The following is a 72,089-nucleotide window of genomic DNA, read 5'->3' on the forward strand; positions in this document are numbered from 1 at the left end:
GTCTGATGAAACCAAACTGGAACTGTTTGGTAGAAACACAACTTGTCGTGTTTGGAGGAAAAAGAATACTGAGTTGCATCCATCAAACACCATACCTACTGTAAAGCATGGTGGTGGAAACATCATGCTTTGGGGCTGTTTCACTGCAAAGGGGCCAGGACGACTGATCCGGGTACATGAAAGAATGAATGGGGCCATGTATCGTGAGATTTTGAGTGCAAACCTCCTTCCATCAGCAAGGGCATTGAAGATGAAACGTGGCTGGGTCTTTCAACATGACAATGATCCAAAGCACACCGCCAGGGCAACGAAGGAGTGGCTTCGTAAGAAGCATTTCAAGGTCCTGGAGTGGCCTAGCCAGTCTCCAGATCTCAACCCTATAGAAAACCTTTGGAGGGAGTTGAAAGTCCGTGTTGCCAAGCGAAAAGCCAAAAACATCACTGCTCTAGAGGAAATCTGCATGGAGGAATGGGCCAACATACCAACAACAGTGTGTGGCAACCTTGTGAAGACTTACAGAAAACGTTTGACCTCTGTCATTGCCAACAAAGGATATATCACAAAGTATTGAGATGAAATTTTGTTTCTGACCAAATACTTATTTTCCACCATAATATGCAAATAAAATGAAAAAAAAACAGACAATGTGATTTTCTGGATTTTTTTTTCTCAGTTTGTCTCCCATAGTTGAGGTCTACCTATGATGTAAATTACAGATGCCTCTCATCTTTTTAAGTGGTGGAACTTGCACTGTTGCTGACTGACTAAATACTTTTTTTCCCCACTGTACATACAGTCTGCATCCGAAATGGCCATGAGTACTGTAGAAAAGTACTTTTTGTAGTTATAGTACTCAGATCCAGTTCATTTTGGATTGATAATCCGGATGTATTTCCCATCCACCGCTCCCAAACAGTTGGGGAAATTGCAGACTGTCCAGAATTTTTCTGCTATTTCCATCCACTTTTTGGTGGTGGGCAGGGGCATAAATTCAGGACAGAGAACGTTCCACAAGGCCCAGCAAGTGTCCGCAACAATTCCAGACAAGGTGGATATTCCAATCCGGTACTAGAAGTGGAGTGAAGAGAGGCACTCTCCAGTAGCCAGAAATCTGGGAAACCAAAAAAATACAAAAATTAATATTTATGTATATGGATTTTTAAAACACAAAAAAATAAAAAAAAAATACATGGCATAAAAATAAATCTGCAGCCTTTTGTTTACTACATGGCATAAAAATAAAACTGCAGCCTTTTGTTTACTACATGGCAGAAATATAATTCTGCCAGATTTGAAATAGTACATGACACAACAAAGAAAATTATGCAGGCATTGGTTTTGCAATACTACGTACCATAATGTGACCAGGAGCCATTCCTCCGGAGGAATCGCACGACGGAGCTGTGTGTTGTCATGATCCAGGTTGGATATGACAGAGATAAAGCACAGGTAACCTTTTTTATCTGTGCTTAGGTTTGGTTTTTGCCCCCGATGGCCATTTGGATTATTGCACTGTGGTGTCTTTTGCTCTAAATTTGCCCCCCAGTGGTGGTGAGCGTCATTGCACTTGGTTACTTTAGTTTGTGCACGTAATTATAACACAGGTGTGATTGCTCTATAAAAGAGTGTCAGGTTTGGTAATCACTGTTGGTGATAGTCCTCAGTTACAAGCAAGCCTGGGTGAAGGATGGAGCTGAAGGAGAGTCCAGGACAGCTCAGTCAGAGTCCTGGAGTGGCAGCTATGTTGTCAGCGAGGAGTTCGTGTAAAGCATGGTGGAGTGGCAGCTATGGCGTCAGCAAGGAGTTCTTGCATGGCTTGGTGGAGTGGCAGCTATGGTGTAGAGCTGCACTCATGATGCTGGACTCTTGCTGGAAAGCTGGACTCATATGCTGGACTCTGTTTCTGGACAGCTGCATGCAGGTGGTGGACTCTGTTTGCTCCAAGGCTGCACTATGGTGTTGGATCCGGTCGGAGGAAAAGATGCACGCAGGTGGTGGGCTCTGTTGCTGGGAGCGTAAGCAACAGAGCAAAGCTAAGTGGTGTATCCCTGTTTTGTCTCTTTTCCTTATGTGTGTTTTAGTGCAGTGGTGGAATTAGTTTCTACACCGTCAACTTCACTAGTGAGGGTTTAGGTGCAGGGCGAATCAGGGTTTTTTAGGTTCCTGATCGTCGCCCGGTGCGGAATCGGCCTAGGGAACGTAAGGAGTGTAGAGACACTGACTTAGGGGAGTGCAGGAGGTCTCCACTTCCCCATTCCCTATCGCAGGGCCACCATTGTTATTGTTACCCAGGTTTTCCCTTTTATTGTTTAAATTCGCCTGTTGGAGGCGGCGTATCCAGCTGCACGTTTTATTATTTAAATTCGCCCAACTGGAGGCGGTGTATCCAGGATCACGCGTGTCATCTAAATCCGCCCTGCTGGAGGCGCTGTGTCCAGTCGAGCGTGGCCGTGACATGTGTCCTGTCTCCAGATGCCTTCTTGGACACTAGCAAGTAAATCACTGAAGCTTTGTTGGGACATTCGGGTATAATCAGTAAATTTCTCCGGGTTTGCCTGGAGCTTGCTGTAGAGGGTGTGGTACGCTCCACAGCTCTCCCAGAGTTCAATAATCGGATGTATCCACAAATGCCGCCGCTGCCGTCTTCACTGTCTCTCTCTCTCCCTTTGTTGATGGCAAGCAACTGCATAAGCCTGAGCCATCCTGATGTACAGATCCAAGTTGAAGTGAAAACTCTTCCAGCGCAGATCCATGTTTCACAAAGGAAAATGCAACCAAATCTGAAGAATTCAGCTGTAAACAGGGTCTATATAAAGAATTACCATAACACAAGCCCACTGCTGTCCCATTGGTGGAGTCTGTTGCAAGAATTTTTCAAGGATTTTTCTTCTGTGAAATGTGACACCTAGACAACCCAGGCGCATAAAAAACGCAAACGCATGGAAAAACGCTTGAAAACGCATACAAACGATGCGTTTTTTGTCGTAATGCGCATGATGGTGCGACGAAAAATCGCAGTGTTTACAAGCATTTACTTGCGTTTTTTGCATGCGTTTCATGTGCGCTCAAACCGCTGCACAAAACGGCGCAAGTGTGAAACTAGCCTAAGAGAGGAAGCAAAGGATAGGATACAGACAGGACTGCATGGGATCGCAATTGTTGCATTTTGTGAGGACAACCCCTTTAAAATGACCCTCCACCCTGGAACTGAAAAATGGATGACATTCGTTGTGTCATCCATCAGCCTAGAGTATAGACAGAGGCTCTGCCACCCTTTACCTCTACTTACTGTTTTTTTATGCTAAGACACATTTAATTGCCACCATATTACCATTAGGATGAAGGTTGTGTTTCCCTTTCTTAAGAAGGCTGCATCTCCAAAACATTAATGGTTTGCAAAGACTTCTTCTGAGACAGCACTAAATATAGAAGCAATGCAGTTTAGAACAGGCAAACAAAATAGATAAATAGAATTAGGATTCCTTGCAAATGAAAGTAGGAGGCCCACCATTGATTTATATGGGGTCCATCTGGTTTCCGTTCAGTAACTATGCACATGTAAGGAGGAGAATCGGGCCGTGGATACCTGTCCTAGGCCGGGTCCAGAACTGTCGGGGCTGTCTCCTCTGTTGTCCAGGGGAAGGAGTAAGAGACCGTGCAGACCTTTGCACTCGGAAACAGGGGGTGTGGCTAAGCGGCAAGAGCCACGGCGCGCACAGAAGCAGTCAGTCTTGGCGGGAACAGGCAGCATGCAGCACAGAGAGAGAAGTGTTCCCTGGGGAGTGCAGTGTGCCCTGTAACTGGCAGAGAGTGAGGTGCCGTGCGCTTCATGACCGTGAGTACAGCAAACGTTCCGCATAGAGAGCATTAGGCACCGAACAGACGTTTGCGCCTCACCTTACCGGCATATCCCTGCCCGCCCACGGTGGACTCTGATAGTTCTGTGGCCTTGTTTGTTTCAGCCGCATAAGCTCATGGACTAGGGGCTGAGCAGAAGGTGCCAGAGCCCGATCACTGCTGCCAGAAGACGGACTACCGTTGCCAACAGAATCTCCTTGGATCAATACCGTGCCAGCCATTGCAGGCGCTACCAACCCCCCAAGTCGTACCTGCAGTCTGAAGAGCTGATACGAGAAGTGCACCAAAGAACTGCTGTCCCTTTGTTTATTAACCCTTCATATCCTTTGCAATTGGACTGCTGCTCTCCCATTTAACCCTTCACCTCCCTGCGAGGAGTTAACCCCCTGTTAAATTAAAACTGTTAAGTGTGTTAACCCTTGCTCTGCCTTCTGTCTGTCACTGCATCCTGCAACCTGCTTTCACATATACAGAGGTTCTTTAGGAGTTTTGAGAAAAGAAATCATCCAATCATTCTCCAAATTCTCCAAATCAGTTTCTGCTCTAAAAACCCCTAAAAACTCTCCGTATGTACATAGCCACTCTCTTGGAACTGAAAAAATATTATTGCTACTCTAAGAAATTAAGAAAACATTTGCATGGGTTGTCTGGATTCCATTTTCAGTTGTCAACATAGAAGAGAGGGGACCTCGTAGCTAAGATCAGTATGGACCTACCATTATGGTGTTTGTTTTTGACATCACATTCTGGATTTTTATGGGTTAATCCTCTGCCCCCTTTTATTTACAAGCAATGCAGCTTCTATACAGAGAAAAGTCCTGCAAAAGTTTACGTGATAGTAGAGGTAGATAGAACCAACACTGGTAGACACAGACAGACAAGGCCCCTGTGCAAGAACAGAATAACCTTTGCAGTGCAATAGTTCAATATAATGCAAAATTCCACCTGCTTTGCAGATGAAAATTGGTCCCCTTTACCTTTTGGGCCCCTGTCCGGCCGTACAAGTTGCACCAATGATATATCCGCCCCTGAAGACTAAACAGTATTGGGTTCTTCACTCCTCAAGAGCTCCATTACATACCTGTGTGGTATTTTTTTGGGCTTTGGCTAAGAACAAGTGTAGTATAGTTCGAAAAGATGGCTTTTGTCTGAGGGCCGGCCTAGTAGGTTGGTACATTATGCACACTGGGTATGATGCTCTGGGCAGTGTGTCGGTGTCATCTGGTAGAAACCCTAGCCCTCCAGAATCAAAGCCATTAGACTGGGTAGTTTGAGAGGCCGAGGTGTTAAGTTCACCAGATGACCCTGGCATGCCCTAATTCACCGGACTTGGGAAACCCACTTGCGTTTTGGCACATTTGCGCTGCACTTCATCCTTTCATACTTTTGAGCACACACCATTTTCCAGATCTTCTGGCTAGGATGGGGAATTTTTACAATTCCTGGTTGAAGGTCTATATTACACTGTAAAACATCTCAGATCGGTCTGGTGAAGGAAGTAGAACCAACATTGATGTCTTCTAGTTCTGCTGAGGTTGAAGATTGGGTCTCCCTTGGCTGCGACTGGGGGAGCACACTAGTCCCTGACCCTTCTTGCTTGAAGGGACAAGGGATAAGTTTATTGGTGGGGTCGTTCTCCTGTTGGAGAAGACAACGATTGACCTATATTTTTGCACTTCTTTTGTGGGCACTTGTCACTTTTTTAAGTGCACTTGGGTGTAGAGCACATTTCTCAGGCTCTTAAAAAAAGTCTTTGTCCATTTCTGGCTTATTTTACCCTTTACTAGAATGTCCTTTTACTGCTGTACATGAAATAACCACTAAACAACTACACAGCAGTCGGGGAAGAACTTCTCAGAATCTGCAGCTCTGTCCAAGCCTCGTTCATTATCAGCCATGAGGAATTATTGATCTGCATTGCAGTTCATTGCAAGCAAAAGACACAAGTCCCGAGATATTTGTCCTCGACACCATGAAAATTGGGAGTGCTGATGAACCTGCCATGAGATAGATATGTTTCTCTTCTCTTCCGCAGTTTAGATGTTTTATTTATTGGCCCAAAGTAATGCAGTTTTGAGCAGAAATTTTCGTGCAGGAAAGCTTTAGTGTTTTCGCGTCAGCATCCTCCGATGCTACTCAACATTTTCTCTGCGCTGCAGACATTTAAGTACTTCTCTACTGATTTCTCAGGCAATCATATTTATCATTGTTTCTGTCTCCTGTCAGCTTTCATCCATGCTCCATTTGTCAAGATTTTCCCCAAACTTATTTTTCAATAATATTAATTGTTCTTTTTAGATAATAGTCAAAAGCCTTGCTTTAACTGTTGTATTTTGTAATACATCACAGCTACTTTATACCATACAGCATTTATCTATATACTGTACATCTATAGTGCAGAGGAACAAATATTGCTCCAAGATTTGGTTCTGGTGCAAAATGTTCCTAAACCCTCTTGGCTTGAAAATCCATAATAAGTCAGATGTGTAAATCTTGAAAGCCAAAAAGTTGGGTAACTGTTTGAGAAAATATTTATTGCTTAAAACAACAGTTAACATCTTAGACTGTGTTGACACCTCATATATTTGCTATAAAGTCCATGGCACAAAACTTTTGGTTAAGCCGCATGCGCACATACAAATGTGCTTTATTCAGAATGACTAATAATAGGCTGCCTGCCACAGTTTCCACACAGAAATTGCTTTAAACCTGTAACCAGGTTTTTGATACCTCATTTGAGAAGAGCGTAATGTAAGGGTAAAGATCCTGATTCCAGCTATTACAGTGGTGATTGCTGTAGTTTTGATAAAAATCCCTGTTTTATCTGCTACATATTTATCAGTTCTCTGAATGCTGAGCTCTGTATAACCCCACCCACACCACTGATTGGCAGCTCTCTGTGTATACTGTGCATAGGCAAAAAGCTGTCAATCAGTAATGAGATCTTGGTGGGGCTATGGTCTTTACCAGGGAGGCATAGCTAAGGATTCTCTGGGGTGGGGGGTTTAAAGCTGCTCTGCATAATTAACATGTGAGCACCATTTGCTTGGTAAAAAGCCTTAAAAAAAAGCATACTGGGCACACTAAATAAAGAGGCTCATATTTCTGAAACTGTATAGCAGATTTAAAAGAAAGAAATAAAACAAAACACCTAACAAAAAACACAATGCTCCAGGGAGCAGTGGGAATGAATTAAGAGCAATACTTGTCCACTTTTTGACTCAATTAAAAGTATTTTTTGAAAACTTTTTTTTTTTTAGTTTTTGCTGGATTTCTTTTTAATTATTTGTTTTACTTGAAAATGAGGCCATCTTGCTTGATGTCCTCTCATCTCCTACTTCAGATTAATATTTTTGGTAATTCAGCAAGAAGTAAGAGACAGATGGAAGTAATATTGTCACAAGTGTGTTATGTCAACATGGGAGATCTGAGAGTAGAAGATCACTGTATATTGTGAATTGCAGATCTTCCATTTAACCCGTGAGTTTGTGTCCCATATTAAATGAATGCTATTTCCTTTGGTACTGAAGAGGTTAACGACCCATTCTATGCTGGTCTGAAACATGCAGCTCCATTTCAGCTGCTTCTGATCTGGTCATTGACTCTTCCTATAAAACGTGGTCAGACCCCCTCTGTCTTGCCAGTGAAAGCTTTGCTTCCTTGCTCCTTGGAGACCTTGTGCTGTATTGGAGATCGTGTTGCTACTGGAGATTGTTGAGTGCTGTTTTGGGTGTATGCCTTCCTCTTTATCCCTAGTCCCATTTGGTTAGTACCTACCTATCATTTCCTGCATACTTCCCTACCCTTGGTGAGTGTTTTTGTATGTAAGTCGCTTTTTGTTATCACTGTTTGTCTTATGTATTTATACACCAACATATCTGTCTGTTATCGTGGGTGGTCAGGAGCCGGAATCTCCAGGAGTGAACCCTCTGGACCGTGGCTCCAAGGGGCCCCAGGCGAGCTGCCAGGTGGAACCGTCCCCTATACAGGGACCGCTAGGAGCAGTCCCAGGGGTTCAAGTACCACGGTAGCCGGTACCGAGAGGGGCGGCTCAGAATGGACTGGAGTAGGAGTGCGGGACTGGATCATAGACTGTAAGGCTGGTATATGGAGAGATGGCTGGAGCAGCGGATACAGGAGACAGGACTGAAGTAGGACTGTAGGAGTATGGATAACTGGATGAAGCAGGAACACTGGAGGCAGGACTGGAGTAGGGTGGAGCAGGAACCCTGGTGTAGGACTGGAGTAGGATGGACCAGGAACACAGGAACAGGACTGAAGTAGGATGGAACAGGAACACAGGAACAGGACTGGAGTAGGATGGAACTGGAACATGGGAAACAGGGCTGCGAGGCTGCTGTAGGAAACACAGCGGACAGAACCGAGAGGCTGCAGAGAGCACAGGAGGAAGCAGGGCCCAGTGTGCAAGGTAACACAACGATCAGGCGCCTCCCTCAGGGGGAAGCGGCTTGATATGGCCCCGTCTGGTCTGCCATTGGTCTGAAGGTGCTTCCGGGTCAGGGCACAGCCAGAGCACAAGAAGCAGAAGTGAGGCGCGAGCCCATCAGAGGTGGAGAGAGGCTGTGGCGTGGGAGCGGAGGCCGGCTGCGGCATGGGAGCGGAGGCTGGGTGAGTATGACGGAGCGGTGTAACACTGTCACAGGCCTCCTGGGGGAGGGGACAACCCAGAGTATAATAGAAGCACAGTAGGTCAGAGACTTGGGCCTCTCTACCATCAAGCGTTCCCTGGGGCATGGATAGTTAGGGTCCAAGTTCCAAGGACAGTTTGAATTCTCCCTTCCTTCCCGGTTACTGTTGTGAGTTCATTTTCCCCTTCACCATTGAGGTCTGATGAACTCCCTCTTCTGGTGAAGGAAGGTAGTGAGGCTGATTACCAAGCACCTGAGCAGAATGATGATGACTGGGTGACTGGAATTGCTGACTGGATATAAGGCAGCCGATGCCCTTCTGCCTTGCAGGTGATTTCTCTGAGGGATTCTAGGAGACCAGTCTGATTCCTGCTCCTCAAAAGCTAAGTTTTCTGCTCTGCTTTTTGCATTTGTGTTTTGGTTTTGTTTTGCCTTGTTTTTCTGGATTTCTGCCATTCCCTGCTGGGGTGTGCTGAATTCCTTTTTGCTCTGTCTTCAGAAAATACCTGAGGACTGATATAGTCTTTTTGAAGCCTAGCGTCTTCAGGGCTTTTTTCCCTATCAGTCTGTTGGCTCTTGTTTTGATAGGGTTTTTGGCGGATTGCAGACAGCAGCTTTTCTGTCCTGTCCTATTTAGTTAGCTTGGGCCCCATCATTTGCTCAGCCTATCTTTCTGTCGGTGTGAGTGTTTTTTCATCTTGCTTCACCGTCATTATTTGTTGAGGGCTGCCTATTGCTTTGGGGTCTGCTCTGGGGCAGTTTAGATTTCCCTTTCTGTCTTTAGGCTATTTAGTTCTCCAGCTGTGATCGAGGGGTCTAGGGCACCGTAGGAACCCCCCACGGCTACTGCTAGTTGTTGTGGATAGGTTCAGGGGTCTGCAATCCGATAGCTGCCAACTTCTCTGGTTTTCTGGACTTAGCTAGTATTTCCGTTTTTGCCTCCTACGGTGACTCATTCATAACAGGAGACTGTCACAGCGTGACATTTTCACTGGCTTCACATTTTTCTGGATATTGACATGGATCTCGTTGCTAACCTTGCAAGACAGCTGCAGGGTCTGTCTATTGGACTAACATCACGAAACAATCACTGACCTCAGGGAGACCAGTCAAAGAAAACACTGCGGCAACCGGCAAAGGCACTCAATCAGTGAAATCCTAGGTGCATTGCTCCCTGGGAAATACGAATATGCAAATAAAGTCCGTGCAGTCTCATTTAAGAGTCTCAAACACTCTTAAATGAGGCTGCACAGACTTTATTTGCATATCTGTCTATTGGACTGTCTGACCTATGGTGTAACGTCTGGACGCAACTGGTTGTTGAACCAAAACTTAAAGTAGCGTTCCCAGATATATTGTCTGGAGATTGGGATAACTTTGTTGCCTGTAAGCTCTATTTCAGGCTTCGTCAGTGGTCATCTGGGAGCGAGGTACAGAGGGTGGGGATTGTTGTTTTCCTTCTTCAATGAGACCTTCAATTCTTGGCCTTCTCACTTCAATCCGACTCATTGTCACCCCAGTCGGTGTATGGATTTTTTGCGGCTCTTGGTCTCGTTTATGATGACCCGGGCCGGGTCTCCGTGGTGGAGTCTAAACTTCGTAAGATTCAGCAGGGAGACCGACGGGCAGAGGAATTTTGTAGATGGGCCACTGATATCCAGTGGAATGATCCTGCCCTTAGGACCCCATTTTGTCAGGGCCTGTCTGATTGCTTAAAGGATGCATTGGCGCAGTATGAAACTCCAGTTTCGTTGGAGGCCGCCATGGCTATTGCCATACTTATCAATAAATGCCTCAGAGATAGAACTGTTGTGACTCCGCCCCCAATGGTACTCCCTAAAGCCGAGATTCTCCCTGTGTGCTCTCAAGAACCAACACAGTTAGGAGGAGCGTCCCCTCAGTATGAGTCTCTTAAAGTTCGCTGCAAAACGAGGTTTTGTTTTTTCTGTGGGGCATTTTATTGCGGTCTGTCCTTCTTTACCAAAAGCACAAAAAGCTGTTGGAAAACTTCTAATCTCAAGTTGTGTGGAGCGTAACAACCTGAGTGTATACATCTCCTCCAAATGTGTAGCTCAGTTTTTCTTACCTGTTGAAGTTGTTTTGGGTATGAAAACTGAAAAAATATTTATCCTCTTGGATACTGGGGCAGGAGGGAATATGGTGGATGCTCGGTTTGTTCAGAACCTTGGTCTTCCCTGTAGTACTTTGGCAAAGCTCGTTCCCATACTTGCAATTGACACTGTGCCTCTCAGTCAAGAAAATTTTATGCAGGTAGTACAAGGGGTGAACTTGCACATAGGGGTTCTTCACAAGGAGATCATTTGTTATATCTTGAAGGTCTCCCTGTCTGATTTGATAATTTGGGTTCTTTATGTTGGTGGTCATCTATGATAATAAGGAGCCTGCTGAAAACTCTTCCTGAAAAGATAGGAAGTATAAGTCTAAAAAAGCCCCAGTGGCATGTTAATGCCCCACCAAGTAGCCAGACGAAGCATGATGAGACAGATGGGAAGGGGAGAACTGCCACTAGGAAAAGATTACAGGGACAACCTGAAACCTGTGCAACCCTGAGACGTTCCTATTCCTGTCTTGCCCTAAGTTCGGCATTAGCTAGTGCGTTGGGGCAGCAGGACTCTATAATACAGACAAAAAGGGAAACAGACAAGGATAACAGAAAACAGCAATCATTCAACGTGTACCCAAACTATGGAATGATATATACAGTTGTGCTCAAAGGTTTACATACCCCAGCAGATTTTTTGCATTCTTGGACTTTTTTCAGAGAATATGATTGATAATACCAAAACTTTATCTCCACTCATGGTTAGTGGTTGGGTGAAGCCATTTATTTTCAAACTACTGTGTTTTCTCTTTTTAAATCATAATGACAACCCAAAACATCCAAATGGCCTTGATCGAACGTTGACATACCCTGGTGATTTTGGCCTGATAACATGCACAGAAATTGACACAAATGGGCTTGAATAGCTACTAAAGGTAATATCCTCACCTGTGACCTGTTTACTTGTAATCACTGTGTGTGCATAAAAACTGAGTGAGTCTCTGGGATCCAGAAGGACTCTTGCATCTTTCATCCAACTACTGATGTTTCTGGATTGTGAGTCATTGGGAAAGCAAAAGAATTGTCAACGAATCTACGGGAAAAGGTAGTTGAACTGTAAAAAACAGGAAAGGGATACAAAAAGATATCCAAGGAATTGATAATGCCAGTCAGCAGCATTCAAACTGTGATTAACAATTGGAAAATCAGCGGCTCTGTAAAAACAAAACCACGGTCAGGTATACCATCAAAAAGTTTGTCCATATCTACCAGGAAAATTGTTCAGGGTGTAAACTAAAACCCACAAATAACATCAACTAAAATACTGGACTCTCCCAAAACTAGCAGTGTGGCTGTTTCAAGATGCACAATAAGGAGGCACTTAAGAGAAAAAGAGAAAAATGTGCTGCATGGTCGAGTCGCCAGAAGAAAGCCATTGCTGTGCAAATGCCACAAAGTATCTCACCTACAATATGCAAAACAGCACAGAGACAAGCCTTAAAACTTCTGGAACAAGGTAATTTGGAGTGATGAGCCCAAAACTGAATTTTTTGGCCATATTTATAAACGTTACATTTGGAGAGAGGTCAACAAGGCCTATGATGAAAGGAACACCTTTCCTACTGTAAAACATGGAGATGGATCACTGATGTTTTGAGGATGTGTGAGCTACAAAGGCACAGGAAACTTGGTCTAAGTTGAAGGAAAGATGAATGCAGCATGTTATCAGCAAATACTGAAGGCAAATTTGCACTCATCAGCCTGGAAGCTGCTCATGGGATGTACTTGGACGTTCCAACATGACAACGATCCAAAACACAAGGCCAAGTCAACCTGTCATTGCCAACAGCAGAACAAAGTGAAGGTTCTGGAGTGGCCATCTCAGTCTCCTGACCTCATTATCATTGAGCCACTCTGAGGAGATCTCAAGCGTGCAGTTCATGCTACACAGCCCAGGAATGTACAGGAACTGGAGGCTTTTTGCCAAGATGAGTGGGCATCTTTACCATCTGAGAAAGTAAAGAACCTCATCTACAACTACCACAAAAGACGTCAAGCTGTCATTGATATTAGAGGGGGCAGCACACAATATTAAGAAATTGAGTATGTAAACTTTTGATCGGGGTCATTTGGATGTTTTGGGTCGTCATTATAATTTAAAAAGAGAAAAACAGTAGTTTGACAATAAATGGCTTCACCGAACCGTTAACCATGAGTGGAAAAAAGTTTTGGTGTTATCATTCATATTCTCTGAAAAAAGGCCAAGAAGGCATAAATTCTGCTGGGGTATGTAAACTTTTGAGCACAACTGTAAATGGAGAGGCAAACTAAATGGCAGATAAGGAGAAGGACACCAGAAAAACTTCCAAACAGCAATCTAAACGACTTCTCTCTCCATGGCTCACAACTTCAAGCCAAATCCAAGGTATAATAAGCTATCACTGGCAACTACTCAAGCTAATAGGTGAGTACTAATACCAGAGGGGAGTGGAGAAAGCCAGAACAGCTGTGATAACTCAGGACTGAAAGCTTTAAGAGACAAACATGAGTGTTAAACCCTTGTAACAAACGAACAAGGGAAATCTGCACAGCTAACTGAAAAGCAAAGCCGATCCAACCAGTGCAGGTGTGCGTATAGCCAATCGCTGCTATCTTCTGACCACGGAAATAGAGGAGACCACTCTCTGTTGTGTTATCCCCGTGATATGGCCAGTGTGAAAAAAATTACTATTTTTTTTAATAAAGAAAAAAAAATTGAGAACATTTTTTTAAATACATGGAAAGCAAAGAACTGATTAAAAATAATAGGTCCTTTTGTAATGACACTTTCTCTTTAAGTGTTTTTTGCTACACCCAATTTTCCCTTTATGATTCCAGCACAACTGACACAATGTTGATGACTTGAATTTTCCTCGCATAAATTTGCAGATACATTTAATTGTCACTTCATTTAAATGTTTCTAAAAACGTAAAAAAATAAATGTAAAATGGAAATCATTCTTTGGAAGGAACATATGCTTGATTGTTGCTAATTATGATGGATATCTGCAGTAAATTGAAAAAGATTCACTACATATGGTGCCGACAATCTTAACAACATGGATAACAGCTATGTTGATCAGCTGATAGGTGCTTGTGAATGAGGACTCAGTGGTTGACAGGATGAAAGTTTTTACCACCTCTTCTCTGCCTGTTAAAAACAAGAATCATTACATGACAATGTGAAAACAGAGAAACCAAAATCCCTATCTTATCAGAACACTGTTTCCACACAACGAGGAAGTGATTACTTCTATTACTAGCAATATATTAAACAGGCATGCGATTTTTGCTCACTATGGCACAAAAAACAAACTAGAACCATAGTTCGCATGTTGTGATTTTTAATGCACATTTTCCGCTGCATTTCACAGTAACAGCAAAGACTTTGAGATTTCAGAAATCTCATGCGTACACCTTTTTTTTTCCTGACCGTATTGTCAAAGAGCTGCGTTTTTGCAAAATGTAGCATATCACTTCTTTCAGCGCTTTTGAAGCATTTTTCACCCATAGATAGCAATAGGTAGTGCAAACAACACTGCAAAAATGCTGCAAAAAATGCAGGTATCAGGTTTTGATGCGTTTTTGGTGCCAAACCTGATGAAGTTGAATAACATTATTTTTTCATGCACTAAATTTTATTGGCATGCACAAGAATGTACGTGGACAAAAACAAAGAAATAAAAAAAAACAGCAAAAACTAAACAAAAAAAGCAGCAAAGCTTTTTGTAAGCAACTAAAACGCAGCTTAAACTTTGAATGAAAAAAAGCTTGCTGCAAAAATGCAAAGTGTGAACGTAGCCTTTATATGTGTGCATACATTGAGGAAAATTTCTGCACTATTTCTGCCTCTTTTGGCAGGAAAAATGCAACTGTAAAAATGTGCATTTTTTTCTCTAATAACCGCCCACGACCGCACACAGGAGGATGTCATCTCATCCTAATAGGGACAGGAAATACGAAAGAGTTCAAATAGCCCCTCCCACCTTCTTACCCAATGTTTTTCCAGTTCCTATAGGGATGAAGAGGTCATTCTCAGTGCTCTGTGCCAGTGGCAGACACCTGAAAATTCATAGCCGGGCAGCAGGAGATCAGTCGGTCTTACCCTCCTTCAGGATGCTGTTCCTGTCTCCATTGGACTCAGGACGTTGCTGGTGTCTCCAAGTCTGCAAATCTGGATAAAAGTCTGGGGGAGTTCTCGGGCGGGAGGCGTCTCTGAGCTCTCTGGGTCCCATCTCCTCCCCCTGCTCCTGTGGATCATGGACCGCAGTGTTGCGAAGCAAGCGTTGCTTCAGGCTTCCATCTCTGTAGACTGATGCATTCCCAGTGGCTGCAAATGACATCAGATGCTGGCCGACATGCTGAGATCATCACTTCCGATTTTGCGTTCCACAGTGGAACGCATAGGGAAATTCAAATGCAAGACTCAGCTGGACTCCACAGGGGGAGTCCACCAACCGGGGAAAAGCGGGGGAGGAACCCCTCTGATTAGAGGAAGGTGCTGGTCCGTTTGCCCTACTTAAGGAGCACTGGGCAGAAGTTCAAGTAAGATAGGACAAACTATGGTACTGTAGCATGGAGTCTGATCCTTCCCGCTCTGCGCCTGTGGAGCTCAGTGCTGTTACGATCCCTGTAAGTATACAGGCTTTGGATCCCCTCCATGGTGCAGGTAGAGATACTTAAATCCTTTTTTACCTTCTCCTCTCTTTCAGGGGGACAATGAACCTGCACCAAGGAGTAAATTCAAGGCCACTAGTCGTAAATGTGCAAAAAAGTTCTCCTCCTCACGTGGAAAACCGTTATGTCAGGACTGTATAGAGAAGGTTCTAAATGAAGAACAGCCCTCTTTAAGAGAAGAGATTAAAGGGATAGTGCATCAGGAGATACAATCTTCCCTAGCATCCTTCTCCTGGGCAATACCTGCTCCTAGTGTCCCTCCAGCAGCAAAAAAGAGGAAGATTTATCAGGAAGAGGATTCGGACTCCCAGTAGTCCAGGCCGGAGGAATTCCTGGAAGAAGGCAAGCTGAGTCCTGACCCAGAGATGCAGGAGAAGAGATACTACTTTTCCTCGGATAACATGGAGAAACTCCTCACAGCGGCGACAACAGCCATGCAAGTGGAAGAGGAGAAACCAGCACTTACAGTGCAAGAAGAAATGTTCAGAGGTCTCTGATCAAAAAGGAAGCTGGTTTTCTGGATACACAAGAATATCTGTGAGCTGGAGCAGTGGGAAAAGAAAAAAGGCTGAGCACTCCCTCAGAGTTGAAGGATAGATTCCTAGAGGATGATGAGACTGCAGAATGCTGGTCTGAGGTGTCCAAGGTAGACATTCAGGTTGCCCAGGTGGCCAAGAGAACTATGTTGCCGTTTAAGGATTCCTCTCAATTGAAGGATCCTCTGGAGCGCAAATTGAAGGGACTCTTCAGGAAAACCTGGGAAATATCAGCGGCATTACTAAATACAAATGCAGTCTCTACATCGGTAGCCAGATCAATATCTCACTGGTTGGGACAGCTAGAAGAACACCTGGCAGCAGGGACTCCCAGAGAAGAGATCCTCGCCTCGCTACCCCTCCTCCAAAATGCCACAGCTTTCCTGGCAGACACCTCGGCGGAATTCCTCAGAGTAGCGGCTAGATCAGCGTCCCTTTTCAACTCGGTGAGACAAGCCCTATGGCTAAAATCATGGGGTGGGGACGTAGCATCTATGATCAAGCTATGTTCCACTCCCTTTAAAGGGAAATATATGTTTGGGCCAGCTCTGGATGACTTACTGGAGAAGGTTTTGGACAAGAAAAAGTCACTGCTTAAGCCAAAGAGTGCCAAAAAGAGGTCCTTTCGGCCTCCTCAGGAGCAGTCTTCCCAGTACAGAGTTAACAGAAAGGCAGGGAAGTGGAGCTACCCTAAAGAAGGCCGGGGTAGAAATTTATTTCTCTCCCAGGGCAAGCATCAGAGTAAACCATGACGCTCAAAGGAAAGTAGGAGGTCACATTTCTCATTTCCTTCATCAATGGTGGGAGATATTCACCAACCCATGGGTTCTAAGATCCGTCCAGGAAAGAGTGAAAATAGAATTTACCTCCAACCCTCCACAGAGAGTAAAAATTATGCATCTCTCTAAACAGACACTCCAAGGCGCCCTGGAGTCAGGCCTTACAAGCTTATTGGCCTCTGGAGCAATTTCACTAGTCCCGGAGATGGAGAAGAAGAAAGTCCAGGCTCTTCATAATAAAAAAAAAACTAACAGAGCCCACAGGATTATAATAAACTTGAAGCCTCTGAACCAATATATCTATTACAGGAGATTCAAGATGGAGTCCGTCAAGTCGGCAGTTCCTCTGAAAGGAAAAAGCTTTGTCATGGTAACAATTGATCTGCAGGACGCATATTATCATGTCCTGATCTCAGGGGCAAACATCCTTCTTCCCAATGAAAAACAGATTCAACTGAGGACAAAGATAAATGTCCTGCAGAGCAGAAAACCGGTATCCATGAGATTTGCCATGTCGGTCCTCGGCTCTATGACATCTTGCATCCAGTTGATAGCCTGGGCCCAGGCGCTCACCAGAGACCTACAGAGTTATGTGCTAGTGTAAGGGAGTGGTACTGCTATGGACAGTAAGAGAAACGCTGCCACTTTAAGAGACAGCACCCCCCTTAGCTGGTGTGATGGTACATTCTGTCTCCCCTGCAAAAGACTGTGTGTGTTCTGCAAAGACTGGTGAGGGGTTTTGGCTCTTGTGTGCAGATTCTGAGCTGAAGATGCTGCAACTGTGAGAAGAAGACGCATAGCTTGAGGCTGACTGAACTTGTGAGATTGTAACCAACAAATACTCATAATTCAATTAAGAAATAGAGATCATAGAGTTTTTAAAGCTAAAAATAACAAATTTTATTATGCATATTTAAAATATAAAACAGAGCATAAATACTAATATTACACAGGGCAAAGTTACTATATCCTTATAAATCACAATTGTGAAAAAATAGCACTTAATAATGAATGAATAAGTCTTCAAAGTCCATGTGCGCAAAGGTACAATTTATAAAGTGCAAATGTGGTATAATAAATCAACATGGTAAATCAAAATGTGCATACGTCAAATATAGAGATGAGCGACTTTGCCTTTTTTAGGGTCGAGTCGGGTTTCATGAAACCCGACTTTCTCAAAAGTCTGGTCACGAAATCGGTCGACAATAGGGAAAAGTCGGGGGTCCGACTGAAACACGAAACCCAATGCAAGTCAATGGGGAAGCAAAGTCGGCAGGGAGTGGAGGACAGTAAACACACCTAGAGTGCCCATTTCAATGCCAAAAACATCAATTCTTATTACTGAAGCTTGTCAACCTTAATTTACTTTATAATAATAGTTACGCACTGAAAACTGGGGGTTATTTAGATAAAGTTGTGGGGGGGTAGGGCTGGCTCCAGGTTTTCATGTGCCCTGGGCCAAAGAGCGCCCTTTTAACACATACCACAACTCATGATGCTCCAATATGGCACAGAAATATAGGTATAGTACAATCAGAAATACTTCACTGCTTACATGACATGACTGATCTATTTTAAATTCTACAATAGCTCAAAAAAAGACAGTATATTACTCCATACAGTATTATGGCCACCACATTGTGCGCCATACAGAATAATGAGCCCCATATATTTCTCCATACAGAATAATTGGTCACATATGTTCCATACAGTGTATGATGAGCTCCACATAATGCTACAGTATATAATGGTCCCCATGGACGATGCTCCAGTGTGTTATGGGCCCAAATAATGCTCCATAAATAATAGGCCCCATTTCTAATGCTCCAGTGTATAATGGGCCCCATAAATGCTGCTCCAGTGTTTGATGTTCCCCATTTGGAATGCTCCAGTATATGATGGGCCCCATTTTTAATTAACCCAGGCATGGAATGTGAAAAGAGCTCCATGGAGTAATCTGAAGTGTGTGCTGCCGCATCCTTCACTTTTGGTGTGGGTGAAGGACACAAAAGCCTGCACTTACAACTCAGTGCTTGCATTTTTTTAAACTTAAGAAGAGGAGGCGATAGAGCTGGAGGCTGTTTCAGCAATGTAAGCCAAAATCAATTCCTGATGCTCCGGCTTTAAAAGCAGTCTACCTACTCCCATAAAACGGAGCCTTACAGGCCTTCCAGAGCTACACCATGACGAAGGCTCAACACTTCCTGCCTTAGCTGCTATTGTGTTTTTGGCACTACCAGCAGATGCACCACCATCAGTTCCAGGTGGCCCCCCGCGCCCATGTCCACGGCCTCTTTCACCATACTTCCTCATGTTTTAGAAAATTGACCCAAAATACCAGCAGATATATGGTACTGTATCAGAAGCGTACAGCTCCATACAGTCTAGGGATAACAGTAAAACTCCATATATATTTCATGAGTCATACACAGACGCTCAGAGGCTCAGTATGGATTACCCAATAAAATAAAAAGGTGAAAAAGGGTACTGTATCACCAGATACAAGGTATATATAGTATAGTGTAAACATTCAGAATCTCCGTATACATTTCAGGAGGCAGAAACAAACGCTCTCAGGCCCAGTATGGAGTACACAAGAATATGAAAAGCTGTAAATGGGTAATGTAGTACAAGCATACACCTGTATACAGTGTTGGGCAAATTTGAAATCTCGGTATATATTTCCGGAGTCACCTTCAGATGCTCACTCAGTCTGGGTTTGACCATAATAAAAAATGTTGTAAAAAAGGTACTGGATAACAAGATGGCAAGTATATATATTATAGGGTACAATTGAAATCTCCGTAAACATAGTCCTGTAGTCAGTCTCAGACGCTTACTCAGTATGGATTTGACCATAATACTAAATGTCGAACAAAGGTACTGTATAACAAGATACAAGCTGTATCGAGTATAGGGTAAAAATTGGTATCTCTGATTCTGTCATGGGAAGCTTAGGTAACTCTAGGCTGAACCCCGGGGCCCCTGCGGTGTCCCTCAGAGTAGAGGAAACCCTGACTGTCCCTCAACCCAGGGTTTACACTGAAGGTGTGCCTGCCTGGGCCTCCACCCTGTCCTTGTCTCTTGTCCAGCCCTAAGCTGAACCCACCACCCTCCACCCAGTGAAGAGACCAAACACCAGACCCCACAAATAAGTATGGACAAGGGTAAGGGAAACGCACCACACCACGTACACACAAGAGAAAACAATAAGGTGCAAGGGCAACCAAATAATACCACGCAGGGAGGAAATAATAGCAACAACGGAATATACTACACCAGATATTGTATGCTCCTAAGATGCCCCCTTCAGACCGGTATCGCTAGCACAAGGCAAGAGCTATAGTCGGCGACGCCTAAAGTCACGCAGGACAATTTAAAGGCAGGGGGTGTGGCTAAGCCCTCACCCAAACTATCAACCTGGTTTAACCCAATCCAAACCGGATCAGAAGACCAACTGGCGCCGCTGAGAACAAAGTGGTAGGATGGGGTATTACTGCTGTCTGCCGGACAACCTGGTGCGAACCGTGTCCGACATGACAGTACCCCCCCTTCTATGAGGGACCCCAGGAACCTCACAATGACGAGGGCCTGGCTTGTCGGATGGCGGCGATGAAACATCGTAACCAGTCGGTCTGCATGTATGTCCGAAGCCGGCACCCAAGTTCTCTCCTCAGGACCATAGCCACGCCAGTGAACCAGGTACTGTAGAGTGCGACACACTACCCGAGAGTCAACCACCTTGGACACCTCAAACTCCAACGTGCCCTCCACCAAGACGGGAGGCAGTGGCACGGGAGAAACATCAACAGAACCCACGACCTTTTTAAGTAACGCCTTGTGAAACACATTATGTATCTTGTATATGGCAGGTAACTCCAAACGAAATGCCACAGGGTTGATAATTGCGGAGATCCTAAACGGACCAATGAACCTGGGACCCAACTTAAGCGATGGTATTTTGAGTTTGATGTTCCTTGTAGACAACCATACCAATCACCCACACACAGTTCCGGACCTGGCACACATTTACCATCAGCCACACGTCTATACCTAGATCCTACACTCAGCAAGCGCTGCTTTACTCTCCTCCAAATGGATGACAATTGTGCTCCCAACTGGTCCTCCTCAGGGACGCCAACAGAGCACCCCTGGCGCAAGGTACAGAATTGGGGATGTTGACCATAAACACAAAAAAAAGGAGATTCCCCAGACGATGCCTGACAATGATTGTTTATCGCAAATTCAGCCAGAGGAAGAAACGCCGACCACTCTTCCTGATTGTCAGACACAAAACAGCGTAAGTATTGTACCACGTTTTGGTTCATATGCTCAGTCTGCCCATTCGACTGAGGATGGAAGGCCGAAGAATGAGACAATTTGATCCCTAGATGTGAACAAAACGCTCTCCAAAATTTTGCCACAAATTGTGTACCTCTATCAGATACAATGTCAGACAGGACACCATGAAGTCTTACCACCTCGCGAATAAATACCTGAGCAAGGGTCTTCGCATTGGGTAAAGATGGCAAAGCAACAAAATGCGACATTTTAGAGAACCGATCAACTATTACCAGAATGACCGTGTTCCCAGCCGAGGAGGGCAAATCCGTAATGAAATCCATGGAAATCTCAGTCCATGGCATACTGGGCACACAGAGAGGATGCAACATGCCAGTAGGACGGGAACATGGTGTCTTGGCCCGTGCGCACGTGGTACAGGCAGACACATATGAGGCCACGTCCTGCCGGATTTTGGGCCACCAAAAACGACATGATACAAGTTCCAGAGTGCCCTTAACCCCTGGGTGGCCTGCCAGGACAGTATCGTGATGTTCCCCTAACACTTTTAAGCGTAGGTGTAGTGGCGCAAAAGATTTATTAGGAGGCAGACCCGGTGGTACCTCCTCCTGAGCCTCAGCAATCTCTGCCTCCACTTCTGTCGTGATAGCCGAGACTACAACACCCTTTTGGAGGATAGGCACCGGCTCCTCACATGGCTCTCCCCCAGGAAAACATCTGGACAGGGCGTCCGCCTTAGTATTCTTAGAACCTGGTCGGTAGGTCACAAAAAAATTGAACCGGGTGAAGAATAATGCCCAGCGAGCCTGTCTGGGGGACAGGCGTTTAGCAGACTCTAAATAAAGCAGATTTTTATGGTCTGTAATAACAGTAATCTGATGGACAGCCCCCTCCAAGAAGTGTCGCCATTCCTCAAATGCCATCTTGATGGCCAACAATTCCCTGCTACCAATATCGGAATTACGCTCAGCAGGCAACAGCTTCTTGGAGAAGTAGGCACACGGATGCAATTTTCCCAAGGATGGGCCCTGAGACAGTACCGCCCCCACTCCCACCTCAGATGCATCCACCTCCATAGTAAATGGTAGGGAGACATCAGGCTGAACCAGGATGGGAGCTGAAGCAAAACTGTTTTTGAGGAATTCAAACGCGCGCACCGTAGCCTCAGACCAGTCAGAAAAATTAGTACCTCTTTTAGTCATGTCGGTGAGCGGTTTAGCAATTAGAGAAAAATTCTTAATAAATTTCCTATAATAGTTGGAAAAGCCTAGGAACCGCTGAAGCGCCTTGAGATTATAAGGCCGATCCCAATGCAGCACCGCTTGCACCTTAGCGGTGTCCATTTTAAACCCTGAGGCGGAAATTACATAAGCCAAAAAAGGTAATTCTTGGACGACAAATACTCATTTCTCAAGCTTGGCATAGAGCTTGTTCTCTCTGAGCAACTGTAATACCTGCCTAAAATGCTCTATGTGTGTATCACGGTCGCATGAGTAAATAAGAATGTCATCAAGGTATATGATAACAAATTTCCCCAAAAGATGAGAAAAGACATCATTTATGAAATGTTGAAATACTGCTGGCGCGATTGTCAACCCAAATGGCATCACCAAATTCTCAAAATGACCCTCAGGGGTACTAAATGCCGTCTTCCATTCATCCCCTTGACGGACTCTTATGAGATTGTACGCCCCGCTGAGGTTAAGTTTGGAAAACCATTTGGCACCAGACACCTGGTTGAACAAATCGGGTATGAGTGACATCGCGTATGGGTCGCGAACCGTAATCTGGTTGAGTTCCCTAAAATCCAGACACGGGCGTAATCCGCCATCTTTCTTCTTGACAAAGAAGAACCCTGCCGCCATTGGAGATGATGAAGGCCTAATGTGCCCTTTGCTTAGACTTTCTGCAATGTATTCTTTGAGAGCTTGCCTATCCGGACCTGAGATATTAAACATCCGGGCTTTCGGTAACTTAGCTCCCGGTTTTAACCTAATAGCACAGTCATAGGGTCGGTGCGGTGGCAGCTCTGAACAACCCTTTTCAGAAAATACATCAGCAAAGTCCAGCAGTGGCTCCGGGATGCTGGAAGTCACCGCGGAAATACAAGTGGCCAGACAACTCTCCTGGCAATCTCTGCTCCACTGAATTATGTCCTGGGTTTTCCAATCAATCACCGGATTGTGCATAGACAACCATGGAAACCCCAGAACTACCTGAGCAGGTAAATTACTGAGCACCTTACATGTTACCCGCTCAGAGTGTAAGACCCCAATGTGGCGTTGTACATCAGCCACAAACTCTTTAATCTCCCCTTGTGAGAGTGGGGAGGCATTGATGGTAACCACCCGGATAGGATTAGGCAGCTTCTCCACCTTATATCCTGCTGTCCACGCAAATCTCTCATCAATGAGATTTGCAGCTGAACCACTATCAACAAATACAGTAATCGACAGCTCTTGGCCCCCGACTACTACCTTGGCAGGGAGTATACACTGGGAGACCAGCATGGAGAATATGCAAAGGCTCAGATTAGACTCCTCCAAACCCTGTGAGCCTAGCAGTTTTCCGCCGGCGCGTCCTTCTTAGGTACCAGCCGGCAAGCATTAATAAAATGTCCTTTCTTGCCACAAAAAAAACAAACCCCTTGCTTTCTGGGCAAGGGACATTTATGCTTGTTACTTTGTGAATGTGATATACCAGCGATCTGCATAGGCTCAATGGATTCACCCGAAGTAGCCTCACCAAAAACTGCCCCCCCACAGGAAATGTCTCCTGCGACCTCTGACGAAAGCGGTGATTAATGCGTACTACAAGCACCATAGCAGCCTCCGGAGAGGCGGGAGTCTCATACATTAACAGAGCCTGTTTAACCCTTCCAGAAACCCCTTGCAAAAATTGACTCCTTAGTGCAGGGTCATTCCACTGAGTGTCCACAGCCCAGCGACGAAATTCAGTACAGTAATCCTCCGCCAGTCGCTCACCCTGGAGCAGAGAGTGTATTTTAGATTCTGCTAACGCCAGTCTGTCAGGATCGTCATAGATTAAACCAAGAGCAGAAAAAAGGTCTACAGACTCAAATGCAGGTGAATCAGAAGGTAGTGAAAAGGCCCATGCTTGTGGATCACCACTCAGCAAGGAAATTACCAAACCCACACGCTGAGCCTCATTTCCTGAGGAGAATAGATGCATACGAAAATACAATTTGCAGGATTCACGAAATACAGCGAACTTACAGCGATCACCAGAAAATCGTTCAGGGAGAGGTAACTTGGGTTCAGCTGCCCTGACTGCTGCCTCAGTTTGAACAGCAGGAACTGACAGGCCTTGTTGCAGGACCGCCACCCTCAGGTCAGTGACCTGTAAGGACAGAGCCTCCAGCTGTTTGGTTATGGAGACTATAGGATCCATGGTAACTAATTCTTGGGCTGACTATAATGTCATGGGAAGCTTAGGTAACTCTAGGCTGAACCCCGGGGCCCCTGCGGTGTCCCTCAGACTAGAGGAAACCCTGACTGTCCCTCAACCCAGGGTTTACACTGAAGGTGTGCCTGCCTGGGCCTCCACCCTGTCCTTGTCTCCTGTCCAGCCCTAAGCTGAACCCACCACCCTCCACCCAGTGAAGAGACCAAACACCAGACCCCACAAATAAGTATGGACAAGGGTAAGGGAAACACACCACACCACGTACACACAAGAGAAAACAATAAGGTGCAAGGGCAACCAAATAATACCACGCAGGGAGGAAATAATAGCAACAATGGAATATACTACACCAGATATTGTATGCTCCTAAGATGCCCCCTTCAGACCGGTATCGCTAGCACAAGGCAAGAGCTATAGTCGGCGACGCCTAAAGTCACACAGGACAATTTAAAGGCAGGGGGTGTGGCTAAGCCCTCACCCAAACTAACAACCTGGTTTAACCCAATCCAAACCGGATCAGAAGACCAACCGGCGCTGCTGAGAACAAAGTGGTAGGATGGGGTATTACCGCTGTCTGCCGGACAACCCGGTGCGAACCGTGTCCGACACGACAGATTCACCGTATATATAGAAGGCGTAAACCACACACGCTCACTCACTATGGATGATACCGTAATACAAAATTTGGAACAAAGGTACTGTATCAGCACATACCAGGTGTATCCAGTCTAGGGGTAATTGTAAATTTTCGTCTATACTTCTGGGGTCAGACACAGACACTCACAGGCTCAGTATGTATTACACCAGAATTTAACAAGTAGAAAAAGGGAAGGTAGTCGAAGCGTACAACAGTATACAGTGTTGTGGTACTTTTAAATCTTCGCATATATTTCAATCTCAGTAAGCCAGTCCAGACTATCCACTACTGGAAACTACATGGATACAAGTACAGACGGAAATTCGAGTGTTATCAGAAATTTGGGAATTACTCATTGCGGGAAAACCTCCCGGTAGGTGTTGCAGAGGCAATTACTGTGTCTGTGGAGACAGCAAAAACGGTTCTTTGTGAAGAAAGGATTGCTCTATCGCAGTAGCGTGGATCACATCACCGTTACTCGTCTCCATCAAACTGTGATCACGGGGAGAGATGTACACATGGTCCTCACTGCCTATCATGATGTGTCTGGTCATTTTGGAGTGCCAAAGACAGAAGCCACAGGTCGTAGGCGATTCTATTGGATTGGCATGAGAGGAGACATTGAAAAATGTTGTCAGGAATGTCACACGTCTGTGACTATCACAACTGTGAAAGGTGATCATAAAGCACCACTGCATCCGCTTGTAAGTTGACGTCCATTACAAATGGTAGCCATTGATCATCTGAAGGTAGAGGCCAGCAGGACAGGGCATAGCTACATCTTAACCATCATCGATCAATACACCAAATTTCTAGTGGCCGTCCCTGTGAAGAATTTAACTGCCCAGATTACACAGTGGTGGAGCAGGGAGAGGTAAGTATTGCAACTTGCAAGTGCTGTGGCCATGACCAAGCAGGGGGGGCACACTCATGGTCGACGGTACTGGCACAGGGCCCCTCATAGTACGCTGGTGTGTCTGATGGTGAGTGGGCCCCCCCACCATCAGAGACACTGTATTGTACTATGAGGGGCCCTGTGCCAGTGCCGTCGGACATCTGTGGGCCCATCCACCTGTTCAGAGCAACGGCACTTGCCCGGATGCACCAGGTGTTGACCCCAGCCATTGGGGGGTGGGCAGCCCACTTAGGGAGGTTTAAAAAATGGCATATGTTGATGTGTTGGCTGGACATTCAGCTGCTGCAAAGGGCGGAATTGGGCAAGTCTGAGGAAGTGGAGGACAAAAGCGAGGCAGTTTTCTGGGAACGTATGTGTCATCAGGGGAAGGTGGGACAAAATCCTTTGCAACCCATAGTTCATTTTAATGAAGGTTAGATCATCAACATTTTGGGTAGACAGATGGGTCCTTTTTTCTGTCATGATTGATCCAGCAGCACTGAAGACTCTTTCAGATAACACACTAGCAGCAGGGCAAGCGAGCTCATGTAAGGCATACGCGTATTGTGCCAATTCAGGCCAGGCGTCCAGTTTAGAGGCCCAATAGTCAAAGGGGAATGACTTGTGAGGGAGAACATCGATATGGAAGGATAAGTAGTTTGCAACCATATTTGACAACTGCTGTCTCCTGTCACTTTTAATCGATGCAGTATTAGCAGTCGTGTGAGCGGTACTTGAGAAATCATTCCACAACATGGTCATTAAACCCCTGTCTCCAACGCCACTTCGTTTGTGTGCACCACGAACACCACTTCCATTGTGCCCACTGCGGCTCGTGGGAGAAACAGCACAACTGCTGTGTGCTGGGAAAGCCTCAAACAACCTGTTTACCAGAGTTGCTTGTTTGTTAGCCAATATTAGCTCTAGGTTCTCCTGTGGCATAATGTTGTGTAATTTGCCTTTGTAGCGTGGATCGAGGATGCTGGCCAGCCAGTAGTCGTCATCTCTCATCATTTTGGAAATGCGGGGGTCCCTTTTTAGGATCCGCAAGGCATAATCGCACATGTGGGCCAATGTTCCAGGTGTCAATAATGCACTGCCAGTGGTGGGTGGAGGAGCACTTTCTGGCAAATCCACATCCCTACAGTCTCGCACAAACACTGTACCTGACCTTGGAATGCCAACATTTTCTCTTGCCCCCTGAGAAGCATCCTCCTGCTCAAAATAATCATCCCCTTCTTCCTCCTCCTCTTCCTCTTCTTCCTCCACCTCATCCAGGACAGTTCCCTGACCAGACAATGGCTGACTGTCATCAAGGCTTCCCTCCTCCTCCTCTGCAGACGCCTGATCCTTAATGTGCATCAAACTTTGCATGAGCAGATGCATAAGTGGGATGCTCATGCTTATGATGGTGTCGTCTGCGCTTACCAGCCGTGTGCATTCCTCAAAACACTGAAGGACTTTACAGAGGTCTTTCAGCTTTGACCACTGCACACCTGAGAATTCCATGTCTTCCCTCAAACTGCCTGCCTGTGTATCCTCCCACAAATGCATTACAGCCTGCCTCTGTTCGCACCCCCTATCAACCATGTGCAGGGTGGAGTTCCACCTTGTTGCAATGTCTATGATTAGGCGGTGCTTGGGGAGGTGGAGCAATCGCTGCAGCTTCTGTATACGACTGGAGTGTACGGCCGAGCGACGGATGTGCAAGCACAGTCTTTGCACCTTATGGAGCAGGGATGTTAACTCCGGATAATTATAAAGGAAGCACTGCACTACCAGGTTCAAAGTGTGATCCAGGCAAGGTATGTGTGTGAGTTTTGCACGGGCTATGGCTGCCACAAAATTACGGCCATTATCACTGCCTGCCTCAAGATGTAGACTGCCCAGCCATGACTCTGTTTGTCACTGCAAGTAGTCCGCCAGTACCTCCGCGGTGTGTCTGTTGTTGCCCAAAGACATCATCTTTAACACAGCCTGCTGACGCTTACCACTAGCTGTTCCATAGTGGGACACCTCGTGTGCAACACTGCCAGCTGCGGATGGAGTGCTCGTGCGACTGCGCTCTGTGGACGAGCTTTTGCTGATAGAGTAGGAGGAGGATCGAAAGCCTACAGCCAACTGTTTCCTATACTGTGGGCTAGGCAACACTGTTCCACCGCTGCTGTCCCCAGTGGAGCCTGCATCCACCACATTAACCCAGTGTGCAGTGATGGACACGTAACGGCCCTGGCCATGCCTACTGGTCCATGCATCTGTTGTGAGGTGCACTTTTCCACTCACTGACTGTTTTAGTGCATGGACAATGCAGTCTTTAACATGCCGATGGAGGGCAGGGATTGCTTTTCAAGAAAAGAAGTGCCGACTGGGTAGGTCATAGCGTGGGACAGCGTGGGACAGCATAGGCCATGAGATCGCGGAAAGCTTCGCTTTCAACCAAACGGTAGGGCATCATCTCTAATGAGATTAGTTTGGCAATATAGGCATTCAAACAAAGTGTACGCGGATGAGAGGATGAGTACTTTCTTGTCCTACTCAGAATGTCTGGTAGGGTGAGCTGGACTGGAGAGCTGCATATGGGGGAAGTAGCGGTGGACCAGATGGAGTGAGAGGGGGTTGGTGATGGTATTGGTCGTGATGGCGTAGATTCAGTGTTGTGTTGCAAAACCATTGTGATTCCCTGAGTGCTTTGAATTATGAGTTGGTTATATGGCATGTGAGTTGTGCTAATCCTGGTATTAGGGAATTTCTTGAACCTAACTTGTGAGATTGTGTAGACTCTTCTGGGGATAATAAAGGTGGAGGACCTGTGTTACTGTGAGGAGACACGAAGAAAAACAAGAAAGAAATCTATAGCTTCCAGAAGCATCTCCAGGACTGTCAAGCAAGGAGAGGATAGCGTTTCACATAGCTTCCGGAAAGAGGTGCGTACCATCGTATAGGACTGCAGGGGGCCCCCAGGACTGGACTAGTCCCCAACGTTACTGTGAGTTTAACCCCGTATGTGGACATGTTAGGGTCCAGGATAGGCTGCAATAGACAGGACGGCAGCCTTGTGGCCTGCGTAGCAGAGGCCAGCTAGGCTATTTTTAGAGTAGCATCATACTGTGTTTTACTGTGTTGTTTTGCCTGTTGGAAAATATATTGTTCTGTGATAGTTGGAGCACCGTGCTATTTGACGGCCCAGCTAAAGAATATCACTCTTGTAAATTGTCTTTTGTCATTGCATACCCCTGCTTACTCCTTCCTATCAATATATTTCTTGCCTTTCAACAAATTTACCCTTTGCTGTATGTACCTCATCTTGTGTACCGTAGTCTCCTTCCCAGTGGTGGTTTCCTCGGCCATCGCTTCAAGTGGCGCTGCGAGCAGGGTGACTGTGACCAAGATGGAGGTAGCAGACAGCAACAGCGGGAATGCTAGTGGTAGTGGGGATGCTGTGGGCATTGGTGGAACCCCTGCAAGGACACTCCCTGTGGGCACCATATTTAGTGTGCCCCTGTCTGACTGGGTGTCCCGGCTGCAAAGCACCCTGAAGATTTATAACATCAGCATAGACCTTGAAGTGGACATTGCTTTGACTGCCCTAGAGGGAGAGGCCCATAGAAATGTCTGTTTACAGCTGGAACTTACCCGTAGTACCCAGAAGGAGTTAGTGAAATTCTTAGAAGAGATCTACGGCGAGACTGCTAGCGCGGGACACCTCCGCGCCAAATTTTTCTCGAGACTGCAGGGGGAAGTATGCGACAGCACTGCAAGAAGTGTTAGTAGAAGTGCAGAGAAAGGAGTCGGATGGGCTTAGTGGCATGGGCTCCAGAGACCAGATACTCCGGGAACAATTCATTCTGGGACTGCACAGCACATCCTTGTGGAGAGCACTGTCAGAATGGGTCCGTGCAGATCCGGCTCTTTCATTTCATCAAATTGTGGCAGAAGAAGTGGCCCGAAGTAAGGAAGACAGTTACGCATCTGGGGTGATGCGTGTCCAGGGCGCCAATACCAGAGGGGACCCAAGTCATCAGGAGGAGCTGGTCCAGGTAGTGCAAGACTTGCAGCGGTCCCTTGTTAATATGCAAGAGAAATTAACCCAGATGGAGCAGAGAATGGGAGACCATCAGTCTAACCCATAGTACTCATACAACTATCCTTCGGCCCGACCTATAAGGGATTACTGGGTGTAAGCTCCCTCCCATCAGGCATCGGAGGCACAAGGACAGGCTCGAGGTGCTCCCCGGTGAAGAGGAAGAATCCAATGCTGGGAAAGTGGAGGACGGGGGCATCTTGCCAGGGACTGTCGGAATTATGCCCAAAGCCAGCAACAGACACCGTTAAACTACCAACCCCTGCAGTAAGGCTGAGTTCACACGTTGTGTTTTTTCGTGTTTTCGTGGCAGTTTTAAACGCGCGATTTTGCCACGAAAATGCAAAAAATAAGCATCCCATGCATTCCTATGGGATTCCGCAATGCTGTGCTAATGCTGCGTTTTTTTCTGTGGCGGAATCGCTTCGCGGTAAAAAATGCAGCATGCTCATTAATTTAGCGGAATCGCAGTGATCCCGCACCCATAGGAATGCATTGTTCTGCTTACTTTCCGCATGTGGCTGTGCACACCATGCGAAAAGTAAGCAGAACATTTGCGGATGGTACCGACGGTCCGGAGGAGAGGAGACTGTCCTCCGGGCTCTGGGCACCATATCCCTGTAAAAAATAGAATTTAAAATAAAAAATATTGTTATTCTTACCTTCCGGTGTCCCGCACAGCCTTCCCACCTCTCTCCACGCTCCTGGTCCCAGTAATCCTTTGCGAGAATTACCGCGATGGAGTCCGTTCTCGCGGGATCGCGACGTCTCGTGACGTCATCGTGAATGACCGCGAGACGTCGCGATCCCGCGAGAACGGACGCCATCGCGGTCATTCTCACAAAGGATTAATGGGACCGGGAGCGTGGAGAGAGTCAGGAAGGCTGCGCGGGACGCCGGAAGGTAAGAATAACAATATTTTTTATTTTTTTTATTATTTTTTACATCCTATCTTTTACTATCTATCTGTATAGGCAGCATCAGTAGTAAAAAGTTGGTCACACTCGTCAAACACTATGTTTGACGAGTGTGACCAACCTGTCAATCAGTTCTCCAAGCGATGATCGCTTGGAAAACGCTAGCATTCTGCAAGCTAATTATGCTTGCAAAATGCTAGTTTTTCCGCGGGAAAATCTCGGGAATTTAAAATGCGATTTTCCCCCGGAATGGAATCCAGAATTCTCACGGTAATTTCCGCGAGAGTTCCGCTACGTGTGAACGTAGCCTAACACGGCACTCTGTGGGGGAGGCGAGGAGAGAGGCCGCACCTCATCATAATGAACATATGATTGCTGGGAGTCTCATCCTGCGTGCTGAATTTGAGGGTGTTCCAGTGGACTGCTTGATAGATCACAAGTGACAACGATGCCAGAAATGTATTTCAAGCAGCATTTTCAGGCCCTTGCCAAGCTAGAGAAGGAGATATTGATCCAGTTGTTTGCTGCCAATCAACAACCGATCCCAGTCACAGGGGTCGTGTGGATGAATTTTCGAATCTGTGGGCAAGAAGTGGGAAAAAAAGGATCCTGCTAGTCCCTGAACCCATCAAAGAAGATGTGCCTGTAGTACTGGGAATGAATATCCTACGAGAACTCGATCAGATAATGTTTACCAAACAGGGACCCAGTTATTGGAAGAAGGCTGCTACACACAAGCCTACTCAAGAAGCCCTTCAGCGACTGATCCGCATCTGTGGGACGCAAAAGAGTGTGCCGTCTTATCAGATGGTAGGGGTCATCAGGGCCCCTGGGAAAGAGTCTGTAATCCTGCCTCCCGAGCAAGAAAGTATATTACACCTTCCAGTGGGGACTCATCGCCATTTTGACGGGCTGGAAGTGATTGTTCAGCCTGTGGTAGGTGGAAGAGTGGACCAAGAAGTCAGGATAGCTCATACGATAGCTGTAGTCAAGCGAGGACTCGTCCCCATAAGAGCTTTGAACGTGGGCCCCGGGGAGGTCACCTTGCCGCAAGGGACAGATCTGGCCCTGGTGTACCTACATAAGGGCGAAGTGGTCAGTCAGAAGATGTCTATCGCCAATAGAAGGCACGGGGTGTACCCTAGCAGTCACTGCGGGGCCCGAAGAGACGCCATCCCCGGAGTGGAATAGACGGGTCATCCTTGATCAAATGGAAGTCGATGTGAAGGCTCTAGGCCCTGAGCGTGTGCAGGCAATAGAAGCTATGCTGTGGGAAAATCAGGCCGCATTTGGGCGACATGCCGAATATTTCGACTGTACCAAAGCCATCACGCACGAGATAACGACCGGGGATGCTCGCGCAAATCAAGAACGATACCGGCAAATCCCACCCAAGATGTACCAAGAGGTAAAGACATTACTGAGGCAAATGCTGGATTCAGGAGTAAGTAATGCAGCGTAGTCAGAGGCCTTGGGCGGCCATAGGGGTGCTCGTCAAGAAGAAGGATGGGACAATCCGGTTCTGTGTAGATTACAGGAAACTCAGTGCCTGCACTCTCCAAGACTCGTACCCGTTACCCCGCATCGAGGAATCCTTGACAGCATTGGGGAAAGCCAAGTATTTCACCACCTTGGACCTAGCAAGCGGATATTGGCAAATGGCTGTGGCAGAGAAAGACAAAGCAAAAACTGCCTTCATCCTCCCTATGGGATTGTTTGAGTTTAACCGGATGCCCTTCGGGCTCTCCAATGCTCCGGACACATTTCAACGGCTGATGGAAAAGTGTGTGGGAGACTTACATTTTGAAGCTACCCAGATCTACCTGGATGACATCATTGTGTTTTCTGCCTCACTCGAAGAACACTTTGCTCGGCTTGGACAGGTACTCGGAAGACTGCGGGCTCATAACCTGAAAGTGAAGCCAAACAAGTGCCACCTCTTCAAGAGGGAGATCGAGTACCTGGGCCACATAGTGTGACAAGATGGAGTTCTGCCCTCATCAGAAAAAGTGGCTGCTATCCTGACCAGTGGCCAGTCCCTCGAACAGTGAGGGAACTTCAGGCCTTCCTTGGGCTCGCCGGGTACTACTGACGGTTTGTCAAAGACTTCGCAAAGATGGCGGGTCCTCTGAATGAGCTGCTGAGGGGGACCACCGGAGTGCCGAAAAACCAGTGCATCCCTTGGGACCAGAGACAAGATGAGGCTTTCCAGGCTATAAAGAATGCTCTTACTTCAGCCCCAATTTTGGCCTACGCAGATTTCGATCAACCGTTCCTGTTGTACACAGATGGTAGCCTTGGTGCAGTACTTTCTCAAATACAGGATGGACATGAGAGAGTCATCGGGTATGCCAGTAGGTCCCTGCGAGACAGCGAAAGAAACCCCCACAATTACAGTTCTTTCCGGTTAGAGCTCCTGGCCTTCGTATGGGCCATTACAGAGAAGTTTGCAGACTTCCTGACAGGAACCAAGATTCAAGTTTGAACAGACAATAATCCCCTTGCCCACCTTGAGAATGTTAAGTTGGGGGCCTTGGAACAACGGTGAGTGTCTCGCCTAGCCAAGTTTGACTTTACCACCCGTTATCGCTCTGCTACTGAAAATGCAAATGCTGACGGGCTGTCACGAGTGACGGTGGAAACTCCAGTGGGGGACCTCGATGAACAACTCAAAGAGGAAGAAACCCCAGATTTCTGTAAGTTTAGGCCCCCAGCGGTTGCGGTCCAGTCAAGTAGGGAGGCCTGCGCACTACCCCAATCCCTGGAGAGAACCAATGAGGAATGGGGATATATTCAGGACGAAGACGAAGGGCTGAGATAGATGAAATGGTGGGTAATGCAGAAGAGGAAGCCAGGCAAACAAGAAAGAGATAGTTTGGACGCATAGATGAAGAGTGTCTTACACCAGTGGGATAGGCTGGAAGTGCGAGAATCAGTGTTATATCGTAAGAGACACCAGCCAAAAGATATGGAAGTAAGATATGGAAGTAAGGTGGCATGTGGTCTTCCCAGGAGGAATAGCCCAAGAAGTGGCTAAAGAAGCCCACAAATTCAGAGTCCACTTCGGGTCCACAAAGACCTACCAGTGGTTACACCGGTACATGTACTGTCCCCGCTTGTAGTCTGTGGTGGAGGAGGTTTGCTGGAAATGTCGGGTATGTGACCTCATTAAGAGTACTGAACAGAGGGCACCCATCCAAACCATACAACCTAAGGAACCGCTAGAAGTCTTGATGATCAGCTATCTTCTCATGGGACACTCAGCCCGGGGGCTACAGTACTGTTTGGCAATGACCGACCTTTTCTCCAAATTCACAGTAGTCACCCCGACTAGAGATCAGACTACAGAGTCAGCGGCGCGCGCCATCTGTCAAGACTTCATCTGAGAGTATAGGAGCCCAAAGCGCATCCACTCTGACCAAGGTGCATATTTCTAAGGCAAGGTGATGGAAGAACTGTATCATTTGTATGGCATCGAGCGGTCCCGGACCATCCCTTACCATCCTCAAGGCAATGGAGCATGTGAACGCTTCAACCGTACCTTACTTCAAATGCTGAGGACATTGGAGGAGGATAAGAAGGCATGCTGACCAGACTTCCTGCCAGAGTTGGTCTAGACCTACAACAATTGGGTCCTCTCCACCACGGGTTACACCCCATATCTGTTGCTGTTTGGAAGAGCTGGACGAGAGATCATTGAGTGGAAGTTGAACCAGCCAGAGGAACTGATAGAGCGAAATGTCACTTCATGGGTGAAAGAACATCGGCAATGATTGCAAATGATACGGCAGCTGCAGGAAAAAGAATATACGGGCCGTAAACCGATTCAAAAGATACCGCTCCAGCCCGGGGATCGCGTATTAGTCAGAGAGAAATGCCCCAAGGGTAAACTAAGCGAGAGATGGGAAGTACAGTCTTACAGGATACACCAGCGAGTGTATGCTGACGGCCCGGTCTTCAAGGTGCAGGTTGAAAGTGGGGCGTCCACCCCTAGGGTACGCCACAGAAATATGCTACGGCCATGCTGATCTGAAGCCCGTTCTGTACCATTGCTGCCTGAAGGCGCTGCTCCCCTTCCTGAACCTGTTTTGCCTGCTAGTGAAATAAATGCAGAATGGTGGACCTGCCCTGACACCGTGGGGGTCCTCAGGTGGACAGAGAAGGTAATCTTTTGGATGTACCACTACCACACGTGACAACGAATCCTGAAAAGAGCCTACTACGACTCCTGCAGCAAGTGTTCCTCTGGAAGATAGTCAAGACTTCCGGACATCCCAGAGGTCTACTGCAGGGGTTCCACCAGTCTGATATGTAGAACAGTGTTCTCTGTCTGTTTTACAACTTGTGTTGCCTCCCCTATAGGTGCTGTTTCGCATTGCAAGTTTCTTCATCACACTGCAATCTTGTTACTGTGATGGCCGAGGATAACCATCTTTAAATAGGGAGGCATGTAAGGGGTGATGTTGCTATGGACAGTAAGAGATACACTGCCACTTTAAGAGACAGCACCCCCCTTGGCTGGTGTGATGGTACATTCTGTCTCCCCTGCAAAAGACTGTGTGTGTTGTTCTGCAAAGACTGGTGAGGGGAGGGGTTTTGGCTCCTGTATGCAGATTCTGAGCTGAAGACGCTGCAGGGGCTGGTGTGCCTGCAACTGTGAGAAGAAGACGCATAGCTTGAGACTGACTGAACTTGTGAGATTGTGTAGACTCTTCTGAGGATAATAAAGGTGACTGTCCTGTGTTACTGTGAGGAGTCACGAAGAATAACAAGAAAGGAATCTACAGTTTCCAGGAGCATCTCCAGGACTGTCAAGTAAAGAGAATATCACGTTTCACAGAGCTTCCGGAGAGACGTGCGCACCATCGTATAGGACTGCAGGGGGCCCCCGGGACTGGACTAGTCCCCAACATTACTGTGAGTTTAACCCCGTATGTGGACATGTTAGGGCCTAGGATAGGCTGCAATAGACAGGACGGCAGCTATGTGGCCTGCGTAGCAGAGGCCAGCTAGGCCATTGTTAGAGTAGCATCATACTGTGTTTTACTGTGTTGTCTTTCCTGTTGGAAAATATATTGTTCTGTGATAGTTGGAGCACCGTGCTATTTGACGGCCCAGCTAAAGAATATCACTCCTGTAAATTGTCTTTTGTCATTGCAAAGCCCTGTTTACTCCTTACTAGACTTCTTCGCTCACCAGTGGCAATTCAGTCAGGCTTACACCTTTCCTCCAATCCTGGTCTTACCAAGGACTCTACAGAAGACAAGATGCTAACAGACCAGAGTAATTCTAGTGGCACTCCCCTGGCCGAAGAGAAGCTGGCAAGGTACCATAACTAGCCTGTGTGTAGACGGGGCTCTAATCCTTCCATCAATCGAGGATCTCCTGTACCAGGGGCTGGTCTATCACCCAGACAAAGAGAACTTGCATCTAGTGGTTTGGCTTCTGGGTTCTCGATTCTGAGGGTCAAGGGTTTCTCTGAGAGAGTCATCAACACAATACAGAACAGTGGGAAGCTGGTGACAAATGCCATATGCCAAAAGACCTGGAAGACGATTGTGTCATGGTGTGACCCGGATCGGCCAGATCCCCAACAGGCCAATATCGCCCAGATCCTAGGTTTTCTGCAAGATGGCTTAGAAAAAGTACTCAGACTCAGTACTCTTAATGTACAAGTGGCAGCATTGAGCTTATACTTTGACCAGACCCTTGCGGAACATTGGTGGGTGAGATGGTTCATGACAGCATCTACACGGCTTTGTCCTGGATTGGTCAGTCTGGTCCCCACCTGGGACCTCAATATCATCCTTAAAGGATTAACGCTACCACCATTTGAGCCCCTACCATCGATAATGTTGGATAAGCTGGCCTGGAAGATGGCGTTCCTGGTGGCAATCACAACGGCCAGGCGAGTGGGGGAGTTACAGGCTCTTCCTGAGAATATTAGAAGACCAGCTGGTGTTTCGACTTGATCCTTAATTTTTGCCAAAAGTGGTTACAGACTTTCATAGAAATCAGGATATAGTAATACCTTCCTTCTGCCAGAACCCAAAAAAAGAAGAGGAGTTTCATTCTCTTGATGTAAGGAGAGTGGTCCTACATTATCTCCACATAACCAAAGAGTGGAGGAAAGATAAAAACCTCTTTATTAAACCCTATGGCCAGAATAGGGGAAAGAAAACATCCAAGACTACGGTGACAAATAGGATAAAGAGAGCAATATTTGAAGCTTTTCAAGTTCAAGATTTCACACCTCCACAGAAGTTCACAGCTCATTCTACCAAAGCAGTAGCAGCTTCATGGGCAGAAAAAGCAAGCGCCTCTTTCGAACAGATATGCAAAGCCGCTACCTGGTCATCTGTCCACACCTTCATCAGACATTATAGACTTGATTTAACATCCGTCAAAGATCTATAGTTTGGGAGAAAGATTCTCCAGGCGGTTGTCCCTCTATATACATTAGTCTTTGGTATTCCTCCTGTGTCCTGTCGTGGGGGGTTAATAGAGAAAATAGAATTAGACTTACTTTTAATTCGGTTTCTAATAATCTACCATGACAGCACATGTAATTCCCACCCTTTTACTCAATTATTGGATCTAGTAGTAATAAATATGTTAAAGCATTCATACTATTGTGGTCCTTTATAATAACACTGGGGTAAGGAGGTGGGAGGTGCTATTTGACCTCTTTCATATTTCCTTTCCCTATTAGGATGAGATGACATCTTCCTATGTGCTGTCATGGTAGGTTATTAGAAACTAAATTATCGGTAACGCTAATTCTATTTTCCGTGTTTTGGGTACGTTTTTGATTGATTTGAATGAAGTCAATGGTGAAAAACACCGGGCCAAAAACGCACAGAGAATCGACATACCGCAGACTATTTTCTGCACCTAATCTACAAGTCAAAATAATCAACGTGTGCATGTGTGGCGCCCTGTGTCTTTGCCGCCACAAAATGGTCAAATATGTACTCTGTTGTATGTGTTTTGTAAATGATGGGAGTTATGCTTTCTCTGCTGGAGACAACTGCAAACACACAATTTTACCTCACTCCCTTGCTTCCCTGAAGCTTAGAGCTTTGGAGACATACCCTAACTGGGAGGGGAGGAGTTTAGTGAGTTGTTGTTCTGTGGAGAAGACGGTGAGGAGAAAATGGAGATTGTTCAGTGAGCAGTGACATGTGCTCTCCCCTGGAACAATGCTGAGGAAAATCAGGGTTTCAGCCCCTTGGCCATCTATGCTTCTAGAGTGAGATGGTAAGCTGAGAGATTGTGTGAGTTTATACAACCAACTGTGAAGTTTCTTCTCTCAGGTGAACTACAGCAACAAAAGAATCAGTGAGGAATTGAGCAAGGAGAAACTTGTGCTTCACACTGGATTCAAGCTGCAAGTTGCCAAGAGGAGAAAACACAGTGAGTAAGTGGCTGTACTGAAAGTTTCAGACTCTAGGAAACCTTGGTCCCTGAAGGGATTAGAACAGCAGGAAGTTTACACCAAGTTTCAGCAGAGAGAAGGATAACTCCCATCATGCAGAGCAGACTGTAAATCTGGTGAGAGTTGTATTTGTCCTCTGAACTGCATCTGGACTTCAGTAAATGATAAAGTGGCATTCCTTGTCTCCTGCCTTGTTACTCCATGCCATCTACTTCATCACTATCTCTGGGGGGTCAGCCCTAGTTGGAGGGGGTTAAACACCTGCACTGCCATCACCATCTACCGCCCAGGGATCATCTGCAGTGCCGGCATCCTACAGTCGAACACTCCAACTGGCGTCACATACTCTTTTTCAAATTTCTTTTATTTTTCTTTTATTTTTTAACCCCCATTTCACTGTCCCCAGAGCACAGACACAAGGCACGGCTGCCAACCCCATGACCATGAATCCATCGCTGCCCGGCGACCTGAGTACCCCGCTCTGGGTGAGACACATGACACTTCAGGTTTCTCAGTCACTTTACTGCCATCATGTTTTGCTTCAGGTTTTGTCACAAATCCACGCAGAAAAAACAAGACAAAACCGCACCACATTTGCAATGTGTGCACATACCTTAAAAGTACCACTGTAAAGTACACTGTATTTCTAGTGAATGCCTTCTCTTAGAAAATCCTTGTAAGAAATGGTTACTTCTATAGTTTTAGAAACATATTTGGATGCTTTGGTGACATTTCTTAGAGAACTGCATGTTAACGTTACCTTTATTAGTAAGGCAGAGGTGTACCTAGGTTTTCCGGCAACCGGAGCAAAAATTCAGTTAGCCCCCTTCCAGAGTGGCTGGAGTAGTCCTAATTTATATGCGATTTGCACACTTACAGTCACGTGCCGACGAGCGGCTCTTCCTAATTCTCTCAATGTTCAATGAAAAACTGAGAGAAGCTAGTTGTCATGTGACCATAAGTATGAAAATCGCTTATGAGTGAAGTGGCCTTGTGATAACTGCTGGAACCAGCAAGCAGAACTGAATCCTGACAGTGAGTATATTACACGCTGTTAGGATTAGCTGCAGGACTTCATTTTATAGTTGAAGGGCTTGCCCAGGTTTCAGATTTAAGTCTGCAATCACTCTAGATGACTGTAGGCTTCTGAATTATCAAAGCGCATGCACCGCACACTTGTAAGGTATATGCACACGTTGCAGACTGGTCTGTGGAATTTTCTGCAGAGAATCTGCACCTCTTGGCAGAAAACGGAGATAAAAATCTGTGCATTTTTTATGCAGATTTTCATGCATTTTTTTCATGTGGATTGTATGCGTTTTTGTAACCTAAATAAAGATATGTTATTTAACAAAAAAAAAGATTTGTGCTGTCTAGAGATGAGCGACTTTACCTTTTTTAGGGTCGAATCGAGTTTCATGAAACCCGACTTTCTCAAAAGTCGAGTCGAACGAAATCGGCCGACTATAGTGAAAAGTCGGGGGTCCGACTGAAACACGAAGCCCAATGCAAGTCAATGGGGAAGCAAAGTCGACATGGAATGGAGGACAGTAAGCACACCTACAGTGCCCATTTCAATGCCAACATCAATTCTTATCACTTAAGATTGTCAACCTTAATTTACTTTATAATAATAGTTACGCATTGAAAACTGGGGGTTATTTGGCTAAAGTTGTGGGGGGGTAGGGCTGGCTCCAAGTTTTCGTGTGCCCCGGGCCAAAGAGTGTCAATGCGCCCCTTTAATACATACCACAATTCATGATGCTCCGATACGGCACAGAAATATAGGTATAGTACAATGAAAAATACTTCACTTCTTACATGACATGACTGGTAGGTATTTTACATTCTACAATAGCTCAAAAAAGGGACAGTAAATTACTCCATACAGTATTAGGCCACCACATGGTAAGTCCGTCTAGAATAATGAGCCCCATATATTTCTTCATACAGAATCATTGGTCCCATATAATGTTCCATACAGTATATGATGAGCTCCACATAATGCTACAGTATATGATGGTCTCCATGGATGATGCTCCAGTGTGTTATGGGCCCAAATAATGCTCCATATATAATGGGCCCCATTTCTAATGCTCCAGTGTATAATGGGCCCCATAAATGCTGCTCCAGTGTCTGATGTCCCCCATTTGGAATGCTCCAGTATATGATGGGCCTCATGGATGATGCTCCAGTGTATGCTGGGCCCAAATAATGCTCCATATATAATCTGACCCATTTAGAATGCTCCAATATATGATGGGCCCCATGGATGATGCTTCATTGTGTTATGGGCCCAAATAATGCTCCATATATAATGGGCCCCATTTCTAATGCTCCAGTGTATGATGGGCCCCATAGACGCTGCTCCAATGTCTGATCTGCGCCATTTAGAATGCTCCAGTATATGATGGGCCCCATGGATGATTCTCCAGTGTCATATGGGCCCAAATAATGCTCCATATATAATCTGCCCCATTTAGAATGAACCCAGGCATGGTATGTGAAAAGAGCTCCATGGAGTAATCTGAAGTGTGGGCTGCCGCATCCTTCACTTTTGGTGTGGGTGAAGGACCCAAGGAAAGGGGTTGCTCCTGACCAGAAGCCTGCACTGACGACTCAGTGCTTGCATTTTTTGAAACTTCAGAAAAGGATGCAATAGAGCTGGAGGCTGTTTCAGCAATGTAAGGCAAAACCAGTTCCTGATGCTCCGGCTTTAAAAGCAGTTTACCTACTCCCAGAAAAGGGAGCCTTACAGGCCTTCCGGAGCCAGACCATGACGCAGGCTCAACACCTCCTGCCTTAGCTGCTATTGTGCTTTTGGCACTATGAGCAGATGCACCACCACCACCATCAGTACCAGCTGGCCCCCCACGGCCACGTCAGCGGCCTCTTCCACCATACTTACTAATTTTTGTGAAAATGTACCCAAAATACCTGCAGATATATGGTACTGTATCAGAAGCGTACAGCTCTATACAGTCAAGGGATAATTGTAAATCTCTGTATATATTTCATGAGTCATACACAGACGCTCACAGGCTCAGTATGGATTACACAATAATATAAAAAGTTGAAAAAGGGTACAGTATCACCAGATACAAGGTATATACAGTATAGTTTAAACATTCTGAATCTCTGTATATATTTCAGGACACAAACACTCTCAGGCCCAGTATGGATTAGAAAAGAATATAAAAAGCAGTAAATAGGTAATGTATCACAAGCATACAGCTGTATACAGTGTTGGTGTAATCTTAAATCTCCAACTATATTTCCGGAGTAACAAACAGACGTTCACAGGCTCACTATGGATTACACCAGAATCAAAATAGCAAAAAAGGGTACTGTATCAGAAGCGTAGAGCTGTATACAGTGTCGGGCAAATGTGAAATCTCGGTATATATTTCTGGAGTCACCCTCAAACGCTCACTCAGTCTGGATTTGACCATAATACAAAATGTTGAAAAAAAAGGTACTGGATAACAAGATAGCAAGTATATATATATTATAGGGTACACTTTAAATCTCCGTATAGATATTCCCGTAGTCACCCTCAGACGCTAACTCAGTATGGATTTGACAGTAATACTAAATGTCAAACAAAGGTACTGTATAACAAGACAGAAGCTGTATATAGTATAGGGTAAAATTTTTATCTCTGTATATATAGAAGGAGGAAACCACACACGCTCGCTCAGTATGGATTATAAGGTAATAAAAAATTTAGAACAAAGGTACTGTATCAGCAGATACCTGGTGTATCCAGTCTAGGGGTAATTGTAAATTTCCATCTATATTTCCAGAGTCAGACACAGACACTCACAGGCTCAGTATGGATTACATCAGAATATAAAAAGTAGAAAAAGGGAAATGTATTCAAAGCGTACACCAGTATACATTGCTGGGGTACTTTTAAATCTTCGTATATATTTCAGTCTCAGCAAGCCAGTCCAGACTTTCTGCTACTGGAAACTAGATGGATACAAGTACAGACGGAAAGTCGAGTGTTTGAAGAAATTTGGGAATTACTGATAACGGGAAAACCTCCCGGTAGATTTCGCAGAGGCGATGCTGATCCTCAAATACTTTGTCTGTGGAGACAGCGAAAACGGTTATTTGTGAAGAAAGGATTGCTGTATCGCAGTAGCGTGGATCCCATCACCGTTACTCGTCTCCATCAAATTGTGAACACAGGGAGAGATGTAGACATGGTCCTCACTCCCTATCATGATGTGTCTGATCACTTTGGAGTGCAAAAGACAGAAGCCAGAGGCTGTAGGCGATTCTATTGATTTGGCATGAGGTGAGACATTGAAAAATGGTGGCAGGAATGTCACACATCTGTGACTGGGAAAACTGATCATAAAGCACCACTGCATTCAATTGTGAGTTGACGTCCATTACAAATGGTAGCCATTGATCATCTGAAGGTAGAGGCCAGCAGGACAGGACATAGCTACATCTTAACCATCATCGATCAGTTCACCAAATTTGTAGTGGCCATCCCTGTGAAGGATTTAACTGCCCAGACTACACAGCGGTGGAGCAGGGAGAGGTAAGAATTGCAACTTGCAAGTGCTGTGGCCATGACCAAGCAGGGGGGGCACACTCGTGGGCAATGGTACTGGCACAGGGCCCCTCATAGTACGCTGGTGTGTCTGATAGCGAGTGGGCTCCCTCACTGTCAGAGACACTGTATTGTACTATGAGGGACCCTGTGCCAGTGCCATTGGCCAAGAGTGGGCCCACCCACCTGTTCAGAGCAACGGCACTTGCCCGGGTGCGCCAGGTGGTGACCCCAGCCCTTGGGGGGCAGCCCAGTTAGGGAGGTTTCAAAAATGACATACGTTGATGTGTAGGCTGTACATTCAGCAGCTGCAAATGGAGGAATTTGACAAGTCCGAGGAAGAGGAGGACAAAAGCGAGCCAAATTTCTGGCAACCTATGTGTCATCAGGGGAAGGTGGGACAAAATCCTTTGAAACCCATGCATGGTTCATTTTAATGAAGGCTAGATCAACATTTTGGGTCAACAGCCGGGTTCTTTTTTCTGTCAGGATTGATCCAGCAGCACTGAAGACTCTTTCAGAAAGCACATTAGCAGCAGGGCAAGCGAGCTCCTGTAAAGCATATTGTGCCAATTCAGGCCAGGTGTCCAGTTTACAGGCCCAATAGTCAAAGGGGAATTGTTATGAATGGGTCACCGAGGAGGAAAACTAAACAAGCTAAGTCACAGAAAACCCTGAAGTCACTAGACTTCTCTCACTATATCAGCACTCTGAAATATTCTGAAACAGAGCAAAAAGGAGGCCAATCTAATAAGGGACAAAAAGGAAATTGGCAAATACAGATAAATAAGAGTGGAAATTTAGCACAGCCCCAGCCGGGGCTGGCTGACCACACAAAAAACTGAATAGACCAACAAAATCAAGTGTGAACATTAGCAGAAACACTTATCTTGAGATGATTGGAACAGAGCTGAAAACCAAGACCTGAAAAGCCAGAAGGAATCACCAGCACGAGAATAGGGCGTCGGCTGTATTAATTCCAGTCTGAGATTCCAGAGATCCAATCGTTATCCTCATCATCATCAGGTGGCAGATCTCTACTAATTTAATCAACCTCACTACCTCCTGTTACCACCAGAGGGAGCCCGGAAGGAGAACTCACAACTGGTAGACCAGAAAATGAGTTCACAACAGGGAATGACCTGTGAGGGAGAACATCGATATGGGAGAAGTAGTGTTAGGCGTCGGATTTCCAGCGCTGCACAGCGGGAATCCCGAGCCTTGCCTCTGACGGTCTCCCATTCCTCCCCAGCCGCAGAGGAGCTTGCTCAGCAAACTCGTCGGTCCCGGCGCTCTGTCCAGACCAGCTCCGTGGGTTTGCTTGCTGCTGCCACCCCTGGTTCAGCTTTGGCAATGCATGCTGCTCAGCAGCAAGATCCTCCAGGGCCTAAGTCCTAATGTCGGGCCACTGAGCATGCCTGTGGAGTGATCTCCCATTGGAGATCAAAGGTCATGTGCTCAGGTCCTGCTCGTGTTCGGATTGGCCCATCCGAGAAGCAAGGAGGATCATGGACGCCTGCGGCTATAAAAGGTTCGCATGGCCGCTCGGCCATGCGCTAAGATAGACTCAAATAGTTTGGTGTGTATGATGATGGATGCATGTATCTGGTGTCTGACTCATTATGAAACCCCTACCCTTTGATACGTCTGTTGTTAGGGTTTAGGCTGCGTTCACACGATCAGTTTTTTTCGCGTTTCCGCGGCGGTATTTACCGCACGTTTCTGCCGCGAAATCGCAAAAAATAAGCATGCCATGCAATCCTATGGGATTCCGCTCTGTTGTGCTAATGCTGCGTTTTTTTCCGCGGCGGAATCGCATCGCGGAAAAAAACGCAGCATGCTCATTAATTTTGCGGATCCGCGACGATCCCGGCCCCATAGGGTTGTATGGGATCGCATATAAACCGCATTTTTAAATAAAAATAGCATCTTTTTCGCGGTAAATACCGCATGCGGCCAGGAAATGTCATCTAGCCCATCCCATCATGCCATGCAAGGACCATCCCATACAGGAAGAAGGAAATCCCATAATCCTTTCCTTCTTCCTGTATCATGGCTGGCGCTGCAGGCATGGAGTGGTACGACCGGATGGAGCTGAATGTCCCCTTCATGATTAGCGTGGTGAGTGTGTGTGCGTGGTGTCTGTGTATGTGTCAGTGTTTGGTGTATATGGCGTGGATGTGGTGTATGGGGCGTCTGTGACCGCTGCTGGGCCTGCTATCTGCCATAGGCCGATAGGACTACTAGTCCCATCGGCCTATGTGTGTTCCCATACAGTAGTGCCAGCAGGCTCAGCGCAATGGGAGCAGTATTTCCCATTGCGCCGTTCCTGCTGTGAATATTTTTTTATTTTCCCTGTCCCCCGCCAATATTTAATTTTAGGGCCTCCATTAATGCGCCTTTTTAATTCCTGCCTCCCCCCATATATATATTTATTTATCATTTTTTCCCCCATCATCCTTTATTTATTTTTTTTTTTAAAGTGTCAAATAATTTTTTTTCATTGGTGGCCAGTGTTTACCTGTGGAAAAAAATTATAATTACCTGTCCCCGACGTCGCCACCTAAAAAAAAAATAAAAATAAAAAACCCCTACTCACCTATTCTGCTAATTCCCCGAAGACCATGCTCAACCTAAATAAAAATGTAAAAAAACAAACCACAAAAATACCTACCCTCCGCAGCATCCCATAAAAACGAGTGTCCCACGAAGATCTAAAGTTTAGAGCAGCCACATAACATGTGGCCGCTCTAAACTCCCGACGCCGCTACAATGAGCGGGGCCGTAAAGCGCCCCGGCTCATTGTTTACCGACTTCACCCGAAGTCAGCTCGCGCTGCTCGGGTGAACTCGGGCGGTCCGGTCTGCGCATGCGCAGACTACCATGCTGTCCTGAGATGAACTCAGGACCGTGGGAAAATTTCTCACACTCCTGGGCTGATCTCAGGTCAGCAATGAATGTTTTTTTTTTTTTTTTCTCTTTCTTCAATGGATGGATTGGGCGAGAAATAAAAAATGGTCAAAAACAAGTTGTCTTATTTTCAATAAAAATTTTTAAAAATATTGTTTGTGTTAATTTTTTTAACCCTTCATTAATATATGGTTAATAATGGATCGGCGTCTGATTGACGCCCATCTGTTATTAACCCGGCTTAATGTCACATTCCAATTGCAATGTGACATTAACCCCTTATTACCCCATATGCCTCTGGCTGTGGGAAGAGAGAGGGTTAAGTGCCATAAAAGGCGCATCTTACAGATGTGCCCTTTATGGGGTGTCTGTCGGCAGATTTTTGTAGCCGGGGGGGCCAAAAAAATGGTCCCTTCTTAGGCTATTTAAATCTGCCGTCACTCACCTGCTTTTCCCTCTCTGGTGTCTAAAATTGCGCGGGAGCCCACGCCAAATTTTTTCTAGATTATACACCGAAATTGAACCCCTAAATTAGAAAAAAACATATTTAACACCATTAATAAACAACATAACATTGATGACTTCATGTCAACCATATTTTTAATTTTGTGTATATATTTTAAAATCAAGGGTCAGGCATTGGATTCGGTGTTAAATAAAAAAATATATTGTTTCTAGGGTTGCATTTCGTGCGCGTCCATGCGCATGCGTTCTGCATCCCTATGTTTAATTTTTTTCAGCATGGTGTTGTGCACGTACCTTTTTTTTTAAATTTTGGTTTTTGAACAGTACGCCATGGCACAGCGTACGTAAACGGTATTATTTTTCCTCCGCCTCACCTGTGTTTTTTTTTAAAAAAAAAGGTCATTTGTGTGGCAAGGACACGCTGTAGCGTGGATTGCCATGCGCACGTCAGCTTTTTTAGTATCATGCCTGAACATGGTTATAGAATAGTATTAACTCATGCGTCTATAATAAAAACTCAAAGGCGCTACTGTGAAACTCGCCTTAGCCATGGAGAATTGGTGTGGTGTTAGGGAAAGCGTATAAGGCCATCCTTGCCGTATCTTTTGTTACACAGGTGTCATACAGAGAGTGTGGGGTTTGGCATTGTGTTAGGCCTAGGTGTGTTTTAGTGTGGCTATATATCTCTACATGTGTTGACCAAATTATAGAGATAAAACGGACTTTTGTATTTCACATTACTTTGAAATAACACGTATTAACACGGAATTTTCACTTTCCAGATAGAGAAACATCCTGAAGTGTGGGACCGCGCCAGCGAGGCATACAAAGGAACATACAATAAAAGGGATGCTTGGCCAGCAATAGTGACGGAAATATATCCGCAGTGGCCTGACCTTCCAAGAGCTGGGAAAAAACAGATTAGTAAGTTTGTATTATGAGTACTAAGTTGGCCTGTAATTTTTGAAATTAAAGTAATGTTTTTATTTGATTTCATTGCAGTGGATGATGTTAAAAATCGTTGGCGCTCCATAACAGACAGGCTGGTAAAGTCTATGAAAACACCAAGCGGAAGTTCACCTCCTAGAAAGAAGGTTCCATTTGCAGATCTGCTGCAGTTTGTTTTAACCAGCAGGAATTTGCGGAGGTACATTGCGCTTTGATAACTGGGGTTATATATGGCTGTTGTCAAAACAATGGATATACGGTGGCTCTAGATGATGACTGGACATTTGTAGTTGTTGTCGTAGTGCGGTGTGTCTCTTTGACAAAACAATGGGGGAACATTGATTTTTGGTAAGCGGAAGTTGAGACTCTGTTGAAAATAGACAAATGAAAACGTAAAAAAAAAAAAAAAAAAAAGTAGCACAAAGGTACAAAATGGCCACATAAGATGGTAAAGATATAATGATCCTTGTTTTGGCTCCAAAATGCTCCATAGATTCTTCCCAAATATGCTAGGCCATAGACTATGTCCCCATATGCTGCTACCCATCTTTGATCACTTGTTTATATTCCGTGAGGTATACTTGATGCTCCAAAAAAGACCCTAAAATCGCATGTCATTCCCGAGTGTATCCATTATTTATTTATATTTCTGCTCAGTTATAAAGTTTGACTCTTGTTTTTTGGTGTATAATAATTTAGTTGTTCTTCCTTCTACAGAACGGATGGAAATATCAGTCCCGGGACGTCAATGGACACTGAACAGAACAGCTCGGAACAGGGTCAGGCCGAGGAGGTCCTGGACATGTCTTCCTCTCCAGGTCCTCCGAATGACAGGCCCTCTTCAGCCATTTCCTCCACAGCATCCGAACCTTCTGGTTGTGGTTCCTGTTTGGACACCAGTGTGTCCTCTGTCGTGGAGGAGGCGTCTGGCTCCACTGTTAACGCTACTGCATCTGCCGCTAGCAGTACCCCAGGTGGTGGTGTGTCAAGGCGCACTTGGATACGGGCAGGTTCTGGCGGTCCCGTGTCATCGACAAGGGTAGCACAAAAAAAAGGGACAACAACTGAGAATTCCGCTAGTGCAATTCAACAACTCACTAGCAGAACACTCAGTCTTATAGATAATGTCAGACATCAAGATGAACTAGACACTTTTGGGGTAAACATAGCCAGCCGCCTGAGGTCCATGACACGGGACCGTCAGAATTTAATAATGTCAGCTGTACATGTACTTATTATGTCTGTTGACACAGCATCAATTCCAACACCTTCCAATGACATAATCACTGGGATTATGAACCTTTGTAATCCCCGCAGTGTGCCACCACCACCACCAGCAGCAGATGCATCGCAGCGGTTTGGACCCGCGCCATCCTTTCGTCCGGAACATCCAGATTCATTGGTTTATGGCCGCCCAAATCCATCACAAACTATTGGACAACATGGAAACTCTCCAATGAGTCAGGTGTTGTCTCAAAATCTATACCCCTCGTATAGCTACGATCCAGACTACCAACAATTTTGATGCTTGGTTAATCAATAAGTAATTAGTCGGGTCCAAAAACCTCCGTAGCCACCAGACACCTTGCCTGTCCTGTTGACAGGGTTACATTATTCCGACAATGTTTGTCGTTATGTTGTAGTATGTTTCATACTGTTTTTTTACTTGTGGTTTATACAAGTTTGTTACTGTTTATATAAAAAATAATGGTTTCAAGACTCTGTGTGTGTGTGTAAATATATTTTCAGTGCAAAAGACTACTCACTGTAATGAAGCAATAAACACTTGCATTTAGATGAGTCCTCTCCTCTACTAGATTGCCCAACGTGACATACTTTGTTTTTTAATTATACCACAAAAACAGTTGAAATTTTTGGTTAGTCATTCATACACCCACAACGGACAACGCAGACTTCAACAAAATCAGCTGTGGACATAAACTCTACTCACAACACGCTGCATCCTCACTACTATTGGAGCTAACAGCTCAACCAACCACCGTACTGCTGTGACACCCCAAACTACTGCCTCCTTTGTGTACTGTAGTGATATTTGGTATGTTACCCCTTGTAAAGTAACGCACCATGGGCTATATGTTTAAATTAAAAGCAATTATAGTATATATGTTCTGAAAATTGAGTGTAGTGGAAAATGGTGGTGTGTAAAGAATCGATTTTCACAGAGGCAAGATTACTGTTTAACAACCGAAAATTTTATTAATTTTTAACATTTTGGCAAAAATTTTTGATCAACATAGAACTCGGTTGCTTGGGATCAATCATCATTTCTTTTCTCATGTACAGGCTGATCAACACCGGCACTGGAGTATTGCCAGTGCACGGCACCTTCAGGACTCATGAAGTAGTCTGTGAAGGTTTCTCGCACACGCACCCCCGAGTTAGAAAGCCTTCCATGACCCGAGGTTTCGACTGCAACTAATTCAGACACCTGTGACTCCTCATCTACCTCTGTTCTGTATTCTTGAAGGTAGTTGTGGAGTACACAGCACGCCTTAATTACAGTGTCAACAGTGTCAGTCTCTAACTGGATGGCTGTGTGAAAGATACGCCACTGACTACACATGATCCCAAAGGCGCATTCCACATATCTTCGTGCACGGCTCAGCCGATAATTAAAAATCCTCCGCCGGTCATCCAGTGTCCTTCGTGGGTATGGTCGCATCAGGTTGGTCTTTAAGGGAAAGGCCTCATCCGATACCATCACAAAGGGCACTGGAATTGTGGAACCCGGCAAAGGTCTTGGGGCTGGAAGCGTTCCGCCATGTTGAAGAATTTGCAGTCCGATCTGAGATGATCGCAAAACCCGAGAGTCCCCAGTACTACCATAGGCACCAACGTCGATGGCAACAAATTTGTAATGTGCATCAGCCACCGCCATCAGGACCACTGAAAAATACTTCTTATAATTAAAGAAGCGTGAGCCCGATCGTGGTGGCTTCTGCACTCTCACATGTTTACCATCAACTGCACCAATGCAGTTTGGGAAATTGGCCACAGACTGAAAGCCAGCTGCGACCTGCAACCAAGTCTCCACGGTCGGCGATGGCATGACGATGGGCTGCAACTTCCGCCAGATGACGGCACATGTGCACCTCACAATTTGAGAGATGGTGGATTTACCAACCCTAAATTGGAGGTGCAGTGATGTGTAGCTCTCTCCTGTGGCCAAAAACCTGGAAAAAAAACAAAGAAAAACATGTTTCATTGGGATCTTAGGGGTTAAATGTGTATCCCAAAAAAAAAAAAATATTACCGCAAGGTGATGAGCAGCCTTTCCTCAGCAGAGATGGGTCTTCTCATGACTGTTTCTTGATAATTTAACTCGGGGGAAAGAAGGTCGAGTAGGCGATCAAATGCTGGTATTGTCAGCCGGCAGAAGTTGACAAATTTTTCTGGATACCTGAAACAGGAAACAAAATAAGAGGTAATTATTGAACATGATTTGAACAAAAAACCAAAAAAAATTAACATTATATTTGTTGGTCAATGAGTACAAAAAACATAAGTTGCCCTACTATATCTTACTTTCTTAAATCCTGGTAAAGAAGATTGAAGTGGCCCTTGTCCTCACGCTCTTGAACTATTGGGTGGACCCACATTCTTTTGGGAGCTGTCCTCCTGTTCCTCACCCTTGTACGACATCGCTCCTATGGGAGAATTTAATATGAGTCGCAAAAACATCTAAATAATCTGATAAGAACTATACAGACATTAAGGCCGGGGTCACACTGGCGAGGAATACGGGAGAGTGAGAGGCGCAAAAAGCACGCATTAGACACGGACAAATGATTCTCTATGGGGTCCCTCGCACCAGGCGTATATTTCTCATCAGTATTCTACGCTCCGTGCCAATCGCAGCATGCTGGGACTGTCAGCGTACTACGCCCGTAATACACCAATGCAAGTCTATGGGTGCGCAAAAAATACGGAGTACACACGGACCACACATGTGACTTGCGAGAAATACGCACCCGGTGTCTTTTAGCAAAGCCGGCAATTCAGTGCGCTATACAGTAAACTCACACTGACAGGTTTAATAAAGAAACAAAAGAATAGATATAGACACATAGAATACATATATATATATATATATATATATATATATATACATTCAATGTGTCTATATCTATTCTTTGGTTTCTGTTAGAAACCCTGTCATAGGGCTCCATTATATGTCCATTTTGCAAGCCTGCGAGAAAATCTCTCCATACGGATCACATACGGATGCTGACATGCGCAAAATACGCGACCACACCTTGATTACAGATGACATACGGAGCACTGTTTAGTGGTGATTCATCCGTATTACGCATGTAAAATACGGAGCGTATTTTGCGCTGGTTAGTGTGACTCCAGCCTAATGCTAATTTGCAGCATTTTTTTTTTAGGCGCATTGTGTTACCAAAAAACCAATGTAATATATAACTAGTTGCACATGCTTGCATTTTGTAAGCGCACTAACAATCTAGTGGTAAAACACAGTTTATACAATTCTGTCGTCAAAAAATGCATGCGCACTATAACGCAAAACAACACATGTACATCGAGGAACAGCAAACAAGTGCGTTCAACAACGCAACCAAAAGATGGCAAGCAGCGTTCAAGGGTGCATCATTACCGCCTACTTGATAAAACACTGCGATTTGTACATGCCTTATGATGCATTTTCATTGCGGGCAATGGCGGACTAAGGCATCCTTAACATATTGCCACTATGTAACGTATCCAGCAGAAAATTGCCCCTAATGCAATGTGAACCCTGTGAGTGCACCCGAAAGAGAAATGCATATTTAAACACAGGAAAAGTCAAGACCATGTGCACGCCATGCGCATAGACACGCACAATGAGACAATAGATGCGGTACGTGAAAAAAAAAATAATGTGAATCCAGCATTACCTGCTCATTAATGTGATGGTGCAGCAAAATCAATGTTGTAAGATGCAAAATAAGCGCAATTTCTGGGGTAAAACACAGGCTCTGCAATGGAGGCATCTTGCAATTTGCCAAAAACAAGGAGAATAGGGTTTGACCAGGAAATGACTTCATAAAGCCAAAAACGCATATAAACCGCATGAAAAACCGCAAAAAAACTGCGACCGGTTTCTGGGAGCAGTACCATGCGATTTTTATCAGGAAAAATATGCACAAGAAATGCAACGTGTGCACTTAGCCTTAGAGTCTGAGTCAGCGCCTGCTAGTGGCTAGCCTGTAGGCCACAGTGCATACCGGCCGTCTGCACACTTGCACACGCCATTTATTTGATCCCTGTTGGTATCGCAGTCGCGGTGCCGGGCGCTAGCGGTCTAGAGGGACTTCAGTCCTGCTGTCTAAGGGCTGAGTCCTGTGACGTTACGCTAGCGCTTACTCTGCCGAGCTCTGTGAGCGAAAAGAGGCTACGGCATCTATTATTTGCGGTAGTGCGGCTCTAAGTCATAAGAGTTCGCCTCGGTACACCTTGGGTGAGGTTAAACTCGTGTGTGCCGTTATTGCACCGCCATATCGCGTCCGCCATTACCGAGCAGCAGTTAACACCTCTGCACGGTGGACCTCGGGCTGCGAACGCACCTAAACACCATCTTATTATTTGGTGTGTTCCGCCAGCCCTTAACATTATCTTAGCGCCCGGGTCTGGCCGATAATGGCGGATGAACAACGACTGCATAAGTACATCCAGCAGATGGAGGGTAGGTTGGCAGCGCTAGAGCGTTCCACCTCAGCTGCGGATGTTACCTCGGTCGCCGTTCAGGCAGCTACAGAGGCTGTCGCTCGTGTCTCCACGGCCAGTCCTGCCCCAACCTTGTCCCTCCTCCCGCTGCCCGAGAAGTTCTCAGGGGATAGTGCTTCGTGTAGGGGTTTCGTGAGTCAGTGCTCCATTCACCTAGAGCTGCTGGCTACACGATTTCCCTCTGAGCGGGCCAAGGTGGGATTTATCATCTCCCTCCTGTTGGGCAGGGCCTTGGAATGGGCCACTCCACTGTGGGAGCGTGGGGATCCCCTGGTACAGAGTGCCACCCACTTCTTGGTCGCTCTGAAACAGGTGTTCCTGGGACCTCAGGTCACACATGACACGGCACTCCAGTTGCTGGTGCTAACCCAGGGTTCGTCTTTGGTCAGCCAGTATGCCATCCTCTTCAGAACTCTGGTCTCTGAGCTGGAGTGGCCAGATAAGGTGCTCATACCCATATTCTGGAGAGGCCTGGCTGATCATGTCAAGGACGCCCTGGCCACCAGGGAGGTGCCTACCACCCTAGAGGAGCTCATTACAGTCTCCACCCGGATTGACATTCGCTTCACTGAGCGAGGGTTGGAGCGCTCCAGGTCCCGCCAACGCTATAAGTTGGCTCCAAATTTTGCCAGACCGCTGGAACCCCTCGGCCCACCGCCTGAGCCTCCAGAGGCCATGGAGGTGTCCCGCTCTGGGTCCAGGGTCCGGTCCGTGCGGGTACCCCCAGTCTGCTTCCGTTGTCGGCAGACTGGGCACCACGCTAACCTGTGCCCACAGCGGCCGGGAAACGCCCCCGTCTAGTGGTTATCGGAGGGGGTCTACTAGACACAGCTAATTTATCCTCCAAGCTCCTGTTTAAAGGGGCGTTAGAGTTTGAGTCTTCCACTCTGATGGTGGAGGTTTGCGTGGACTCTGGAGCAGAGGGCAACTTTATGTCATCTGCCTTCGCTCAACAACACGCAGTCCCTCTGGTCTTGCTACCTCAGCCAGTCACCATTAGGGTGGTGAATGGGGCGACACTCCCGTCCCTAATCACCCACCAAACGGCTCCACTGAGACTCTCACTGTCTCCGTCTCATCAGGAGATGCTGTCTCTCCTTGTGATGCCAGAAGGTATCGACCAGGTCCTCCTAGGGGTTCCCTGGTTACGGGCCCACTCTCCCCACATAGACTGGTCCTCGGGGAAAATCCTCGCTTGGAGTAAGTCCTGCGAGGGTAGGTGTCTGAGGGACTGCATTCAGGTCGCTACTTCTGAGGTTCCTGCAGATCTCTCCTCGCTTCCCAAGCCATATCGGCAGTATGCAGACGTTTTCTCCAAGAAGGCGGCGGAGATCCTTCCGCCGCACCGCCCTTACGACTGTCCTATTGACCTCTTGCCCGGCGCTGAGCCTCCCCGGGGTCGAGTATACCCCCTATCTCTCCCAGAGACAGAGGCCATGTCGCAGTATATCAGGGAGAATCTGGCAAGGGGATTCATTAGGAAGTCGGTGTCCCCGGCGGGAGCGGGATTCTTCTTTGTCCAAAAGAAGAATGGGGAATTACGTCCGTGCATCGATTACAGGGGACTTAACGCCATAACCGTTAAGAACAAGTATCCTCTGCCCCTGATATCGGAACTATTTGATAGGCTACGGGGAGCGAGAGTGTTTACTAAGCTTGATCTGCAGGGAGCCTATAACCTGATTCGCATCCGTGATGGGGACGAATGGAAGACGGCATTTAACACCAGAGATGGGCACTATGAATATCTGGTGATGCCCTTCGGGCTATGTAACGCCCCAGCCGTCTTCCAAGATTTTGTGAACGATATCTTCATATGCTTGCCACCTCGGCAGTAGTCTATCTGGATGATATTCTTATTTTTTCTCCAGATATTGACTCCCACCGGAGAGATGTTCGCAAAGTTTTCGATCTCCTGCGGGTCAACTCCCTCTATGCCAAATTGGAGAAATGTGTGTTTGAGCAGGAGTCCTTGCCTTTCCAGGGTTACATCATCTCAGCCCAGGGTTTGGCCATGGATCCTGCCAAGCTACAGGCGGTGATGGATTGGCAGGAACCCCATTCTCTCAAAGCGGTGCAGCGCTTTATGGGGTTCATAAATTACTATCGCCAATTCATTCCCCATTTCTCAACTTTGGTTGCACCCGTGGTAGCCCTCACCAAGAAGGGTGCGAACCCCAAACTGTGGTCGGAGACTGTCTCCAAGGCTTTCGCCTCCATTAAGTCCCATTTTGCTAGCGCTCCCATTCTACATCGCCCTGATGTAGATAAACCATTCATTCTAGAAGTGGATGCCTCCTCCGTCGGTGCTGGGGCGGTCCTTTTCCAGAAGGACTCGCAAGGTCGGAAGCACCCATGCTTCTTCTTCTCCAAGACCTTCACACCGGCGGAGAGGAATTATTCCATCGGGGACAGGGAGTTGCTAGCAATGAAGCTGGCCTTCTCAGAATGGAGACATCTCCTGGAGGGGGCTCGCCATCCTTTCCAGGTGTTCACTGATCACAAAAATTTGGTCTATTTGCAGACGGCTCAGCGGCTGAATTCTCGTCAGGCCAGATGGTCCTTGTTCTTCTCCCGGTTCCATTTCACACTACATTTTCTCTCCGGGGAGAAGAACGTCCGAGCCGATGCTCTTTCTCGCTCTGTGGTGTCATCAGAGGAGGAGGAGGAGCCTCGACTGATAGTCCCATCGGAGAGCCTGAGGACCGTGGCTCCGGTTGCTCTTGAGTCTGTACCTGCGGGCAAGACTTTTGTCGCTGTCCATCTGCGACCGGAGGTCCTCTCGTGGGCTCATTCGTCCAGAGTGGGAGGTCATTTCGGGATCAAACGGACCACTGAACTACTGGCGAGGACGTACTGGTGGCCGCATATGGCCTGTGACGTCAAGGACTATATTCAGGCGTGCGTCTCTTGCACCCAGAATCGGCCCTCTCGGCAGCGGCCCGCTGGGTTACTCTATCCTCTGCCGGTTGTGGACAGGCCCTGGGAGATGGTTGGTATGGACTTTGTGGTGGGTCTGCCCAAGTCCAGTGGCAGCACCGTCATCTGGGTGATCACCGATCATTTCTCCAAGATGGTGCACCTAGTACCACTCTCTCGGCTACCGTCGGCACGAGGCCTTGCGGAATTGTTCATTAAACATGTTTTCCGCCTATACGGCATGCCGGATAAGATTGTCAGCGACCGTGGTCCCCAATTTGCTTCTCGGTTCTGGAGAGAGCTCTGTTCTCTGCTCAGCATTGAGCTAAATCTCTCTTCGGCCTATCATCCCGAGACGAATGGGTTGGTGGAGAGAGCCAACCAGACCCTGGTGACATATCTGCGACATTTTGTCTCGGCTAGGCAGGATGATTGGGCGTCCTTACTGCCGTGGGCGGAGTTCGCCTTGAACAACGCGGTAGCCGATTCCACCGGTCAGACCCCATTTCTCTTAAATTACGGTCAGCATCCGCGCGTCCCCGTGCCCATGCCCGTGTCATCCACCGACTCTAGGGTGGCAGACTGGGCGGTGGAGGCACGTGACATTTGGGACCGCACGCAGGATGCTATCCGGGCCTCCAAGGAGAGAATGAGGTCCTCCGCTGATACCCAGCCGGCGCCCTGCTCTGACCTTTGCCCCTGGCGACTTAGTGTGGCTCTCTGCCCGTAACATCAGGCTGCGGGTGGAATCCGCTAAGTTCGCACCACGCTACATCAGTCCTTTCAAGGTCCTCGAGCAGATTAATCCTGTGGTCTACCTTCTAGCCCTTCCACCACACTTGGCTATCTCGGACACGTTTCATGTGTCTCTCCTCAAGCCAGTTCACATGTCCCGGTTTTCTGAGCCAGCTGCCAGAACATCAGATCTGTCGTCTGACGAGTTTGAGGTCAATGCCATCGTGGGATGCAAGGTGATGCGGGGCAAAAATTTTTACTGGGTGGATTGGAAGGGTCATGGTCCAGAGGCCTGGACCTGGGAGCCGGTGGAGAATATCCACGCTCCTCTTCTCATTGCAGAGTTTGAGCGGAGCGAGGCTCAGAGAGGAGGGGGGGTAATGTTAGGTGTCGGATTTCCAGTGCTGCACAGCGGGAATCCCGAGCCTTGCCTCCGACGGTCTCCCATTCCTCCCCAGCCGCAGAGGAGCTTGCTCAGCAAAGTCGTCGGTCCCGGCGCTCTGTCCAGACCAGCTCCGTGGGTTTGCTTGCTGCTGCCACCCCTGGTTCAGCTTTGGCAATGCATGCTGCTCAGCAGCAAGATCCTCCAGGGACTAAGTCCTCATGTCGGGCCACTGAGCATGCCTGTGGAGTGATCTCCCATTGGAGATCAAAGGTCATGTGCTCAGGTCCTGCTCGTGTTCGGATTGGCCCATCCGAGAAGCAAGGAGGATCACGGACGCCTGCGGCTATAAAAGGTTCGCATGGCCGCTCGGCCATGCGCTAAGATAGACTCAAATAGTTTGGTGTGTATGATGATGGATGCATGTATCTGGTGTCTGACTCATTATGAAACCCCTACCCTTTGATACTTCTGTTGTTAGGGTTTAGAGTCTGAGTCAGCGCCTGCTAGTGGCTAGCCTGTAGGCCACAGTGCATACCGGCCGTCTGCACACTTGCACACGCCATTTATTTGATCCCTGTTGGTATCGCAGTCGCGGTGCCAGGCGCTAGCGGTCTAGAGGGACTTCAGTCCTGCTGTCTAAGGGCTGAGTCCTGTGACGTTACGCTAGCGCTTACTCTGCCGAGCTCTGTGAGCGAAAACAGGCTACGGCATCTATTATTAGCGGTAGTGCGGCTCTAAGTCTTAAGAGTTCGCCTCGGTACACCTTGGGTGAGGTTAACCCCGTGTGTGCCGTTATTGCACCGCCATATCGCGTCCGCCATTACCGAGCAGCAGTTAACACCTCTGCACGGTGGACCTCGGGCTGCGAACGCATCTAAACACCATCTTATTATTTGGTGTGTTCCGCCAGCCCTTAACAAGTAGTTTGTAACCATAGTTGACAACTGCTGTCTCCTGTCACTTGCAATCGATGCAGTATTACCAGTCGTGTGAGCGGTACTTGAGAAATCAGTCCACAACATGGTCATGAAACCCCTGTCTCCAACGCCACTTCGGCTGTGTGCACCGCGAACACCTCTTCCTTTTTGCCCACTTTGGCTAGTGGGAGAACCAGCACTGCTGCTGTGTGCCGGGAATGCCTCAAACAAACGGTTCACCAGAGTTGCTTGTTTGTTAGCCAATATTATCTCTAGGTTCTCCTGTGGCATGATGTTGTGCAATTTGCCTTTATAGCGTGGATCGAGGATGCTGGCCAACCAGTAGTCGTCATCCTTCATCATTTTGGCAATGTGGGGGTCCCTTTTTAGGATCCGCAAGGCATAATCACATGTGGGCCAATGTTCCAGGTGTCAATGATGCACTGGCAGTGGTGGGTGGAGAAGCACTTTCTGGCAAATCCACATCCCTCCTGTCACGCACAAACCCTGTACCTGACCTTGCCACGCCAACATTTTCTCTTGCCCCCAGAGAAGCATCCTCCTCCCCAAAATAATCATCCCCCTCTTCCTTTTCTTCCTCCACCTCGTCCAGGACAGTTCCCTGACCAGACAATGGCTGACTGTCATTAAGGCTTCCCTCCTCCTCCTGTTCCTCCTCCGCTGCAGACGCCTGATCCTTAATGTGCATCAAACTTTGCATAAGTAGACGCATAAGTGGGATGCTCATGCTTATGATGGCGTCGTCTGTTGTGAGTTCATTTTCCCCTTCATTACTGAGGCCCGAGGAACTCCCTCTTCTGGTAAAGAAAGGTAGTGAGCCTGATTATCAAACACCTGAGGCTGATGATGATGACTGGCTGAGTGGAGTTAGTGACTGGATATAAGGCTGCCGATGCCCTTCTGCCCTGCGGGTGATTTCTCTGTGGGATCCTTGCAGACCAGTCTGAATTCCTGCTCCTCTAAAGCTAAGTTTGCTGCTCGGCCTTTTGCTTTGGTGCTTTGACTTTGTTTTGCTTTGTTTTTCTGGATTTCTGCCATTCCCTGCTGGGGTGTGCTGAATTCATTTAGTTCTGTCTTCTGAAAATACCTGAGTGCTGATTTAGCTTTTGAAGCCTAGCTGCTTCAGGGCCTTTTTCATATCAGCTTGTTGGCTTATGTCTTTGATAGGGTTTTGGCAGATTGCAGACAGCAGCCTTCCTGTCCTTTCCTATCTAGGTAGTTTTGGGCCCCGTCTTTGCTCAGACTATCTTTCTGTCTGTGTTAGTATTTTCATCTTGCTTCACCGTCATTATATGTTGGGGGCTGCCTATTACTTTGGGGTCTGCTCTGGGGCAGTTTAGATTTCCCCTTTCTTTCTTTAGGCCTATGTAATTCTCCAGCTGTGATCGAGGGGTCTAGGGCATCGTAGGAACCCCCCACGGCTACTGCTAGTTGTGTTGATAGGTTCAGGGGTCTGCAATCTGATAGTTGCCAACTTCTCTGGTTTTCTGGACTTAGCTTGTATTTCTGCTTTTGCCTCCTACGGTGACTCATTCATAACAGAATCACCCGCCATACCGCAGATTCTAGGGTACTCAATAGCAGGAAAGAATTGTAAAAAAAAAGTGTGTATATTTTTTCCTCTATATCTCTGAGGCCGTAGGGGGAATTTTTTTTTTTTCTCTCAATGGAGATAAAGCAATTGTCTGATCGTGTGGAGCAGCTCGCTGCGGAAGTGCGGGGAATTTCCGCCTACCTTGCTCATTCACATGCTGCTGAACCAAAGATTCCTACACCTGATGTATTTTTTGGGGATCGGTCTAAATTTTTGAATTTCAAAAATAATTGTAAATTATTTTTTGCCTTGAAGCCTAACTCGTCAGGGAGCTCCGCGCAGCAGGTTAAAATTGTCATCTCTTTGCTGCGTGGCGATCCCCAGGATTGGGCGTTTTCTTTGAAACCAGATGATCCTATTCTGACTAATGTGAACGCATTCTTTCAAGCTTTGGGGTTGTTGTATGACGAACCTAATGCCATTGATCAGGCTGAAAAGACCCTGCTGGCATTGAGCCAGGGTCGTGATTCTGCAGAATTGTACTGTCAAAAATTCTGAAAGTGGGCAGTACTACCTGGAATGATAATGCCTTGGCTGTTCTCTTTCGGAAGGGGTTGTCAGAAGCCGTAAAAGATACTATGGTGGGATTTCCGGTTCCCTCTAGTCTTGACGATTCTATGTCATTAGCCATTCAGGTTGATCGGCGTTTGCGCGAACGCAAAGCTGCACGAGAGGTGTTGCCACCTGTTGGACAAATGTCTGAACCTATGCAATGTGATAGAGTTTTTTCCAGAGAGCAGCGTCAGGAGTTCAGAAGGCGTAATAAGTTGTGTTTTTTCTGTGGAGATGCCTCGCATATTATTTCTATCTGTCCTAAACGAGAGAAACGCTTTGCACACACGTTTTCTGTTGGGGGTGTTCAACCTAAGTTTCTTCTGGCTATTACTCTGATCTGCTCCCTGTCCACATTTTCCGCCAAGGCTTTTGTGGATTCGGGAGCAGCGCTAAACCTAATGGACTTGGATTTTGCTAAACATTGTGGATTTCCGATAACACCTCTGCAGACGCCTATCCCTTTGAGGGGGATTGATGCTACTCCTTTGGCTAAAAATAAACCCCAGTTTTGGACCCAGGTGGTAATGCGGGTCGCCCCAGACCATCAAGAAAATTGCAGATTTTTGGTGTTGCATAGTCTGCATGATACTGTTGTTCTGGGGTTTCCCTGGTTACAGATTCATAATCCAGTTTTGGATTGGAAATCTGTGTCTGTGGTGAGTTAGGGTTGTCGGTGTGCCTTTAGGGAGGCTCCGGTGTTTTCCACCTCTCCTCAGTCGCATGATGTTCCTGATTATTTGGTGGACTTTTATGATGCATTTAGTGAGAATGAGTCTCCGTCTCTGCCTCCTCATAGGAGTTATGACTGTGCAATTAAACTGAGCCCGGGGTGTAAATTTCCCAAGGGTCGGCTCTTCAATTTATCTGTACCCGAGCACGAGGCTATGCGATCCTATATTAAGGAGGCGTTGGAGAAGGGTCATATTAGACCATCCTCGTCACCCTTAGGTGCCGGTTTTTTTTTTGTAGCCAAAAAGGATGGAGCATTAAGACCTTGTATTGATTATCGTGCCCTCAACAAAATTACTGTTAAATATCAGTATCCGTTACCCCTGATTTCTGATCTATTCTCCAGAGTTAGAGGTGCTTGCTGGTTTACCAAGCTTGACCTCAGGGGGGCGTATAATCTTATTAGCATTAAGCATGGGGATGAATGGAAGACGGCGTTTAATACTCCGGAGGGACATTTTGAGTACCTGGTGATGCCTTTTGGGCTCACTAATGCCCCTTCTGTCTTCCAGTGCTTCATGAACGATATTTTCCGAGATTTTGTCGATAAATTTTTGATTATCTATCTGGATGATATTTTGATCTTCTCCAAGGATTGGGATTCTCATGTGGAACATATTCGGACTGTGTTTGGGATCTTGAGGGAGAATTCCCTGTATGTCAAAGGATCTAAATGCCTTTTTGGAGTACAGAGGATTTCTTTTTTGGGATTTATTTTGTCCCCGTCAACTATTGAAATGGACCCGGCCAAAGTACAGGCCATTCACGATTGGGTTCAGCCCACTTCTTCGAAGACCCTCCAGAAGTTTTTGGGTTTTGCTAATTTTTATTGGAAATTTTATAGCAAAATTTTCTAGTATTGCCAAGCCATTGACTGATTTGACTAAAAAGGGTGCTGATGTGTTAAATTGGTCTCCGGAGGCTGTTTCTTCCTTTCAGGAGCTGAAGCGAAGGTTCACCTCCGCCCCGGTTTTGCGGCAACCTGATGTCTCACTTCCGTTCCAGGTAGAGGTGGATGCTTCTGAGATTGGTGCAGGAGCTGTTTTGTCCCAAAAGGATCCTGTAACATCTAAAATGAATCCCTGTGCTTTCTTTTCCCGAAAGTTCTCTCCATCTGAACGTAACTATGATGTGGGGAATCGGGAACTGTTGGCCATGAAATGAGCATTTGAGGAGTGGAGACATTGGTTGGAGGGAGCTAAGCATCAAGTCGTGGTCCTCACTGACCACAAGAATGTGATTTACCTAGAGTCGGCTAAGCGCTTGAACCCTAGACAGGCTAGGTGGGCCTTGTTTTTCACACGTTTTGATTTTGTGGTTTCTTTTCTTCCTGGAACAAAGAATGTCAAGGCAGACGCCCTCTCTAGGAGCTTCTTTTCTGATTCTCCTGTGGTGACCAAGCCTGCTACCATCTTAGGCAAAGGGGTAGTTCTTTCTGCCATCTCGCCCGATTTGAGACGTGCTCTGCAAGAGTTCCAGGAGGACAAACCTGAGCGTTGTCCCAGTGGAAAGTTGAATGTTCCAGACCAGTGGAAGAAGAGAGTGATGTCTGAAGTTCATTGCTCTGCTTTGGCTGGTCATCCAGGTATTTTTGGTACTAGAGATCTGGTGAGTCGTTTTTTTTGGTGGTCCTCCTTGTCTCGTGATGTCAGGAATTTTGTGCAGTCCTGTGGGACGTGCTCCCGGTCTAAATAGTGTTCTCGCTCTAGTGGGTTGTTGATGCCTTTGCCTGTCCCCAAGAGGCCATGGACCCATATTTCAATGGATTTCATCTCTGATATGCCTGTCTCTCAGAGGATGACTGTTATTTGGGTGATTTGTGATAGGTTCTCTAAGATGGTTCATCTTGTACCACTCCCTAAGTTGCCATCTTCCGATGAGTTGGTGCCCCTGTTTTTACAACAGGTGGTTCGTTTGCACGGGATTCCTGAGAACATTGTATCTGACAGAGGAGTTCAGTTTGTGTCTAGATTTTGGAGAACTTTCTGTTCCAGGCTGGGAATTCAGTTGTCCTTCTCCTCTGCTTTTCACCCTCAGACCAATGGGCAGACAAAGAGAACAAACCAGACCTTGGAGTCATATTTGAGATGTTTTATTTCTGCTGATCAGGATGATCGGGTTTCATTTTTGCCCTTGGCCGAATTTGCTTTAAATAATAGAGCTAGTTCTGCCACTTTGATGTCACCTTTTTTTTGTAACTTTGGGTTTCATCCTCGATTTTCTTCAGGGCAGGTGGAGCCCTCTGCCTGCCCAGGTGTTGACACTGTGGTGGAGAGAATGCACCAGATCTGGGACCAAGTGGTGGATAAGTTATCTCTCTCCCAGGAAAAGGACCAGCGGTTTTCCAACCGACATAGGACCATTGGTCCCCAGTTTAAGGTTGGTGATATGGTGTGGTTATCAAAAAATATTGCTATGAAGGTGGCTTCTCCTGAGTTTAAGCCTAGATTTATTGGACCTTACAAGATTGTGGAGATTATTAATCCGGTCTCTTTTCGTTTGGCTCTTCCTGTCACATTTAAAATCCATAATGTGTTCCATAAATCTTTGTTGAAGAGGTTTGTTGAACCTGTTGTTCCGGGGGTGGCACCTCCAGACCCTGTATTGGTTGAAGGTAACATGGAATATGAGGTAGAGAAAGTACTGGATTCCCGTCTGGCTAGACGGAGACTCCAGTATTTGGTTAAGTGGAAGGGTTATGGTCAGGAGGATAATTCCTGGGTCTCTGCCTCTGATATTCATGCCAAAAGATTGGTGCGTGCCTTTCATCGGGCACACCCTGATCGCCCTGGTGGCGTAGTTGAGGGTTCGGTGACCCCTCCTCAAGGGGGAGGTACTGTTGTGAGTTCATTTTCCCCTTCATTACTGAGGCCCGAGGAACTCCCTCTTCTGGTAAAGAAAGGTAGTGAGCCTGATTATCAAACACCTGAGGCTGATGATGATGACTGGCTGAGTGGAGTTACTGACTGGATATAAGGCTGCCGACGCCCTTCTGCCCTGCGGTGATTTCTCTGTGAGATCCTTGCAGACTAGTCTGAATTCCTGCTCCTCTAAAGCTAAGTTTGCTGCTTGGCCTTTTGCTTTGGTGCTTTGACTTTGTTTTGCTTTGTTTTTCTGGATTTCTGCCATTCCCTGCTGGGGTGTGCTGAATTCATTTAGTTCTGTCTTCTGAAAATACCTGAGTGCTGATTTAGTTTTTGAAGCCTAGCTGCTTCAGGGCCTTTTTCATATCAGCTTGTTGGCTTATGTCTTTGATAGGGTTTTGGCAGATTGCAGACAGCAGCCTTCCTGTCCTTTCCTATCTAGGTAGTTTTGGGCCCCGTCTTTGCTCAGTCTATCTTTCTGTCTGTGTTAGTATTTTCATCTTGCTTCACCGTCATTATATGTTGGGGGCTGCCTATTGCTTTGGTGTCTGCTCTGGGGCAGTTTAGATTTCCCCTTTCTTTCTTTAGGCCTATGTAATTCTCTGGCTGTGATCGAGGGGTCTAGGGCATCGTAGGAACCCCCCACGGCTACTGCTAGTTGTGTTGATAGGTTCAGGGGTCTGCAATCTGATAGTTGCCAACTTCTCTGGTTTTCTGGACTTAGCTTGTATTTCTGCTTTTGCCCCCTACGGTGACTCATTCATAACAGTCGTCTGTGCTTACCAGCCATGTGCATTCCTCAAAACACTGAAGGACTTTACAGAGGTCTTTCAGTTTGACCACTGCACACCCGTCAATTCCATGTCTGCCCTCAAACTGCCTGCCAGTGTATCCTCCCACAAAATGCATTACAGCCTGCCTCTGTTCGCACAGCCTCTGAACCATGTGCAGGGTGGAGTTTCACCTTGTTGCAACATCTATGATTAGACGGTGCTTGGGGAGGTGGAGTATTATGAATGAGTCATCGAGGAGGAAAAAACAAAAAGCAAGCTAAGCCCAGAAAACCGGAGAGGTTGGTAACTAGCGGATTGCAGACCCCTGATCCTATCCACAACAACTAGCAGTAGCCGTGGAGCGTGCCTACGGTGGTCCTAGATGCCTCGTCACGACCGGAGAACTAAATAAGCGTAAAGAAAGAAAGGGAAAATCTAAACTGCCCCAGAGCAGACCCCAAAGCAATAGAGAGCCCCCAACATGTAATGTCGGTGAAACAAGATGAAAACACAGACACAGGTAGAAAGATAGGCTGAGCAAACGATGGGGCCCTCGCTAACTAGAAAGGACAGGAAAGAAAAGCTGCTGTCTACAATCACTGTTATGATTGAGTCACCGTAGGAGGCAAAAAAACGAAATGCTAGCTAAGTCCAGAAAACCAGAGAAGTTGGCAGCTATCGGATTGCAGACCCCTGAACCTATCAACACAACTAGCAGTAGCCGTGGGGGGTTCCTACGATGCCCTAGACCCCTCGATCACAGCCGGAGAATTAAATAGGCCTAAAGAAAGAAAGGGGAAATCTAAACTGCCCCAGAGCAGACCCCAAAAGCAATAGGCAGCCCCCAACATATAATGACAGTGAAGCAAGATGAAAATACTAACACAGACAGAAAGATAGACAGAGCAAAGAGGGGCCCAAGCTAACTAGATAGAAAAGGACAGGAAGGCTGCTGTCTGCAATCCGTGAAAAACCCTATGAAAATAAGAGCCAACAGACTGACAGTGAAAAAGGCCCTGAAGACGCTAGGCTTCAAAAAAGCTATGTCAGTACTCAGGAATATACTGAAGACAGAGCTACAGGCAAAAGGAGATTCAGCTCACCCCAGCAGGGAATGGTAGAATACTGAAAAGCAAGGAAAACAAAAAACAAAACCAAAAGCTAACAGGCAAAACAGAAAACTTAGCTTGAGAGGAGCAGGAATCAGACTGGTGTCCTAGAAGTCCACAGAGAAATCACCCGCAGGGCAGAAGGGCGTCGGCAGCCTTATATCCAGTCCGTGACTCCACTCAGCCAGTCATCCTCATTAGACTCAGGTGCCTGATAGCCAGGCTCATTACCTTCCTTTACCAGAATAGGGAGTTCACCAGACCCCAGTGACGAAGGGGAAAATGAACTCACAACAGTACCTCCCCCTTGAGGAGGGGTCACCGAACCCTCAACCACGCCACCAGGGCGATCAGGGTGAGCCCGATGAAAGGCACGCACCAATCTTTTGGCATGAATATCAGAGGCAGAGACCCAGGAATTATCCTCCTGACCATAACCCTTTCACTTAACCAAATACTGGAGTCTCCATCTAGCCAGACGGAATCCAGTATTTTCTCTACCTCATATTCCATGTTACCTTCAACCAATACAGGGTCTGGAGGTGCCACCCCAGGAACAACTGGTTCAACAAACCTCTTCAACAAGGACTTATGGAACACATTATGGATTTTAATTGTGACAGGAAGACTCAAACGAAAAGAGACCGGATTAATAATCTCCAAAATCTTGTAAGGTCCAATAAATCTAGGCTTAAACTTAGGAGAAGCCACCTTCATAGCAATATTTTTTGATGATAACCACACCATATCACCAATCTTAAACTGGGGACCAATGGTCCTATGTCGATTGGAAAACCGCTGGGCCTTTTCCTGGGAGAGAGATAACTTATCCACCACTTGGTCCCAGATCTGGTGCATTCTCTCCACCACAGTGTCAACACCTGGGCAGGCAGAGGGCTCCACCTGCCCTGAAGAAAATCGAGGATGAAACCCAAAGTTACAAAAATAAGATGACATCAAAGTGGCAGAACTAGCTCTATTATTTAAAGCAAATTCGGCCAAGGGCAAAAATGAAACCCAATCATCCTGATCAGCGGAAATAAAACATCTCAAATACGACTCCAAGGTCTGGTTTGTTCTCTCTGTCTGCCCATTGGTCTGAGGATGAAAAGCAGAGGAGAAGGACAACTGAATTCCCAGCTTGGAACAGAAAGTCCTCCAAAATCTAGACACAAACTGAACTCCTCTGTCAGATACAATGTTCTCAGGAATCCCGCGTAAGCGAACCACCTGTTGCAAAAACAGGGGCACCAACTCAGAGGAAGATGGCAACTTAGGGAGTGGTACAAGATGAACCATCTTAGAGAACCTATCACAAATCACCCAAATAACAGTCATTCTTTGAGAGACCAGCATATCAGAGATGAAATCCATTGAAATATGGGTCCATGGCCTCCTGGGGACCGGCAAAGGCATCAACAACCCACTAGAGCGAGAACAAGATTTAGACCGGGAGCAAGTCCCACAGGACTGCACAAAATTCCTGACATCATGAGACAAGGTGGGCCACCAAAAAGAGCGACTCACCAGATCTCTAGTACCAAAAATATCTGGATGACCAGCCAATGCAGAGCAATGAACTTCAGACATCACTCTCTTCTTCCACTGGTCAGGAACATACAACTTTCCACTGGGACAACGCTCAGGTTCGTCCCCCTGGAACTCTTGCAGAGCAAGTCTCAAATCGGGCGAGATGGCAGAAAGAACTACACCTTCGCCTAAGATGGTAGCAGGCTTGGTCACCACAGGAGAATCAGCAAAGAAACTCCTAGACAGGGCGTCTCCCTTGACATTCTTAGTTCCAGGAAGAAAAGAGACCACAAAATCAAAACGTGTAAAATACAAGGCCCACCTAGCCTGTCTAGGGTTCAAGCGTTTAGCCGACTCTAGGTAAATCAAATTCTTGTGGTCAGTGAGGACCACAACTTGATGTTTAGCTCCCTCCAACCAATGTCTCCACTCCTCAAATGCCCATTTCATGGCCAACAGTTCCCGATTCCCCACATCATAGTTACGTTCAGATGGAGAGAACTTTCGGGAAAAGAAAGCACAGGGATTCATTTTAGATGTTACAGGATCCTTTTGGGACAAAACAGCTCCTGCACCAATCTCAGAAGCATCCACCTCTACCTGGAACGGGAGTGAGACATCAGGTTGCCGCAAAGCCGGGGCGGAGGTAAATCTTCGCTTCAACTCCTGAAAGGAAGCAACAGGCTCCGGAGACCAATTCAACACATCAGCACCCTTCTTAGTCAGATCAGTCAATGGCTTGGCAATACTAGAAAACTTTGCTATAAATTTCCGATAAAAATTAGCAAAACCCAAAAACTTCTGGAGGGCCTTCAAAGAAGTGGGCTGAACCCAATCATAAATGGCCTGTACCTTGGCCGGGTCCATTTCAATAGTTGACGGAGACAAAATAAATCCCAAAAATGAAATCCTCTGTACTCCAAAAAGGCATTTCGATCCTTTGACATACAGGGAATTCTCCCTCAAGATCCGGAACACAGTCCGAATATGTTCCACATGAGAATCCCAATCCTTGGAGAAGATCAAAATATCATCCAGATAGATAATCAAAAATTTATCGACAAAGTCTCGGAAAATATCGTTCATGAAGCACTGGAAGACAGAAGGGGCATTAGTGAGCCCAAAAGGCATCACCAGGTACTCAAAATGTCCCTCCGGAGTATTAAATGCCGTCTTCCATTCATCCCCCTGCTTAATGCGGATAAGATTATACGCCCCCCTGAGGTCAAGCTTGGTAAACCAGCAAGCACCTCTAACTCTAGAGAATAGATCCGAAATCAGGGGTAACGGATACTGATATTTAATAGTAATTTTATTGAGGGCACGATAATCAATACAAGGCCTTAAAGAACCATTCTTTTTGGCCACAAAAAAAAAATCGGCACCTAAGGGTGAAGAGGATGGTCTAATATGACCCTTCTCCAACGCCTCCTTAATATAGGACCGCATAGCCTCGTGCTCGGGTACAGATAAATTGAAGAGCCGACCCTTGGGAAATTTACACCCCGGGTTTAGGTCAATTGCACAGTCATAACTCCTATGAGGAGGCAAGGACGCAGACTCATTCTCACTAAATACATCATAAAAGTCCGCCAAATAGTCAGGAACATCATGCGACTGAGGAGAGGTGGAAAAAACCGGAGCCTCACTAAAGGCACACCGACAACCCCAACTCACCACAGACACAGATTTCCAATCCAAAACTGGATTATGAATTTGCAACCAGGGAAACCCCAGAACAACGGCATCATGCAGACCATGCAATACCAAAAATCTGCAATTTTCTTGATGGTCTGGGGCGATCCACATGACCACCTGGGTCCAGAACTGAAGTTTATTTTTAGCCAAAGGAGTAGCATCAATCCCCCTCAAAGGGATAGGCGTCCACAGAGGTGTCATCGGAAATCCACAACGTTTAGCAAAATCCAAGTCCATTAGGTTTAGCGCTGCTCCCGAATCCACAAAAGCCTTGGCGGAAAATGTGGACAGGGAGCAGATCAGAGTAATTGCCAGAAAAAACTTAGGTTGAACACCACCAACAGAAAACGTGTGTGCAAAGCGTTTCTCTCGTTTAGGACAAACAGAAATAATATGCGAGGCATCTCCACAGAAAAAACACAGCTTATTACGCCTTCTGAACTCCTGACGTTGCGCCTTAGACAAAACTCTATCACATTGCATAGGTTCAGACGTCTGTTCAACCGGTGGCAACACCTCTCGTGCAATCCTGCGTTCACGTAAACGCCGATCAACCTGAATGGCTAATGACATAGAATCGTCCAGACCAGAGGGAACAGGAAATCCCACCATAGTATCTTTTACAGCTTCTGACAAACCCTTCCGAAAGAGAGCAGCCAAGGCATTATCATTCCAGGTAGTAAGGACCGCCCACTTTCGGAACTTTTGACAGTACAACTCTGCAGAATCTCGACCCTGGTTCAATGCCAACAGGGTCTTTTCAGACTGATCAATAGCATTAGGTTCGTCATACAACAACCCCAAAGCTTGAAAGAATGCGTTCACATTAGTCAGAATAGGATCATCTGGTTTCAAAGAAAATGCCCAATCCTGGGGATCGCCATGCAGCAAAGAGATGACAATTTTAACCTGCTGCGCGGAGCTCCCTGACGAGTTAGGCTTCAAGGCAAAAAATAATTTACAATTATTTTTGAAACTCAAAAATTTAGATCGATCCCCAAAAAATACATCAGGTGTAGGGATCTTTGGTTCAACAGCATGCGAACGAGCAAGGTAGGCGGAAATTCCCCCGCACTTCCGCAGCGAGCTGCTCCACACGATCAGACAATTGCTTTATCTCCATTGAGAGAAAAAAAATTCCCCCTACGGCCTCAGAGATATAGAGGATAGAATATACACACACCCTTTTTTTTTTTTTTTTTTTTTTAAAACACAATTCTTTCCTGCTATTGAGTACCCTAGGATCTGCGGTATGGCGGGTGATTCTGTTATGATTGAGTCACCGTAGGAGGCAAAAAACCAAAATGCTAGCTAAGGCTAATTTCACACTTGCTTTTTTTTGCAGCGCGTTTTTCCCGCAAAAAAACGCATTGAAAAAACGCATACAAACGCATACAACTGCTGCGTTTTTTTCAAGCATTTTTATGAGCATGCATGAAAAAAAGCAGCGTTTTTATGCGTTTGTATGCGTTTTTAGTGCGTTTTTACCGCGTATGCGTTTTTTTCCAACATTAGGTGGCCCCTCACACTAACCCAAACCATGACTTTACTAACCCTAACCCTGACCCTAACCCTAACCCTGACCCTAACCTTAACCCTGACCCTAACCCTTAACCAAACCATACTTAACCCTAACCCAAACCCTAAACCCTAACTAACCCTATCCCTGACCCTAACCCTAACCCTGACCCTGACCCTAACCCTAACCCTGACCCTAACCCTAACCCTGACCCTAACCCTTAACCAAACCATACTTAACCCTAACCCAAATCCTAAACCCTAACTAACCCTAACCCTGACCCTAACCCTGACCCTAACCCTGACCCTAACCCTAACCCTAACCCTAACCCTGACCCTGACCCTAACCCTGACCCTAACCCTTAACCAAACCATACTTAACCCTAACCCAAACCCTAAACCCTAACTAACCCTAACCCTGACCCTAACCCTAACCCTAACCCTGAACCTAACCCTGACCCTAAACCCCCTTAACTAACCCTAACTCTAACCCAAACCCCTAAATTCCATCGTTAACAAAAAAAACGCATGTGCAAAAAAACGCATACATAAGCATGCCAATGCGCACATATGCGCACCCATAGACTTATAATGGGTGTCTTGCTGTATAAAAACGCATTGCGCGTGCATGCATTTTTTTGAGGCAAGTCGGACGCCCAAAAAATGCAACAGGATGCATTTTGTGCGCCCGAGCGCATACCGCAAAAAAACGCATGCGCGCAAAAACGCATACAAACGCGTGTGTATGCGCACATAAGCGCATCCCATGCAAAGTATAGGAAAAAAAATCGCATGCGTTTTTTAGCGCTAAAATCCCGCAAAAAAAAACGCAAGTGTGAAACCAGCCTAAGTCCAGAAAACCAGAGAAGTTGGCAGCTATCGGATTGCAGACCCCTGAACCTATCAACACAACTAGCAGTAGCCGTGGGGGGTTCCTACGATGCCCTAGACCCCTCGATCACAGCTGGAGAATTAAATAGGCCTAAAGAAAGAAAGGGGAAATCTAAACTGCCCCAGAGCAGACCCCAAAGCAATAGGCAGCCCCCAAAATATAATGACGGTGAAGCAAGATGAAAATACTAACACAGACAGAAAGATAGACAGAGCAAAGGAGGGGCCCAAGCTAACTAGATAGAAAAGGACAGGAAGGCTGCTGTCTGCAATCCGTGAAAAACCCTATGAAAATAAGAGCCAACAGACTGACAGTGAAAAAGGCCCTGAAGACGCTAGGCTTCAAAAAAGCTATGTCAGTACTCAGGAATATACTGAAGACAGAGCTACAGGCAAAAGGAGATTCAGCTCAACCCAGCAGGGAAAGGCAGAATACTGAAAAGCAAGGAAAACAAAAAACAAAACCAAAAGCTAACAGGCAAAACAGAAAACTTAGCTTGAGAGGAGCAGGAATCAGACTGGTGTCCTAGAAGTCCACAGAGAAATCACCCGCAGGGCAGAAGGGCGTCGGCAGCCTTATATCCTGTCCGTGACTCCACTCAGCTAGTCATCTTCATTAGACTCAGGTGCCTGATAATCAGGCTCATTACCTTCCTTTACCAGAATAGGGAGTTCACCAGACCCCAGTGACGAAGGGGAAAATGAACTCACAACAAGTCACGCAAAAAACCCTGCCAAAAAGAATGTCCAACACGTCTGATAGAAAAAGGCCCTGAAGTCGCTAGACTTCAAAATCACTATATCAGCACTCAGGTTTATTCCGAAGACAGAGCAAAAGAGATCAACTGATCAGAGACAAAAATGGGGATTCAGCCCAGTCCCAGCCAGGGCTGGCTGAACACAAAAACTAAGTA

At 46.3% G+C, this 72,089-nt stretch overlaps 1 protein-coding gene across 1 annotated transcript; it reads left to right on the forward strand.

The window, feature by feature from the left end:
- Nucleotides 1-15,650: 15,650 nt before the first annotated feature.
- LOC141046798 (uncharacterized) lies at nucleotides 15,651-48,908 on the forward strand. Its single transcript, XM_073541422.1, has 11 exons — nucleotides 15,651-15,774; nucleotides 16,347-16,473; nucleotides 16,910-17,200; nucleotides 36,041-36,184; nucleotides 36,635-36,766; nucleotides 37,607-37,658; nucleotides 38,175-38,278; nucleotides 38,703-38,781; nucleotides 47,024-47,165; nucleotides 47,244-47,388; nucleotides 47,907-48,908. The coding sequence occupies exons 1-11, from the start codon at nucleotides 15,651-15,653 to the stop codon at nucleotides 48,712-48,714; spliced, it is 2,148 nt and encodes a 715-aa protein (XP_073397523.1). The 3' UTR covers nucleotides 48,715-48,908.
- The last annotated feature ends 23,181 nt before the right edge of the window (nucleotides 48,909-72,089 follow it).

Source organism: Dendrobates tinctorius, unplaced genomic scaffold (genome assembly GCF_039654945.1).
Source record: "Dendrobates tinctorius isolate UK_male_01 unplaced genomic scaffold, ASM3965494v1 ptg000120l, whole genome shotgun sequence".
NCBI classification, from domain to species: domain Eukaryota; kingdom Metazoa; phylum Chordata; class Amphibia; order Anura; family Dendrobatidae; genus Dendrobates; species Dendrobates tinctorius.

Bases quoted from the DNA above. Each gene is read 5' to 3' on its own strand.
- LOC141046798 (XM_073541422.1), top strand. From the start codon at position 15,651: ATGCAGGAGAAGAGATACTACTTTTCCTCGGATAACATGGAGAAACTC. The intron at 15,775-16,346 runs GTCTCTGATCAA...CTCCCTTTAAAG, and splicing joins GCAAGAAGAAATGTTCAGAG to GGAAATATATGTTTGGGCCA. The intron at 38,782-47,023 runs GTGAGACACATG...TTCACTTTCCAG, and splicing joins ACCTGAGTACCCCGCTCTGG to ATAGAGAAACATCCTGAAGT.